At 34.6% G+C, this 72,089-nt stretch overlaps 1 protein-coding gene and 2 long non-coding RNA genes across 15 annotated transcripts; 1 reads left to right on the top strand and 2 right to left on the bottom strand.

Annotated features, from left to right (window-relative positions):
- Positions 1–49,614: 49,614 nt before the first annotated feature.
- Positions 49,615–50,047, bottom strand: LOC147386341 (uncharacterized). The gene is made up of 2 exons (XR_015171916.1): positions 49,891–50,047; positions 49,615–49,787 (listed from the first exon to the last, which is right to left on the bottom strand). It is a non-coding gene; the product is annotated as an uncharacterized LOC147386341 (long non-coding RNA).
- An 829-nt stretch (positions 50,048–50,876) lies between these two features.
- Positions 50,877–62,530, top strand: LOC147386340 (lysine-specific demethylase JMJ27-like). Of its 11 annotated transcripts, none has more exons than XR_015171907.1 (10): positions 50,879–51,065; positions 51,144–51,330; positions 54,749–54,788; positions 55,305–55,403; positions 56,365–56,495; positions 56,595–56,691; positions 56,779–56,911; positions 57,038–57,101; positions 61,876–61,989; positions 62,161–62,530. XR_015171907.1 is itself a non-coding variant. In XM_086423270.1 (8 exons), the coding sequence occupies exons 4-8, from the start codon at positions 56,401–56,403 to the stop codon at positions 61,934–61,936; spliced, it is 450 nt and encodes a 149-aa protein (XP_086279396.1). In that variant the 5' UTR covers positions 50,878–51,065; positions 51,144–51,330; positions 55,305–55,403; positions 56,365–56,400; the 3' UTR covers positions 61,937–62,530. The 11 variants fall into 11 exon arrangements, 4 of the variants coding, with proteins under 4 accessions (XP_086279396.1, XP_086279398.1, XP_086279400.1 ...); XR_015171908.1 differs by lacking the exon at positions 54,749–54,788 and adding an exon at positions 51,642–51,745; XR_015171906.1 differs by lacking the exon at positions 54,749–54,788.
- On the bottom strand, positions 60,290–64,731 carry LOC147386339 (uncharacterized). Of its 3 annotated transcripts, none has more exons than XR_015171914.1 (5): positions 64,168–64,731; positions 64,016–64,068; positions 61,557–61,766; positions 60,651–60,741; positions 60,290–60,503 (listed from the first exon to the last, which is right to left on the bottom strand). It is a non-coding gene; the product is annotated as an uncharacterized LOC147386339 (long non-coding RNA). The 3 variants fall into 3 exon arrangements; XR_015171913.1 differs by having other exon boundaries at positions 61,557–61,724; positions 64,168–64,728; XR_015171915.1 differs by lacking the exon at positions 61,557–61,766.
- Between the last annotated feature and the right edge of the window lie 7,358 nt (positions 64,732–72,089).

Genomic DNA, 72,089 nt, shown 5'->3' with positions numbered 1-72,089 from the left:
GTTAGATCTATGATATTATCTGATTGTTTATATAAAATTAATTTAAATTATAATTATGCCCATACTTTAGTTATCCTACATTCGAATAATGGTATGAAACATGGTTTGATAAATGAAAATTCTTTCATCTTATGACATAAATTTCTAGGACACATCTCCAAAACTAGGATAAAGAGATTGATGAAGGACAAAATTCTGGATAATTTGAACTTCAAAGATTTCTCAGTATGCGTTGATTGCATTAAAAGAAAACAAATTAAACATACTAAAAAAGGAACCGCAAGAAGTAAAAAAAATTCTTGAAATCATATGCACTTACAGTTGTGGAAAATTTCCTACTATATGTCTAAGTGGTGAAAAATACTTCATAACCTTTATAAATAACTTCTCTAACTTTGGTTATGTCTATTTAATACATGAGAAAAATCAGTTTGTGGATATCCTCTCGATATTTATAACTGAGGTAGAAAGATAGTTAGATATAAAAGTTAAAATAGTAAAGTCAGATAGAAGAAGTAAATACTATGATAGATTTAATGAATCTAATCAAAATCTTGACCCTTTACCAAACTCTTAAAAAAGTTAGGTATTTGTGCATAGTACTCAATGCATGGCACTAGGGGTGTCAATGGATAGTCGAAATCCGAATTCGAATTCGAAAAATTGGATATTATCTAAAATTTTAGGATATCAGATTCGGATGTTATTTTAAAATTCGAATGAGTTTCAGATGTTACGAAATCCAATTCGATAATATCCGCTCTGATTTAAATATATGTGCTACATATTCATGTTACATCACAAAACTTATTTATATACATATATATTCTTGTGTATTCATGTTTCACAACTAAATATAACATTGAAATGTTTATCTTCTCAAACCAAAAACACAGAACCAGTAGCAATGCAATGGTAGGTTCTGATCAAGCGAGCTCCCCATAGCCACCCTCTTCTCCGGTCGACGAGCATCAAAGTAGATACTTCATTTCCCTTTCTTTCTTTCTCACTGTAATGTCCTATGTTTTAATTGAATTTTTCATAATTTTTTTTCAAAAATCAAAGTTTATTTGATTTTAAGATTGAAATACGTTGAAGATTATAACTTTTGAAATTGAAAAAAAATAGGAAAATCGATTTGATTTTTACAGATTGAAGAGGATGGTATAGATCAAATCTAATTTTGTTAGGATTTTATCCAATCGGATATCCGATATATTTTTCGAATTCGAATCTTGATTAATGATATCCAATCGGATTCGAATTTGAATTCGGATATAGCACTATCCGATTGGATACCTATCCATTGACAACCCTCATTGCACGTTTCAACAAAATGGTGTGGTTGAAAGGAATAATTGTATACTTATGTATTTGGTTAGGAGTATAGTTGAGTCATTCAACAGTTCCAAAATTCTTGTGGGAAGAAGTATTAAATACCACTATGTATATGATAAACAAGATTTTTATTAAAGTAGTTTACCAAATATTATTTTGAATTATGGACTGACAGGAAATCTAGCTTAAGATATTTACATGTTTGGGGTTGTCCAACTAAAATAAGGATCTACAATCACAGGAAAGAAAATTAGATCCCAAGAAAATTTTTGGATATTTCATTGGTTATTTAAAAAAGTTTAAAGGATACAAATTATATTGCTCTAACCATAGTACAAGAATAATTGAAATAGGAAATGCTACCACCTGTTTGGATACCAAAAGCAGAAGTACTCTACAAAAGAGCAAGAACTGAAATACCTTGTGAAGAAGTTGGAAAATTACTGTTGTGTTAAAAGGTTGTTGGGAATCAACTTTGTAAAGTACTAGCACAAGTACTTTTGTGCTGGAAGTGTGTTTGGGAATTGTGTGGTCGGAATCCAATGAACGGCTGCGATGCACCTTGTCGCACTAATCCGAAGTCATTCCTAGCGCCTCCCTCCCCACGGCAATGTGGTACCTACCAAAATCATTCCAATGCTCAAGTTAGAGAAGCAGATGATTAGTCTATTCTTTACTCATTAAACCCTGATCTCCCCTAGAAGGATCCCCTTCAATAGTGCTTACTGTGTTATTTATACCCCCTTTTCATAACCAAATAACATAGGAACTTGCTTGAAGTTATGGCAAATGTGCACATTTTCGGGTTGAGCTTCATCCTCATTTTTCTTATCTGGGAAAAGACTTCTTCCAGATCGCCAACATGGTTCTCCCTTCTCTTGCTTTTAACCAATAGGTCATCGATATACACCTCAGTTGTTCTACCTAACAGATATCTGAAGAGTCCTATCACCACCCTCTGGTAAGTGGCCCCCGCATTCTTCAAGTCGAAGGACATCACTAAATAGCAGTAAAGTCCCTACTCTGTGATAAATGTTGTTTTCTCTTGATCTTCTAGGTTGAGTTGTTATCTGATTATACCTTGAGTAGCCATCCATGAAGGACAACCTCTCATGTCCTGAAGTTGCATCTACCAGCTGATCTATCCTAGGCTTCGGGAAGTTATCCTTAGGACACGCTTTATTTAAATTCGTGAAGTCTATGCAGACTCACACCTTTCTATTCTTCTTAGGCACTACCACTATATTAGCTATCTACTTAGGGAACTGCACCTCTCTATGAATTTGGCCCTGATCAGCCTATTCACTTCCTCGTTTACGGCCTCTCTGAACCGTGGCGCTAGCCTCATCGACTTTTGCTTAACTGGTTTGAAGGTTGGTTTCACATTTAAGTGGTGACGAAACACTTCTAGGCTGATTCCGGACATCTCTTCGATTGACCGGGCAAAAACGTCCCAATTTCTTTTCAAGCATTCTGCTATCTCCATCTGCTCTCTAGTTCTAATTCAGCCCCTACTCCGATCTGTTTCCCTTCGCCTTCATCTACCATTTGTATCCCTTCTAGACATGGGGGTCAGACTTGCTCGGGTTTCCCTCACTGTAACTATTATTGCTATCCCTTCTCTTCGGACAACTCTTCCCTTCCCAATGTGCATACTTGGGCGGCCACCTAGCCGCCTCGCACATTCCACATTCCTTGTTGTGTGGGGAATCGGAGGACCTGGTAATACATGGATGGAACTGCTCGCATCTCATGCGTCCACCACCTCCCCAAAATAGCATTGTACGGGAAACTCGCATCAACAACCACGAACCTGGTCATCAACTTTACCGTCCTATCTGCACCGGCAACCCATCTTTAAGAAGGCCGAAGCATATAGAATGTCCACTGAACTTCCACTATCAATCAGTACCCTCTTGAGAGTGAAGGTGCTCACTCACAACGTTACCACCAATACGTCATAATGGGGTCTCACTACCCCTTCTAAGTATTTCTCTATGAACGCCACTGTTTGTTCCCCAAAAGGTTCTACCTACTTTGTGGGCCCACTCCTTGTTGTAAAGACGTGAACTAAATGATCTACCCTCTTCCTCTTTACCTTTTCATTGGTTCTGTCCTGCCTAGACTTTTGGCTCTCCTACCTTAAGACAACATGTATCACCGCTGCCCTTCCCTCCTGTTCTTCAACCTGTGGCTGGTTAGGCCTGTGATTCCTATTTCGGGGTAGGTTCTCTCTTTGCCTTTTGGTCAGGTCTCTCAGCTTACCCTGCTCTGCCAGTCTCTGTAGGAACATTCTCAAAGCTTGGCATCTATTCATGGTGTGGACCCACACTTTATGATACTCACAGTACCTCTCGCCTTGATTTATCTGGTCTCGAGGAAGAGGAATGGGCCACTCAAAATATGGCTCATGCTCAATAAGAGGCAAGATCTCACTGGAAGGCATGGTAAAACACGTCCCTCCTCTTTGCCTCTCTCCCTCTTGCTCGAGCGGCATCTTTCTAATCTACTGTTGTAGTTGATGTTGTTTACTAGGCTTTTCCACAGCATGTATGACCTTGCTCTTACTTGCAGTACTCCGATGATCATCTTCTAAAATGATGTACTTTTTCGCTCTTTCAAACAACTTAATCAAGGTTTCAGGTCTCTTCTTCACAAAGGACTTATATAGCCCCGAACTAGATGGCAACGAGTTCCTGAATACTACCATGACCGTTCTCTCGTCACAATTTTCTAACAACATTGCTTCTTCTATGAACCTCCTTGTGAACTCCCTGAGGCTCTCGTCGGACCCCAAACCTCATGCTTAGCAGTGTATCGACGTGACCTCTACTCTTTCTGTTGCTGATGTATCGTGCCACGAAGACAATGCAAAGCTCCTCAAATGAGGTAATGGATCCGCTCGACAACTTGTGGAACCAAGACAATGCATTTCCTTGCAAGCTCGAAGGGTGTTCCTACACATCAAGCCTTCATTCTCTTCCCACAGTGTCAGCATTTGTCGAGGTACTCCACCGGGTCTTTCGTCTCTGAGTAAGGAGTGAAACGTGGCGGCACAAACTTTTTCAAAACCTCTTCGGCCAAAATGCTTATGGAGAACGAAGACCTATGAATTTCCCGAATGGCCTACGCCGCTACTGTACCTACGTCGATACTCTTCATCACTTCTTTCTCCTTCTTGATCATTTCTCTAACCTCTTCCCGAGTCAAACTTGTTACAGGATTGTTTCGAGTAATCACAGTAGCAGCCTCTGTTTTGCCTTCTCCCGTAAGGATCAACAGCGGTATGCTTCCTTCCGTGCTCGAAGCGCAATCATCTTTACTTGCTGATAGAAAACCCTTTGGTGAGGTCTCTTGTCCCGCGTGCTACTAATTATCGAGATGTTGACTTAAGTTCTGATTCTGCTCAACTTAATCATCCATTTTTTTCTATATTTCCTCATGTTTTCTCATGGCGTCTAACATTGCCAAAAGTTGTGCATCTGCAGTTGGAGCCACTGGTGGGGGGATATTAACTTTTTTTGTTCATGTGGATCTTACCATTGTTTTAGAAGAAATCAATTTGCTCATGGTATTCCCACAGACGGCGCTAGTTCTGTATGGTCAAAATTCAGTGAATGATTACGATGCTCTTTACCGTACTGATCCGAAGTCGTTCCTAGCGCCTCCCTCCCTACGATGGCATGGTACCTGTCAAAATCACTCCAACGATCAAGTTAGAGAAGCAGGGGATCAGTCTATCTTCACTTGTTAGACCCTGATCTCCCCTAGAAGGATCTCCTTCAATAATGCTTACTGTGTTATTTATACCCCCTAGCCTCCTATAGGCATAGGCTATAATCATGGAATTTCTACTTATTCTGTGGGGTTATTTACCTAATCGGGATCTTTTGGTTCGACCATGCTTATTTGTGAAGATTTATTCTGTGATTGACATGCACACAATAGTTTTATGGTGATCCCATGACTTGGCCTGCCTTTCTTAGCAGATCTGATCAGGCTTATTGATATGCTACCCTGCCAGCCAAACTAGGAAGGTCTTGGCTTTGACTTGCCCTGCCCACAGGGCCACGTGTCGTATACTATTCTACAGTTGGTACCACTTAGCCAGCTTCGACACGTGTATGACTTAGATTAAGGCGCAATTATACTTCTCTACAGGAATCACACTGACTTCTCTTGGCTTCTAAAAAAAAAATATTAGAATACATTTATGTTCTATATGTACATAATCGAAGTATATTCAAAAGTTCAAAAAAAAATTGACTATGAATGTATGTCACGCAAAATTGCTCATCGTGTCTTCTTTCGAATTGATCATATTGGGCCAATTTCATATCTACTAAGTCTTCTTTCGAATAAAATTGTGTAATCTTATGCATGCAATCACAATATCCCATTGTATATCAAATGACTATGAATGTATGTCACGCAAAATTGCTCATCGTGTCTTCAAAACACCAAAATAATGTTCAATTGCTTTGTATAAGGAAAAATGTAGATGATTAAACAATTCTTTTTTCTTCTTTTCTCTCATGCGCCTCTCCAAAACTCTTGTAGATGGTAAGAAACACCTCTATATGCAAATAGTCGTCCATCAATGGATACATAGAGTCAATCAGATAATACTTAGCTAACAATCAAAATAAACAATTACAATCATTACAAAATATTCAAGTAAATAAAGTATTATCTCGATTAATACTTTAAATACCGACTTCCTAATAGGTATGAAATTCTTGAATTGGGGTCAATGATGATTTTCAACAATATATTTGAATCACTTATTTGTCCCTCCCAACCAATTATGACATATGTAAAAAATGTTGGAAGAACATATAGCCAACACATTTTGTGTTATGCCGTTTCGACCTAAGAAACGAAGTTGGTCTATTGTAAGAATACGTGTTCCTATATGTGTAACATTTATCACTCCCTCATAATTCTTAATATTTAAATAATATATATATATATACAACACAATGCTTGAATTAGAAATATATATATTGATGTGGGAGAAATCTCATTTGAGTATCAAGCACGATAAGAGTTTTACATAAAAGTAAAAACTCCTCCAAAACTCTATGAAAATGCATGCTTGCAGTCTTTTTCGAATGTTGAAATCGATTGATAGTCAATCTCATACTTGTATTTTATCATAATATTATTAGGAACATTGTCAAAAAGACTTCTAAAAAAACACGTCTTGTACTCTTTAAGTTTGCCTCGTCACAAAGAGATGATAATAGTTTGTGAAAATGTGTTTCTCCATTCTAAATTGTTCATGACATATATAATTATTTTCTGATAAAACATATGTTATATAATATTTTCCTATAAAATCATAATTTGTCTTTGATTGTTTATTTAACATATGTTCATGTTGAGGTAAATATGAGCTATTACCATACCAATTACTAACAGTTCAAGACTATCATTCGAGGATGAATCTGTTAAGTCCTCATTCAATGATGAATCCATCAACTCTTCATCTGATGATAAAGATATAAAAAATGCATCCAATGATAAACTTATCAGATTTGTTTGTTTTCAAATATGTTATAAATTATCAAAATTTAAACTTATAAACAACCAAAATACCATGATCTAATGATAATAAGTCAATCAATATTGATCTAAACATAACATAAATATCCTCATTACAAGAAAAAAATATAAGTATTCGACATAGATAAAGACCAAAACATCTAACAAAGATAAAATACCAACTACTAAAAATAATCACACGAGAAATCCTACATATAACTATAACTAGGGGTGCACATTGGATTGGGTAAATACGAGAATTGAACCAATCCGAAGCCTTTTGGATTGATTAGTTCGGATTGAGCATGATTTGGTTTGGGTGTGGATTATATATAAAAAAAATCTGGTTGATTTGGTTAGGTTCCAGATTAAGGGTATAATAGAACCGAACCAATCTGAAAACTGAACTAATACGAAGTATCTATTATAATTCATATATATATATATATATATATATGTATATATTAAAAAATAAAATCCTTTCTTAGTTTCGTTCTTCTATTATGAAGAGGTAACTCATCAAAGTCTTCAACTTCATCTCCTCTATTTTTTTTCTAACACACAAATCTCTCTCAACTCTTAAATGGATCAATCCATTTATGGAAAAAAAAATTCAAAGTGTTTGATTCCTTATTTTTTTTACAAGAACCTTTATGTTGTACTTGTTAGATGAAATATACTATACGAACCTAGACTTGGATTAGTTGATCTACCATTTATGGATTAGTTTCCTCATTAATCCATCCAAAATACCAATTTTAAAATTGTAATTTTTTTAGCCTCATTGAGCTTCTTCTAATTTTTAATTTGTACATATTTTAGTCAAAATTTAATCATAAAATCATTTTTATTTTAAAAATAGGCATTATTTATAATCTGATCTAAAGGGTTCCTCTTTTGAAAGAAAAAATACTAGTTTTTCAATTTTGAAAGTAAAAGAACCGAGAACCGATCCAAACCAATCTGAACCAAGGTTGGTTTGGATTGGTTCGATTTTATAGGATAATTGGATTGGTTCAGTTCCAAATGTGTAGAACCAATCATGTTTGGTTCGGTTCCAATTTTGCCAATTTTTGAACCATATGCACCCCTAACTATAACCACGAAAACTATCATCAGTTGACATTTTCCTTCTACTCATCAACCATTGTAGACACACCTCCTTCTTAAAACAACAGAACATATCTTTAAATCTTAATTTTCTTTCAAAGTTTATAAAATGCTCAAACATATAACTTACTTATGAATGGGATATCATCTGGTAGTTCGTCTAATAATGCAACATAATCTACGATATTAGTCTTCTTGACCCCCTTTTCCTTAATAGCTTCAACAAGTTGACCAAATTGTTTTTAAGATACATTGTTTTTGGTTGCCTTCTTATGCCATGACTGTGACTCCCTACTAGATGACGTATTTCTTAAAAGCATGCAAATTATTTTCTCTGTCACGATTATCTATATTTTAAGACATATTTGGTGGAGGTTGGGTCTCAGATTGCACCTCTAGTTAAGTCTCATAAATCAAATTAAGAATATCATTAACGTCATCATCCAGATTTTCTTCAACAAACTCATAATTCATTGCAGGAGATCAAATATGAGACCCAATGGATGTAGTCTCATCAAATATAAGGTCCAACTCATGAACAAATTCGAATCCCTTGGAATGAAATGTACTCTCAGTTGAATAGGTCTATAAAAAAATAAAAATATTTGATAAAACAAATGCAACTAAGTTGGATTGCTAAGTTAAAGTATTACCTTCAATCTATTAGTCCACTAAGCATTATCTATAACAGTAACATTCCTTACTTTGTCATAAGGGTGCATGTTGGATTGGTTCAAACTGAGAACCGAACCAAACCAAGTTAATTCGGATTGGTTTGATTTGATTTTAAGATCATCGGTTCTATTCTTAGGTTAGGGTAATCCTATAACTAAACCAAACCAAGAACCGAACCACATCCTTATATATATAATATCAGCACAGTTACATTTATTTAAAAAATAAAAAATAAAAAATAAAAATAAGAAGAATGAAAGAGAATCAGTAACTCTTTCTTTCCCATCTATACTTAGGTGAAACCTTAGCCATCAAACCTCAACCTTCGTCGCCGCTACTACCTTGTTGGAAAAAATGAAAAAGTATTTTTTTTCTCTCTCTCTCTCTCTCTTTCTCTCTCTCAACTTGATAAATTTATGTTAAAACCCCCTAACCTCAATCAAACACTCATCTCTCCCTCAATATCTTTCAAGAAAGAAACAAAGATCAAATCTCACCAATCTCACAAGAATACCTCAACAAAAAATAAACAATGGCGTCCCTTTCTCATCTACTCTTCAAAAAAATCGAGCCACTCTCACTCTCCTCAAATCTGAAAAAAAAAAAAAAAACTCATGTTAGATTGAGTTTTTCGAAGCTACTAGAGGGTCATGGTGTTATATTACTAAGGTGGTAATCTAGTTGATCAAAATGACCCTTAGAAATGGGGGTTAATATGGTGGCTGGGTTTATAGAAATGGGGTTGAAATGAATGTGTGGTGGAATTCATGTGATGTTGTTGTGGTGGCTGGGTCTGTAAAAATGAGGGTTGCAAACTTGCAATGTATGTGGTGGGGTTATATGTTTAGAGAACCGAGAACCGAACCAAACTATGGTTGGTTTGGGTTGACTTGATTCTAAGGGGTTGTCGATTCAGTTCTAGTTCCAGATTTGTAGACCTGATCAAGTTTGGTTCGGTTTCAAATTTGCCCGCAACCTGAACCAAACCGAACCATGTGCACCCCTACTATGTCATATCCAATTCCACTCATATTCATCAAATCATTCCAATTCTTTCAGTCAAACTTGATTTTATTCCAATGATTCTTAAGTTATTTCAGTTCTATGTATACATTTTTTCTATTCTTAAGCTCTTGTCGAAGATCTTTCCAAATTAGTTTATCCAAAGTAAGGCCATTTCTATGATCATGTTGGACCAATTCAAGACAATATCGATAAATGTCTTGTGAATTTCTCATGTCCAGACAAATTTTGTTTTGTCTAATTCAGAAGTCAACATTTTTCCCTTGCATTGGGTTCGAGATATTTTATGTTACCAATTAAAGTCAATGCACAAAACTTAGACGACAGTGGATTTATTTTATGAGATGTGTTATTTAGATTTTATATACACACAAAAATAGAGATTTCAAATAGTTTATACAAAATTGATGTTTTGGAAGAAAATGAAACCTTCAATGGCACAAATAAAAATGAGAACACAATTTGCTTATATGATCCCCAATTCTATAGTTGACTTATTTTGTTGCAATGTTATTGTGTTTAAGTATTCGTATGAAAATGTTTATTTATAAATATTCCTAAGAAAATATTTTCCCAACAAACATACAAACAAGAAGACGATAGTAATCAAAATGAAAACTTCTTAACCTATTCAATATGTCAATTCCAATGTCATATAGAAGCATTCAATTGGGACATCCAGTCAGATTTTAAACACAAAATTACACTTAAGATTGATGTTATTGTGTTTAAGTATTCGTAAGAAAATGTTTATTTATAAGTATTCCTAAGAAAATATTTTTCCAACAAACATACAAACAAGAAGATGATTGTAATCAAAATGAAAACTTTTAAATCTATTCAATTTGTCATTTTCAGTGTCATATAAAAGCTTTCGATTGGGACATCCAGTCAGATTTTAAACACCCAATTACACTTACAATTGATGTTTTGTAATAGGGATGGTTGTGGGATTTACAAAGGTTGGATTATTCTGTGATTCAATTGGGTAAACTAGAATTCAAAAAACTTTAAACAAATTTTACCAAATCAACTAATTGGATTGTCTTCTTTATTGAGAATTTTAACAAATTTTTGCCTATAAGCTATACGTTGCCAACAACCATTGAAATTAACAAATTTTCAACTTTATGTTGTCAAATCTTGCATAAACCATTAGTTAGTTGTAGATAAAACAAAAAAGTAAATTCAAGTAATAATTTTAAAGAGAATTGGATAAACTAAAATAAAAAAATTTGAAACATGTTGTAATTATTTTTGGTTGCCATGCAAGAACAGCAAAGAGAAGAAATTAACAAAAAAACAAAAAACAGAATAAAAAACCCATTTCACATTCAGCAAAGTTGGCAAGAAAAAATTACCAATCAAATAGGGCAAAGGGTTAGCCAAACAAAGGAGAAGAAGATCTTGGTGCTAGTTTGAGGACGATGGGTTGGCCAAGGTTGTTGCACGATTTGAAGGTGTGATTCTTTCGATTTGATCGAATAAAAGAAAAGACGATCTTGGTGCTAGTTTGAAGACAAAGGGTTAGCCGAATGGTGGTTTCTCCACGATTTGAAGGTGTGGTGCTTTCGATTTGGCTAAACAAAGGAGAAGACGATCTTGGTGCTGGTTTGAGGACAAAGGGTTGGCCAAACGGTGGTTGCTCCACGATTTGAAGGTATGATTCTTGGTGATGCTTTGAGCACAATTTCAATGTATGATTCTTCGATTTGGTCAAACAAAGGAAAAGAAGACCTATTTTGGCTTTTAGGTCAAAAGGTTTTGTTGTGGTTCACATACGATGGATATTCTCTTGAAAAATAATAAAAGGTGAAGGGTATTTTAAGAAAACGACGTTAATTAAATTGTGTAAAATTGACTCCCTGCAATATCTATTTGAAAAATAGTATTTTTAGACTTCTTCTCAAAGAAAAAATATTGCTTTTGCAAGGAGTAACTCTTGGGCAGAGTAAGTTATCCAAACAGTCGTTAAGCGACTTCTAGCTATTTGCAAGAGTCGGAAGTAGTCAAGATGTCTTATCCAAACACCTACCTAGATTTCTCAAAAATAATGAGATCGATGAGAGAGTAGAACCATGTAAAATAACTCTTGAGGAAATAAAAATGAATATCCTACCACATCTTAATCTTTAAAAACTATTGATTTTTAGGATAATCAACAACCTGAAGAGAATGGACAATAATTAGAACAAGCCTATTCACCACTTTATCAGGGCTCAACCATTGTGATTGATGATTCACCACTAGTAGTTCTAAGAACTCTTAGAAAAAGGAAATTTATCATTTCAGATTATTACGTGCATCTACAGGAATTTGATTATGATATTGGGATAAATAAATATTCGATTACATTTTTATAAGCAATGAAAAGTAATGATTCTTCTAAGTGGATGAATTCCACAAAACAAGAGTTAAAATCTATGGACTCGAACCATGTTTGGGATCTCAATGAATTGTTTTCTAAAAGTAAGAAAGTCAATTGTAAATAAGTTTTTAAGACCAAGCACAACGCAAAAGGTGATGTCAAATGATTTAAAGCCGGGCTTGTGGCCAAAGGTTTTATTTAGAAGAAAGGTATCAAATACACTAAAACTTTCTCTCCAATTTCAAAAAAAAAATTTATTAAGAATCATTATGGAATTGGGACTCGTTATGATTTGGGGTTATACCAAATAGATGTGAAAATAGCTTTTTAAATGGGAGTTTGGATGAGAAAGTCTACATGAAACAACCTAAAGGATTCATAGAAAAAGGAAAAAAAATAACCTGTAGGCTTAAGAGATTCATATATAGACTTAAATAAGTTCTTATATGTAGATAATATTATGTTAGCTAGTAGTGATCTTGATTTGTTTTCCAAAATTAAGAATTATCTTACTAAGAATTATAAGATGGTTGATTTGAGTGAGGCAACATATGTCATTTGAATAGAAATTCTTAGGAATCGATCTCAATAATAGAGAGATATAATATGCAATCTTGCTCTATTGATGATGTGCCTATCAAAAAAGAGAGTTAAGTTCAACTTGATGCAATGTCCGTAGAATAATTTATAAATGGAGTAGATGAAAGATATTCCATACACCTCAATTTTGGAAATTTGATATATGCTCAGATATATACTAGACCTCATATCAATTTTGTAATTGGGATATTAAGTAGATATCAGAGTAATCCAGAAATAGGCCATTGGAAAGTTGCAAAAAAGGTTATGAAATATTTACAAGAGATAAAAGACTATACTTATTTACGGGATATTAGATCATCTAGAGGTGATCAGATACTCAGATTCAGATATTAACAGATGCTTTGATAGTAGAAAGTTTATATTAGGTTTTAAATTTTTGTTAGCTGGTGAATCTAACTCGTGGAGGGGCGTGAAATAAAGTATTATTGCTTCATCCACTATGAAGACTGGATTTGTGGTATGCTTTGAGGCAATTAGTTATGCTTTGGAATTGTGAAATTTTATCTCAAGACTTGAGATTGTCGACTCTATAATCAGGCCGTTGAAAATATATTGTGATAATATTGTACTAGTATTATTCTCTAAGAATGGAAAATACTCGAACAGCGTGAGACACATGTAGGTCAATTACTTGATGGTTAAAAAAAGAATCCAGAAATAGTTAGAGTTAATAGAAAATTTTAGTGCCACTCAAATGATAGCTGATCCACTAACAAATAGATTACAACCAAAAGCTTACAAAGAACAAGTTATCAGGATGGATCTTTTGGATAAACCTCTTATGTATTTGGAAGATGTTATTTTAAGTGGTTATGTAATGAAATTAACATTAATATTAAATAAAATTTTGCTTTTGCTTATTTCTTATTTCTATTTATATTATGATCATATTCTATTTTAGATTTAAAAATATAAGAAATGTCTTAACAAGACAAATAACAGGGATACAATTAAAGGTTATATTAGAAAGGGTATTAATGGTCTAGTACATGGAAGAAAGTATGGCACAAATGGCATACAACCGCCATGACTCACATTAGTATCTAATTGAAATATAATATTATATAATCTAATTAAATATTGGGATTATTGGCAAGATTTCAAAATTCGTGATCATCTGTAAAATGTTTTGTTTATAGAATCATAAATTAAGTTTTTTCAAAAGAAAAATTATTTTGTAAAAGAAAATTCACTTTAACACAATCGGTCTAATTGGCTAAGTGGGAGAATGTTAGAACCCAATTTTGTGTGGGCTAATTAATTTACATGGTTTTAGTACTTTATTTGCATAAAGATTTTAAATATTAAAGACGTTAATAATAAATGATAATTTTCAATATAATTAGAATTCAAAATACACTCTTTAAGTTTTTGTTGGGTTATGTCTTTTATTTTTGTATATGGAGATTGTCATAGATTCAAATCGGATCTTTTGATGATCTGTTAACAACCCGTATGACCTGTTTAATTGGTAATATATGAGGTTTCCCCATTATTGGGGTCCGGGGGCAAAGCCCCCAAGCAAAATATTGGGCCCATTTGGTTTGGTTTTGAATCCAACCCGTTTAACAGCTTTGTAACCCTAAGTATATAAAGGGTAAGAGATGAAACCCGAAAGGGTGTGGGAGATATATAAGAGATAGAGAGAAATTGTAACCTAGTTCTTCTTTGGTAAATATAGTGAAATCGTCGTTTTTCGCCCGTGAACGTACGTAGATGCTTTGATCGAACCACGTATATCTTGTATTTTATATGATTATTGTGTTCTTGTTGATTTATACTTCAGATCATAGGGTTATTTTCTAACAATTTTAGTAAGAAACCTTGATGGATATGAATCTTACTAAAAGATAATATCTAAGCCCTCTATTTCTATCTATATAAGTGGGTTGACACTCCATAATAGTGAGAGTCATATAACATACTCATGGGGTTTTGAATCGTAGTGATATCCATCAATCACTAGAACATTAGCCGATCCAAATAGAGAAGAGGAAGAAGGTGAGTCTGGAAATTTAAGAGCTTGATTAGGGATTTTCACACACCAATTCATTGGCTCGTGAAAAAGCACATCTCCAGCATAATCTTGAATCATCGATTTGACTTATGGCACAAGGTAAGTATCCTAAACTTTTATTCTTACGAACATGAATAGGTTTCTTGAGATATATGAATGATTCTTGATCTTTGAGAATTTATAAAATAATAGTTATGTGAATAAAATTTTTGTATGTTTTAAATCTAACAACCCCATTTGTTGGATCCATAATAGCTCATTGTACAATATGCTGGTACCATTGTACCTTTTTTTTTCTTGTGAACATTTCTTTTGTTAGTTCTTCTATGTTGTTAGGATGGAAAAGATAAACAAAAATAAATAAAATAACAAAATAATGAATAAAAAAGAACTACCGATTGGACACAATTACTGATTTGAGCATAACGATGCTTGTATTGAATACAATAACGTTAAAACATATTTCGCCCTTGCAATGTGCTTGTAGACACTCAAATTTGAACGAGCCTTTCATGCAAATATCCCAAAATACATGAAAATTGGAATGTGCCCCAAAACCTAAACCCTAAAAAAACTTGTTTATTTTTCAAATAAATAGCCTAAAACCCCTCTTGTTTGGCCCATGGGCTAAGAATCTACCCCTTCCTCAACTCCTCATAAACTCATCTCTCAACCTTAACCCAATCTTATACATATCCTAACCCAACACCAAAATCCCTTGGACCCAAAACCTAAGCTCAAATCTCAACCCAAGACCAAAAATCACAACCAATCACCATAAGAAATTAATGATCATCAAAATCGGACACATGTCACCACCACAACCTACCTCCATAATCCATCTATCAACCCCATTACCTTTCTCTAAAAATTTAACATATCCACATCTCAACCCATACCCATGTCATAACCTTGTCCCTTCATTCTCTCCAAATCCCTCATCACAAGCCACCCCCTTACCCCTTTTCTCTAATCAATTCACTTAACACATTTTTTTACACATGTCACCATCTCTTTAATCCTCCCAAAAAATTAACAACCACCATTCTTCTAATCAAAACTCACTATATTCAACTCACATAACACTCAACCCAAATGGGTTGAAAGATCCAACCCATATGGATAAAAAAATACCTACTTCCACCCACTTCCACATATACCCTCCCTCTAATCTCAAATTTCATATACCTACCTATAAACTCCATGCCATTTTTCACCTTCCTACACCTTCATCCCATTTTACCCCTAAAGGTCTCTTCTAAAGTCCTACAAAACCCCCTTACTCCCAACACAATTTTCCTCCAAGACTTGAATTCTCTCTATCAAGCCTTATTCTCTCTTTCTCAACTCTCAACTTTCTCTCAATTCACTCTCAACTCTCAGTTCCCTCTCTCATGACCTTTACACTTATACCCCTCAACTAGTAACAATTTTACACATCTCACACATCAAGACTAAGATCAAAGAAGCTCATGCCTTGAACAAAAAACTCAAAGAAGAAGAAGAATAATAAGGCATGGACAATAAAATAAGAAATAATTCCCTCATTTCTCTCCCCTTCAATTTATCATTTTATGCTTCTTCCTTTTCCTTATTTTAATGTTTATTTTTCTTTTAGATCGATCTTAAGATGTGATGCAAACCTTCCTTTACTTTCGATAGATTGGATTTCGGCTTGATCGAAAGGGTAGATGTTGAAATGTTATCTGAGATTAAGGCCTTGAACCCTATTTCCTATGGAAATGGGCTTTTAACCAAAAAGTCTAAATTTTTAAAGATTTGCCAAAAGGTATGGAGCATAGAAGGGCATATTCCTCAATAAGGAAGCTCTTAATAGTTTAAACCGAAATTAGAGTCTCTCGTACTCTAAGGCACAAATCAAATTTTTTTTACTTTTTATTCTTTTTTTAAATTGACCAAATTCGATATACCCCCAATGGTGGAGGGAATAGGGTGCCTAAATCCTTTCTTATTCCTTAATATGAACCCCCTTACCTAGACCTTAGGTGGACCAATGTTCATTATCCGTATGAGAGTCACTAACAAAAAAATAGTTTTTTGAAATCATTTTCCAGGTGCCCATTCACACCTTTTCAAAAAATTAAATGGTGACAACTTCAAATCCAAGTAGTAGAGATCTTTGGATTAGAGAATCTCATGATTGTAGTGTTACTAGTTTCTAGGCATCTATCTCTCAAGATACAATTCTCCACAAGTGTATAAGGCAACACTCCAAGTGTACCATTACAATCAAACTTGTATTATGTATGTACTCTTAAGGACTTACAAAAAATGCCTAAAACTAGAAGATGCAATACAACAAATAAAATATCCAGAAACTTGAATGATGCAAAAGGGAAAACAAATGAAAATATATAGTAATAGAAGTGTCTTTCTAGACAGTCACCAAAACTAATGAAAAGTTTTTGGGTTGTGACTCCACTTGTGTCTACCTTTCACGGGCACCCACGTGAGGCTTAAATTCAAATATTTGCACCCCTTGCGCGCGCATCACCTGCACACACACGCTCTAAGGTTGTTCAGTCTAAATTCTTTTTAGAACCCATGAGCCTTCTTGTGTGCATGGGCTTTATCCATATCTCTCTTACACTCGCTACACTATGCGAAAGCTTATATATAATAGTTATACTCTTTAGTTGTTTTTATCCAATGTGGGACTAAAATACTACACCACAACTTAAACACAAACCACTTAACTCTTACTTTGACTTTTACTTTTACTTTTTTGCTTTTAATTTTTTGTTTTTACTTTTACTTCCACTTCCATTCAAATATTAGGATAAATCCAACATTTATCCAACAATCCCCCACATAAATGGAGAAAGTCAAAACTAGAAAAGGAATGCGATAAAACATTCTAAAAATAGAGATAATATAATAGGAAATGTACAACATCAAGAAAAGTAGCTTATGAGGGATTTTTTTTAGTGAGATCCTATCTGATGTACTAGACTAAGTAGTAACATAAGTTTTGAACTATTCAGTCTTTTATGTAATCAAGATAACAAACTTCATACATTTCATTTCCAATCATAGTAAGTTCTTAAGATTGTGTACATTTTAGTCCTGGACAATTCCAAATTCATGAATTTTTTAAAGAATCCAACCTTTTAAAATTCTCATAAAACCAACTCAATTCTACACTCACACAGGTGATATCATATTAAGAGTACCATATTGTACTCCATTTGTAACTACGAGATATATGTATCCTTAAAAGTTTAACGTATCCTAAATACTCGCTATAGGCAGCACTTACTGCATCACAAACATGGGTAGAAAAAAAATCTTCTAAGTGTTATTAGTTAAGTCAATCACAATCAATTTTCCTATAAAACCAAGTCCATGGCATCTCCAATCTCTTGGTTAGGTTTCCATTGAGGCAACCTATAGATATAGGCTTTAATCCTATTTTTCTTGATGTATGATATATTAGTTTTCGAAACAAACCTTTAGAAAGTGGATCTACAAGAATTTTTTAGACTTATAATGTGGCGCCCCGCCGAACACTAACACAAATCCCCATGTCAGATTTCAAGGTACGAGGTAGTACCTCGAAATTTCGGCATGGTCTCCTCTGTTTATGTTAGCATTCCAAGGCGATTCAACCTGCACCTGATAAACGTCATACAATCCTGCATATAACAAACAAAATATAATACTAGCGGAAGCCTATATACGTCTAATAATGTCCGATAGATCAGAGTGCGGAAGAAGAAAAATTATATACAGGATTATACAAAATTCCTCACTCTAACATAATTCCTAACACTCAAGACAGAATCCATAAGACTACCTGGAGAAACTGACACTACTAGGGGGTATAGCCCTAATACTTACCGGGTGACGGACTCTGGTTGTCTATCTGACCAACCAGATGATCCTCGCTCTTGTTCTACACTTGTTTCGCCAAGCTTCAGATCTGAAACTAAAAAAATGGAGAAGGAAAGGGTGAGTAACAATGGTTACCCAGTAAGTAAGCAACAATTTCTGTCAATAACCTCTCCTAACATGAACGAATAAACATACTGAATCATTTTAAAATAAACAAAGTTTTACAGAAGAAACCTACGATTAACTGGTATATATAGCCAGGGATGAGCAACTAAATATTTTAAAACTCACATTACATCGATTAGCAGTACTCACTATAACATTCTCTTTTTATACAAATCTAATTGATCAAATGGAAATAATAAACATGCATTTCATTTTATATATCAAAATAAGCAACAGATACATAATACACAATGGTGGAGTATTGGAATTAGAGTGTTGGGATTCACGACTGGATTGCTCCCAGTCGGGACATGATGTTACAATTTCTCTCTGGCTTTTAGTTCCTGATTTTGTGACCGGTCGCTGCACTTACCACGTTTGGTTGACCATTTATCCGGCTCAGACTGGCCGTTTGACGTGACAGTAAGTAATGGGTCTCTTTTCGATGTGTCAGAACGTTCGACTACTATAGATTGTTAGTGATCACTGACTAATCATCTTCGTCTATGCCTATCAGGCGTGCAAGTGATTCCCAAATATACAAACCATTCGTATACGACCACCTTTACATTATAAGTTCACTGGTAAAGATAGAGAGGAATAAACCGGATTCCAGTTGTGACTCCACTCTCATACGCGTCCCATACCACGTATGAGTTTGGTGGTCCCTACCGTACATCCCAGGATAGTACACCACTCCGGATGATATGATGCACTATCCCTTCAGGCATTTACAAACTCTTTAACAGCTTACAAAATAGCTACTTATATATATTATTTTCATTTGAAAACAAAGAGAAATTAACAATACAAGGTTGAGAATAGATATCAAGTTTCCTACCATGCAAGTGTGGCCACCCGGCCTAAAATAAATAAACATAACAGAGCGCCTCGCGCTAACAGAAAGTAAATAAACATGCAACCAGTAACATTATCCCTGGATATCCGTTCACCAACCTGCATACAACACAACAACGTAAAATGCAGACATCACCCCTCGGGTGTGACTCTGACCTTTTACCGTTTCATACCCTTTTTCCCTTTTTTCGACTTTTACAGTTTTCAATCTCTTCATAAAATATCCGTTTTCTGATATTCATCAACTCAATATGAGTTCATTGAATATTAAATCACACTTTTCAACTATAGAATTTATTTCTATCAATAATATTGAAAAAATACAAATTTCATATCAAAACGGGGTCCGAGCAGTGCACAAGACCCAATTTATGGCAATAACCCGTTAAAATACCCTACCCACGTATAATTTATTAAAAATACAATTAAACATATCAAACATGCAATTTCTGGCGTGAATTTTTGAAATAACAAAATAATTCTATATTTTAAAAATACATCCAAATTTTTCGATAAAATCCTAAATGCAATTTTCACAATCTAGATTACTAATAGAAATTGAGAGTTCCTTACAATCACTAGGCGACGGAATTGAAGCATGTGCGCGGAAATCGAGGCGATTGGCGCGGTAATTGTAACACCCCGAATTTTTAATTCGTATCTCGAGGAAAAAAATAAATAGTGGAATTGTAAGAAAATCTTGAAAGTGGGATTTAGGGGTAAAACTTTAGGATGTTTCTAATCATTTTTAATGGAATCTGACCTCACCATTAGATTCAAAATGATCGAAAAACATAGTTTAGCTCGTAAGCACGCTCAAATGCGAGTCCGAATATAAAAGTTGTAAAATCCTCGATTATCGGGTCGGACCAGGCTTAAATAGTAACTTTTTGTTAGAGGAATAATTTTTAAAATTCGATTATACCATTGGGTTCATAACGAAAAATTATTCAACATGGACTATTTATTTGTCATTTTTGGAGATCAGGAAGTTGAATTATCGCCAAAAACGAAAACGACATCAAGTTTAGGGGTCACGTCAGGCCAAAAATATAAATTTTTGATGGAGACATAATTTATAAAAATTGACTATACCATTAGATCCGGAATGAAAAATTAGGCGAAATAGAGTATTCGTTTGTCAGTTTTGGAGACCGAATGATCAAGTTATCGACAATCCAAACAATTGACAAAATACCAATTTCGTCCCAACTTTTATATAAATAAAAAAATTTAATTTTTTTTTAAACCCATCTTCCCCAACGCGTCATATGGCCGAGACATATAAAACGAAAAATTTGATTTTCCTCCGATTCTTCCACCTCAGATCTCTCACAAACGGCTCGTCGTCGACGATCGCCGCAGAAGGAAAAAAGATCCGCAGCCTCGACATCTACAAAACCCACCCAACCTTTCTTCGTTTCACTTTCTATTTCACCCGATATCGTTAAAAATCAGCCGTATTTGGATACGGAAATTTCGAAACTTTGACCTCGGATTTCGTCTGTTTCGGGGTCAAATCGCTTTCCGACGCAGAAGGGAGAAACGTCCGCAGCCTCATTCTCTATGTAACCCAACCAAATTTCTTCCGTTTTCTCGTCTTTTTCACCCCGTATAGTCAAAAATCAGCCGTATTTTTATACGGAGATTTTCGTCACTTCGACCTCGGTTTTCATCAATTTCGGTGGTCACCACCTTTCGCCGTAGAAGGGAGAAGAGACGAGCACGTCGAGTTCTTCAAAACCACCAGGTCGATTTCAAAAATCAGCCGCTTCGAAGTTCGGTCCGCCTCGATTTTCGCGCCGATCGCCTCGATTTCCGTGCATACGCTTTGATCCTTTCGCCTAGACATTGTAAGGAACTCTCAATTTCTATTAGTAATCTAGATTGTGAAAATTGCATTTAGGATTTTATCGAAAAATTTGGATGTATTTTTAAAATATAGAATTATTTTGTTATTTCAAAAATTCACGCCAGAAATTGCATGTTTGATATGTTTAATTGTATTTTTAATAAATTATACGTGGGTAGGGTATTTTAACGGGTTATTATCATAAATTGGGTCTTGTGCACTACTCGGACCCCGTTTTGATATGAAATTGTATTTTTTTCAATATTATTGATAGAAATAAATTCTATAGTTGAAAAATGTGATTTAATATTCAATGAACTCATATTGAGTTGATGAATATCAGAAAATTGATATTTTATGAAGAGATTGAAAACTGTAAAAGTCGAAAAAAGGGAAAAAGGGTATGAAACGGTAAAATGTCAGAGTCACACCCGAGGGGTGATGTCTGCATTTTACGTTGTTGTGTTGTATGCAGGTTGGTGAACGGATATCCAGGGATAATGTTACTGGTTGCATGTTTATTTACTTTCTGTTAGCGTGAGGCGCTCTATTATGTTATTTATTTTAGGCCGGGTGGCCACACTTGCATGGTAGGAAACTGGATATCTATTCTCAACCTTGTATTGTTAATTTCTCTTTTGTTTTCAAATGAAAATAATATATATAAGTAGCTATTTTGTGAGCTGTTAAAGAGTTTGTGAATGCCTGAAGGGATAGTGCATCATATCATCCGGAGTGGTGTACTATCCTGGGATGTACGGTAGGGACCACCAAACTCATACGTGGTATGGGACGCGTATGAGAGTGGAGTCACAACTGGAATCCGGGTTTATTCCTCTCTATCTTTACCAGTGAACTTGTAATGTAAAGGTGGTCGTATACGAATGGTTTGTATATTTGGGAATCACATGTACGCCTGATAGGCATAGACGAAGATGATTGGTCAGTGATCACTAACAATCTATAGTAGTCGAACGTTCTGACACATCGAAAAGAGACCCATTGCTTACGGTCACGTCAAACGGCCAGCCTGAGCCGGATAAATGGTCAACCAAACGTGGTAAGGGCAGCGACCGGCCACAAAATCAGGAACTAAAAGCCAGAAAGGAATTGTAACATCATGTCCCGACTGGGAGCGATCCAGTCGTGAATCCCAACTCTCTAATTCCAATACTCCACCATCGTGTATTATGTATCTGTTGCTTATTTTGATATATAAAATGAAATGCATGTTTATTGTTTCCATTTGATCAATTAGATTTGTATAAAAAGAGAATGTTATAGTGAGTACTGCTGATCGATGTAATGTGAGTTTTAAAATATTTAGTTGCTCATCCCTGGCTATATGTACCAGTTAATCGTAGTTTTCTTCTGTAAAACTTTGTTTATTTTAAAATGATTCAGTATGTTTATTCGTTCATGTTAGGAGAGGTTATTGGCAGAAATTGTTGCTTCCTTACTGGGTAACCATTGTTACTCACCCTTTCCTTCTCCATTTTTTTTAGTTTCAGATCTGAAGCTTGGCGAAACAAGTGTAGAAAACGAATGAGGATCATCTGGTTGGTCAGATAGACAACTAGAGTCCGTCACCTGGTAAGTACTAGGACTATACCCCCTAGTAGTGTCAGTTTCTCCAAGTAGTCTTATGGATTTGTCTTGAGTGTTAGGAATTCTGTTAGAGTGAGGAATTTTGTATAATCCTGTATATAATTTTTTCTTCCGCACTCTGATCTATCGAACATTATTAAACGTATATGGGCTTCCGCTAGTATTATATTTTGTTTGTTATATGCAGGATTGTATGTCGTTTATCAGGTGCAGGTTGAATCGCCTTGGAATGCTAACATAAACAGAGGAGACCATGTCGAAATTTCGAGGTGCCACCTCGTACCGTGAAATCTGACATGGGGATTTGTGTTAGTGTTCGGCGGGGCGTCACAGTAATCGAGATGGACAGAACTTCGAAGCGGCTGATTTTCGAAACTGGCTTGGTGGTTTCGAAGATCTCGATGTGCTCGTTTCTTCTCCCTTCTACGGCGAAAGACGGTTTGACCCCGAAATCGATGAAAACCGAGGTCGAAGTTATGAAAATCTTCGTATAAAAATACGGCTGATTTTTGACTATACAGGGTGAAAAATACGAGAAAACGGAAGGAATTTGGTTGGGTTATGTAGAGAATGAGGCTGCGGACGTTTCTCCCTTCTGCGTCGAAAGACGGTTCGACCCCGAAACGGACGAAATCTGAGGTCAAAGTTTCGAAATTTTCGTATCCAAATACGGCTAATTTTTGATGATATTGGATGAAATAGAAAGTGAAACGAAGAAAGGTTGGGTGAGTTTTGTAGAGAACGTAGCTGCGGACCTTTTTCTCTTCTGCGGCGATCGTCGAAAATGGACCATTTGCGAGAGATTTGAAGTGGAAAAATCGGAGAAAAAACAAATTTATTTTTTTTTTCGTTTTTTTTTTTTCGCACTGTTTGGACGAGTGGGGAAGATGAGAGAAAAAAAAAATTTTAAAAATATTATTTAAATAAAATGTGGGACGAATTCGGTATTTTGTCAATTGTTTCGATCGATGATAATTTGATCATCCGAATTCCAAAACTGACAAATGAATACTCTATTTTATCTAATTTTTCGTTCCGGATCTAATGGTATAGTCAATTTCTACAAATTATGTCTCCATCAAAAGTTTACATTTTTGGCCTGAGGTGACCCATAAACTTGATGTCGTTTTCATTTTTGACGATAATTCGACTTTCTGGTCTCCAAATTTGACAAATAAATAGTCCATGTTGAATAATTTTTCGTTATGAACTCAACGGTATGATCGAATTTTATAAATTATTGCTCTAATAAAAAGTTACTATTTTAGCCTGGTCCGACCCGGTAATCGAGGATTTTGCAACTTTTATATTCGGACTAGCATTTGAGCGTGCTTACAGGCTAAACTATGTTTTTCTATCATTTTGAATCTAATGGTGAGGTCAGATTCCATTAAAAATGATCAGAAACATCCTAAAGTTTTACCCCTAAATCCCACTTTCAAGATTTTCTTAAAATTCCACTATTTATTTTTTTCTCGAGATACGAATTAAAAATTCGGGGTGTTACATATAAAGTCAATAGAAATAATTCTATTTGAGAGCAATTGTCTAATGATGTTGTTTTTACAACATATATATATCGTGACTTTCGGCATACATAAAATTTTATGTTTGGGCGATAGTCGCTTGGTTATCACAATGTACATAGATTACATGCATATATTTTTTTTATAGTGGAATATCCTCTAAGAAATGACAAAGTCATTCTACGTCTTCACTTGTTTTATCTAAATCAATAAATTCATATTCTATTATTGAATATGCTATACATGTTTGTTTTGAGGATTTTCATAAAATAGTTATACCATCAAGTATAAACACATAACCACTGATGAATTTTGACTCTTTAGAATCTAATATTCAATTGGCATCATCGTATCCCTCAAGCATAGCTGGATATCTATTCTAGTGCAACCCATATTCTAGGATGTACCTCAAGTATTTCAAAATCCTAATTAATGCTTCTCAATGAGTAACTCTAGGGTTACTCGTATATCTATTCAATTTTCCAACTAAATAATATCCGGTATTGTGCAATTCATGATATACATTAAACTATCTATTATTTGAGAATATTCTAATTTGGATATACTAAGAACAATATTTTTTTAAATTATTACTCTGATCAAAAGGTATTTTACCAAGATTAATATCAAACTTATTGAATTTCTTCAACATATTCTCAATATAGTGTGATTGAGACAAAATTAGTTTTTCTAAAGTTCTTGTAATTTTAATTTCAAGAATAATATCAGCTACACCTAAATCCTTCATATCAAAGTCACTGATCAATATTTTTTTAGTAGATTTAATGATATTCTTATTAGTTTTCATAATAAGCATATCATCCACATAAAGATAAAGAATGATACAAGTAATGATTTTATAATATACACATTTGTCACACTAAGCGATTTTAGATCCATTCTTTATCATGATACTATCAAGACTTTTGTGCCACTGCATAGGCACTTGTTTTAATCTACAAAGTGATTTGATAAGACAGTTCACTTTTTTATCTTATCCATTGACAATAAACCCCTCTAATTGTTCCATGTCAATCTCCTCATTTAGTTCATCATTTAAAAATGATATTTTTCACATTCATTTGATGTATTTCAAGTTTATACATGCCAGCAATCACTATTAACATCCTAATGGATATTATTCTCATAATAGGTGAGTATATATCAAAATAATTCAAATCTTCTTTTTGTTTGAATCCTTTGACAACAAATTTGGCTTTGTATTTATCAATGGAACCATCGAATTTTATTTTCCTCTTAAATATTTATTTGCAACCTATTGGTTTGTTTCCTAGTGAAAGGCTTACTAGCTCCCATGTATGATTTTATATAGGGGTGCAACTTGGTTCAAGTTGATTCGGTTTGGAGTAAAATCAGAATCGAACTGACCAAGATCAATTCTATTATATGAGAACTAGAACCAAACCAATCTTAATTCAATTTGGTTTGGTTCAGTTCCATGGGTTGCTAAGAGATTCCCTCATTTTTAATCAAAGAGTAGAAATTCCATCATTTCAATCAAATTGATTGAATGATCCAACCGTCCAATGTATGGATTAACCATTTGAGGGCCACATGACACAAGTAAGGAGAACCAGCTTTTTATTTAGATCCAACAAAGAGAGACTTCAATTTCACATTCCTGTGACTTGCATTCAATGGGTCCTACCTATGAAAATAAGCAGTCCAAGATATCAACCCAATAGAAGAATCATCACTAGGATTATGACTCGATGGTTTAACACATTGGATGTCTGAATCTCAAGGCCTGAGTCTAGGGTCGTCAATGATTGGATCATAACTAAAACCTATACCACAGGTCGCAACCAACTCATAGGTCACAACCACACCTCAACTAAGAGAAAGAGAGAAAGAGAAAGAGGGAGCGAGAAATAAATTGATCACAGCTGCAGATCGCAGGTCAACTGTAGAGACGAGAGAGAGAGAGAGAGGGAGAGTAGAGGAGGGTTAGGGTTTTGAGAAAATTTTACATTTTATTTTAAAATAATATCTTGGTTCAGTTCCCAATTTGGTTCCGTTATTTTGCAAACTCTGAACCGAAAATCAAACCTTTACTTAGTTAAAACCGCATAGCCGAATAAAAAAGTTACAGTTTGGTTTGGTTCTCGGTTTGAACCGAATTAAGTTGCACCCCTAATAAATATGTTAGAAAATTTGGATCGAAAGAATTTGAGGTCCTAACTCTTTTATTGTGTCTAAGTTCATCATCATTACCTACATTATCATGATTTGCATTATGATGACTATTTCTAGATGCAATATCATGTGTTCTTTTATTAGAATGTATATTATCTACATTCTCGCAAAAAAATATATTTTCAAAAAATACGACATCTCTAGACTCGATGATTGTATTTTTATTAATATCAATCACATTAGATTTATGAAGAACAACTATCTTGGCAAGACACCCCCACACTTTCAAAATTTTATATGATGACATTGCCTATTCATAATTGATATGATATCTTATCAGATATTTTGTGGGATATTTTATTAAGAATGTAATTTGTAGACAGCAAGGCTTGCCCCTACAAGTTTTATGGTAAACCAGAACTGTTAAGCATGACATTTATGTCTTTAAGTGTTCTATTTTTCCTCTCAGCAACTCCATTTTACTAAAGTGTATGGGGTATCCTAACTTGAGAAATAATAGCATGTTGGGCACATAACTCATCAAAAGGTAATGAATCATATTCACCACCTCGATCTGTTCTTAGGATCTTAATTTTTTTGTTGAGTTGATTCTCAAACTCATATTTATAAATAATGAACATATTCAAAGTTTCATCCTTACTTCTAAGTAAATATATATGGCTATATCTTGTGCAGTCGTCAATAAAAGTAATGAAGTATTTTTTACTATATATTAATTATAGATGTTCAATTATTTTTTTAATTGACTAAAAAGTTGTTTGGCAAACTTAGATTCTACACATATTTCACATTTTAATTATTATTAATATGAAATTTAGGCAACAATCTTAAATTGACCAATCTTCTTAATGAACCATAATTTACATGCCCTAATCAATTATGTCAAACATTAAATAACTCAAGCATGTAAGAAGAAGAAGAATCATTAATATTATTAATAGAACTGACTGTTATTACATTTAATTTAAATAACTCATCACTAAGAATCCCTTTCCCACATACATACCACCCTTAGTAAGTACAAATTTATCTGATTCAAAGAACAACTTAAAACCATTCTTACTCAACAAGGACTCTGATACCAAGTTCTTATGAATATTAGGAACACGTAATACATCATTCAAAGTAAGAGTTTTTTCTAAAGTGAACTTCAAAATAATTTTTCTTTGACCTACAACAATTAAAGTTGAAGAATTGCACATAAAAAGTTGTTCTCCATATTCTACCCTTTTGTATTCTATGAATACATTCTTGTGTGAAAAAATGTGAACAAATGTAACGAATGGCCCTAGTTTCCACCCACCATTCTTCGGTACTTTCAACTAAATTAATTTTAGAAGCAATAGTAGAAAGATTGATATCCAAAACAATATTTGAAAATTTTTCTATTTCTATCACATTGGCTTGAGTAAGTTTTTTCTTCTAAGTATCTTCTCCCTTACACTTGCGACAATCTTTGACATGATGTCCAGGTTTGTTGCACACATAACAATAACCTCTGAATCTTTTAGATTCTCTATTCTATTTGATTTTAAGATCCTAATTATATTTGTCTTCGTATTCTACTTAGGCTTTGATGAATTATCCTCCACCATGTTGGCTTTAAACACCATAGATTGGCTTATAGCCTTCTTCTCATTTCCAAGATTATCTTCCGCAATCCTCAATCTCACAACTATATCCCTTTATGTTTGTGCTTTAAGTAATTCTTAAAATCCTTTTATAATGATGGTAGTTTTTCAATAATTATTACTACTTGAAAAGATTTACTTAAAAACATTCCTCCTGCATATATCTCATGTAGAATAATCAGAAGTTATTGTACTTGGGTCATGAAAAAATTAGAATCATTCATTTTAAAGTTCAAGAATCTACCAACAATGAATTTCTTCATTTCGGCATCTTCTATCTTATATTTTTTATCTAATAATTCTCATAATTCTTTTGCAATTACAATTGGACTATACATGTTATATAATGTGTTATCCAATCCATTGCGGCAATAGTGGTTGTCTTCGATTCGTTCTCTTTGAGAATAGGAGGATCCTCTTAAAGGAATTTTTCCAAGTTCAATGTTGTTAGATAAAACAACACCTTTTGTTGTCATTTTTTAAAGTCTGTGCCATCAAACTTCTCAAGCTTCTCTTGTGTAAGATTCATTTTTTTTTTAAATTAGATCACATAGAAATAGTAAATAAATTTTGTTTGAAAATTGTTAGTATTGTGTTGTTAGGATAGATAAGATAAACACAAAATAAATAAAATAACATTTGGCGCCCCGTCAAGCGCTAACACAAATGCCATGTCAGATCTTGAGGTACTAGGTGGCACCTCGAAATTTCGACATGGTCTCCTTCATTTATGTTAGCATTTCTAGGCGTTCAATCTGCACCTAATAAACGACATACAATCCTGTATATATACATACAAAATAGAATGCTAGCGGAAGCCTATATACCTCTAATAACGTACGATAGATCAGAGTGCGGAAAAAAAAAATTTATATATGGGATTATACAAAAATTTCTCACTTTAACAAAAGTCATAACGCTCAACACAAATCTATAATATCCTGGACAAATCGACACTACTAGGGGGTATAGTCCCAATACTCACCAAGTAACGAACTCTAGATGTCTATCTGACCCAACAAATGATCCTCACTCGTGTTCTATACCTGTCTCGCCAAGCTCTAAATTTGAAACTAAAAAAAAATGGAGAAGGAAAGGGTGAGTAACAATGGTTACCCAGTAGGAAAGCAAATAATTTTTGCCAATAACCTCTCCTAACATGAATGAATAAACATACTGAATCATTTTAAAATATGCAAAATTTTACAGAAGAAGCTACGATTAACTGGTACATATAGTCAGAGATGAGCAACTAAACATTTTAAAACTCACATGACCCAACTAACGAAAATAACCTGGTGAAATATCCTAACCATTGTTATAAAATATAATTAAACATATCAAATATGCAAGTTCTGACGTGAATTTGAAATAACGAAAAAGAATTTTATATTTTGAAAATATATAACAAATTTCTGATAAAATTCTAAATGTAATTTTCATAAATCTACGATTATTAATAGAAATTGAGAGTTTCTTACCATCTCTAGGCGATGGAATTGAAGCACGTGCGCGGAAATAAAGATAATTGGCATTGAAATCGAGGCAGTTTGAACTTCAAGATGGTTGATTTTCAAATTTAATCCAGTGATTTCGAAGATCTCGACACCGTCGTTCTTTCTCCCTTCTATGACAGAGGACGATTTGATCCCAAAACGGATGAAATTCGATGTCGAAGTATAACGGCTGATTTTCACAATTCGGCGTGAAAAAGACGAGAAAATGAAAAGAACTTGAGTGAATTTTGTAGAGAACGAGACTGCGGACGTTTCTCCCTTCTGTGTCGACGGTCAAAGACGGACCGTTCGTGACGAATCGGAGTTTGAAAATTGGGAAGAAAACTATTTTTTTTTTAACTCGTTGGCTGACTTTTGGAGGACTTTGGAAGATGAATAGTGAAAAAAAATTTAAAATTTATTTATATAAATTTTTGGGACAAAATCAGTATTTTGCCTATTGTTTCGATCAAGGATAACTTAACCGTCCAAACTCCAAAAGTAACAAATGAATACTCTATTTCGTCTAATTTTTCATTCTGGATCTAATGGTGTGGTCAATTGTTATAAATTCTATCTCTAACAAAAATTTATATTTTTGACCCGATGTGATCCTAAAATTGACGTCGTTTTTGTTTTTGACGATAATTCGACTTTCTGGTCTCCAAAAATGACAAGTTGTCCATTTTTTATAATTTTTTGTTATGAATCCAATGGTATGATCAAATTTTAAAAATTCTTTCTCTAGCAAAAAGTCATTATTTTAACCTAGTCTGACTCGATAATCTAGGATTTTATAATTTTTCTGTTCAGAGTCACATTTGAGCATGCTTACAAGTTAAAGTATGTTTTTCAATCATTTTAAATCCAATGGTGAGGTTAGATTTCATAAAAAATCATCAGAAACATCCTAAAATTTTACCCCTAAGTCCCACTTTTAGGATTTTTTCAAAATTCCACTATTTATTTTTTCTCGAGATACGAGTCAAAAACTCGAGGTTTTTCATAACAAAAAAATGAATAAAAAGAACTTTCGATTGGATACAAATACTAATTTGAAAAGAACGAAGCTTGTATTGAATACAATAGCCTTAAAATAGATTCTACCCCTACAATATGCTAGCAATCTCTAGACGTTTGTCTCCCAGGATACAACACTTTATATGTGTACAAGGCAGCACTCAAAGTGTACACGTACAATCGAACTTGTAATGTATTTGTACATTTAAGGACTCACGAATAATCTCGAAAAATAGAAGGTGCAATGCAATAAATAAAAAATCCAAAAATTAAATGATGCAAAAGAGACAACAAATGAGAATAAATAAAAATAAATGTGTCTTTCTAGACAGTCACTAAGACTAGTGAAAATTATTTTGGGGTTGTGACTCCACTTGCGTCTCTTTAGCAAAAGTGAGCATTTCATGCGCACTCACGTTAAACTTAAATTCGAAGATTTGCACCCCCCCTCTGCACACATCAGATGCGTACACACGCACTAAGGTTTTTTAGACCAATGAGTCCAAGTTCTTTTTAGTACCCATGGGCCCTCATGTGCGCATGGGCTTTACCCATATATCTCTCACACTTACTACATTATGTGAGAGATTTTATATAAGAGTTATACGTTTTAGTTGTTTCTATCCGATGTGGGACTAAAATATTACATCACAACTTAAAATCAAACCACTTAACTTTACTTTCACTTTAACTTTTACTTTTACTTGCACTTATACTTCCATTCAAACATTAAGATAAATTTCACATTTATCCAACACTTTTCCCTAACATTTCTTGTTATAATGATCTCAACAATAAATGTTATTCAATTTAGGTGGCCGAGTTGGATAATGAACTAGTTGGAGTCATTTGAGGGTCTATAAAGATAGTAACAATTTAACAATTAAAAGTCAGACCAAGGATCAAGCTAGTATGGGATACATTTTGGGTGTTATATTTATCTGTTTTTTATCATATGTCGTTGCATTGGGTTTCAATCTAACGATTAGGATAAGTTCAAGATTTTTAGATATGATTGAGTTTTCTTATGGAAATGGTTTTCTAACTATATTAGAATAGTAATAATCAACCACTATCCCATTAGACTTATAACTTCACTCCACTTCTAATTGGAATCCTAGTAGATCTTTAGCCTTCTCCTTTGTGTATTTGGGTATTGGGTTGTACTCTATACTAAGTCAATTTTTTTAAGGTTTGAGGAGAAAGAAAGAATTGTGTATAAGGGTTTCAAGGCTTAGGTTTGGAATTAAAATCTTGAATGATTATTTTTTGTATTGTTCTCCTTTGATTTCTTAGTGAAGAATATTAGATCTATTTGTAGATGTAGGCATCATTGTCAAACCATGTAAATCTTGGTGTTCTTTGATTTTCTTCTTTATTTTTCTTGTTATTTTTTTGTAGTCATATTGAACAGGAATCTCCAAATTCACAATAATTGGTATTAGAGCAATCAAGTTCATACGAAGAGACTAGCTATTTTTTGGAGATTATTTTATCTCTTATTTTACTGGAGGAATACGCTATAAAACTAGGATTTAATATGATAACAATGAAGAGTTCGAACACGAAATTCAAAGTTGAAAGATTCGATAGAAATGGTAGTTTCAATATGTGGAAAAGAAAGGTAAAAGATATCTTGGTTCAACAAAATATGGATAAGGCGTTAAAAAAGCAAGTCCAATAAACCAAAGAAGTTGATCAATGTAGATTGGAAAGACATTGAGGTAAGAACAGCTAATACGATTCAGCTCTGTCTTGCAAATAATGTTTAGTTTAACATTATGGAGGAAAAATAGACACTGAAACTTTAGGAGAAGTTGAAAAATCTCTACATGGGTAAGAGTTTGACCAACAAGTTATTTCTAAAAAGATAATTATATGCCTTGAAAATGGCAGATGTATAAATCTCCTGGAACACATAAATCTATTCAATCAGATATTGGATTAATTGCACAAAGTAGATGTTAAGTTAGAGGAAGAAAACAAGGTCCTTATGTTATTTAACTCACTTTTAGATTCTTACGACGATCTTGTGACAAAATTTGTTTATGAGAAAGATACTGTAAAGGTTGAAGATGTCAAAGTAATATTCATATTTAAAGTTATTAGAAGGAGGTCCAATTTTGAAAGTAATGGTCAAGGGTTGATTGTTCATAGGGGGAATCAACGAGGAAGGACTTTAGATAAGGGATCTGAAAATAGTATGAGTAGATCCAAATTGAAGGGAAATGATAACATACAATGTTATTACTACAAGGAATATGATCACATCAAGAAGGATTGTATGGCTCGTGTGGAAAAGAAAAAGAAAAAAATAGATATTGTTTTGGTAGTGCGATTGTTGATATGGGAAGTGAAGATGCACATGAAGACTACTACGGAGATGTTCTTAAAGTTTCCGAAGGTATGCACACTTATTCTAAGGATGAGTGGATACTAGATTCAGGTTGTTCTGTCCATATGTTCTCAAAAGAAAATTTTTGATACATTCCAAGAAAAAATGACAAGTACGATTTTTTTAAGTGATAAATCGGTTTGTAATGTGACGGGAATTGGTATGATAAAAATCAAAATGTTTTATTAGAGTAATATGTATTTTGGGTGGTGTGATTTTTGTCCCAAGGATGCGAAAAAATCTAATATCACTTGGCAGGTTGGACTTCATGGTTTGTAAGTATTCAATTGGAGGTGGAGTTATGAAATCACCTATGATTGTATAGTCCTAAAGAAAGGAGAAAAGTATGGTGAGTTGTGTTGTCCGGTGGAAAACACAATTATACATTGTGTTTTCAAAACCTCAGTGAGTGGTTGTAAACAAGGTATACAAAGTAGTAGATGTCTACGGAGAGTCTCTTTCATAGATAAGGCAAAAACGGATTTGAGTTTCCAAATTGCAGATGATTGTGATGAAGTTCCTACTGTTCAATAGGACAAATCAAGGTTCCTCTCTAGAGTTGAATGGGTGTTCGGCTCGGGGCAGCTATACATGTGCATTGGTCGTGTGATTGAGTTGGGATGGACCAGAATGATTCGATAATGTGTGTAACTAGTAGTTTAAAAGGTCAATGGTTATTTGTAGTTTTAGCATACAGGTGATTGAGTTGGGTTAATTCAGGTTTGAGGTGGAGTTGCATCCCGATCATAAGTGATGGAAAGTTCGTCATGGAAGACATGTGTGATTTATCTCGAAGATGGTTCTGCAATTTAGGCCAAGGTAGAATGATAGGCATGTGTGACAAGTTGTTATCCCATGCGATCTTCGGTATGGCTATGATAAAAACCATAGTAGATATTGTTATATTTATGTGTCTTTTATCATAGTCGTTGGACTAGATTTCAATCTAACGGTAAGGGTGAGTTTGAGATTTTTAGATTGTGATTGGGTTTTCTTGTGGAAGTAGTTTTCTAGTTATATTAAAATAGTAGTAACCAACCAATATACAATTAGGTTTAGAACTTCACTCCACTTATAATTGGAATCCTAGTAGATCTTTAGTATTCCCCTTTATATATTTGGGTATTGGGGTGTATTCTGTACTAAGTCAATTATTCTAGGGTTTGAGAGAGAAAAGGGGAGGGGTGTACAAGGGTTTCAGGGTTTGAGTTTGATATTAAAACTTTGAGTGGTTATTTTTTGTATTATTCTCTTTTGATTTATTAGTGAAGAAAATTGGATATATCTGTGGACGTAGGCATTATTGTGAAACCACGTAAATCTTGTTGTTCTTTGGTTTGCTTCTTGATTTTTCTTGTTATTTTCTTCATAGTTGTATTGAACATGAATCTCCAAATTCACAACACTAGGTCTTAGAGTATTACCACTTCACAGACGATAGGGCAAAGGTCTGAGCCTGGTGGAAAGATTGTAAGAATGGTTCATCACCAACCACGTCGATTTTGTGCACATGGCCACCGATAAGGATAACAAAGCCTCAATGAAGCTATTTATTGACAAGTTGAATTTCATGAAATTTAGGACCCCAGCTATACTAATCAATCAAGTTGGACATTGCACATATCACCCAATGTCGAGATTGTGAAGCTCAAGATAGAACATTCCAAGCGTATGTAATAGTAGATACCAACATATGCTCCTCTAAGCACATGGAGGAAGAATAAGGTGTTTTCAAACACCTTTCAATCATGAAAGATGATAAAGAAATCAAAGTGTAGAAAAAGAAAACTATGGTCTCCTTTTCCATACCACAAAGCAAATTCTTTGGAGCTCATTGACCCCACCACCATTTGGTTGACCTACATATCAAAATCAGTTTGATTGGTAATATATAGCCGTTAGATTAGAGCATTTTTCAACATATATCACAACGTGAAAAAAAGTCTATATTGGACAGTCCAAGGCCGTCGAATTTCTCATTGTCAAATTTTCTTTTTCAATGGATCGAAACCATCAAATCTATGGAGGATGGGAGAAATTTGATGGCTCTAAGCCGTCGAATTGGGGAACATCAAAAATTTCAACAGCCATGGGACGTCAAAATTCGATTTCTAAAATTTGTGGGCTTTTGCCCGTCGAATTTTCTTGTCAAAATTTTTTATTTTCGCATAATATATAAGATCTCATAAATCCTGTAGTAAGAAAAAAAAATGCTCAAATCCAATTATCAGAAATCAACAGGTGATTCATAATCAATTTTTTCTTCTTAGAATGTACAGAATGGACCTCATAAATAAGATTACCAACCAAAAGAAAGTTGCCACCAAAAGCAAATCTTGAAATTTTTAGAGAATCTCCAAGTTATTTCCAAGCAACTAGAAAGAGATTCTTTAACCATAAATAATTTAGTTCAGATCTAGACACTTATAGTAGCTGAGGGATCAAAGACTAAAAGGCTAGATATTAATTTGTAAGAGAATATATGATGAGATACATTGTATCATTATCAATATATCTCATGAAAGGAAGGTGAAAGCGCCCTCGATCCGCTGGGTGCGCGGATCCGCTTTTGACCCTTGAGGTTTGGGAGTCGCCACCTAGTTATTACGGTCTAGGAACCGATCAATGACTCTAAACGGATAAAAACTAATCTAAAACCAAAAAACTGAATTCGGGGATCAAGTTACGGGGTTGGAAGGTGTTAGGCACCAACCCTGCCCGGCCAAAGCCGGTCTCTACTAAAGTTCCCAAATATATCACATTGCTAAAACCTAGATAAAAATAAATAAAAATAAAAACTCACCTTTCCGATTGCAAGGACTTGGTTCCCTCAGATCTGACAAAAGAGCTCTCCTTGTACCGTGCTCCCTTGCTTCGTTCTGTCTCCGGATTTGACTTCGGATCTCCTAGATCAGATATCTCCTTGTTTCTGAATCTGAACTCTTCAAGTTTGTTACGGATTTGGGGGTTGTTTGGAGGGCTTTTAAGCGTTTTCTAGACTAAAATTGAAGGGGGGATGTTAGGTAAGGAGTTGGGGCTCCAAAACTAGGGTTTATGGGGGGCTAGGGGAGCTTCTAGACCTACTTCTCTTAGGGTTTATAATTTGATACGAAAATAGGGTGTGAGCACCTCTATTTATAGATGTTTTTAGGGGTTGATTTGGATAGAGTTAGTGTTTAATTAGAGATCTTTTAATTAGAGTTGTGTTTTAGTTTGACTTGTTTTAGGTAGAATTGTGTTTTAATTAGAATTGTTTTAGGTAGAATTATTTTTAAGTTAGAATCTATTAGATAGAGTTATTAATCAATTATAATTCTATTATGACTTTTGGTCTTATTTGATTGACTTTTAATGTTTTGACTTTAGTCTTAATTGATTGACTTTTAATATCTTGACTTTAGTCTTGCTTAATTGACTTTAATTTTGACTTCAGTCTCACTTGATTGACTTTAATACCTTGACTTCAGTCTTGCTTGATTTACTTTTAATTTTTGGAGAACCCCCCTCTAAAATATCTTTAATTCTTTGGACCCCCAAATGGAGGGGTCCTTAAAGAAATATCCCACGAACCCTCAACAATTTTGCCTGAGAGTCCGATTAATCGATTTTTTAGGTTCAAAATTTTAAATTAATTTCATTAATGTTTAAATTTAATTATTTAATGTTTTATTTATTAATTTCGAATTTTTTAATTATGAAAATTGTGAAATTACTGTTTTTCCCCCAGAGAGGACTTTTCACGTTTTAAGTCGGTTTTTAATGTTCTATGATGTTTTAGAATCGGTTTTTCGTAAGGAATTCAATGGAAATATTAGTTTGTGTCATTTATGAAATTTTTTGTGAAATGATTGTGAACTTTATGAGGGGCATTTTCGTAATTTTGTCAAATTCTGTTAAAATTGGTGAAATGATTTATTTTATTTCGATTTGTTATTTTATGTGTTCGAGAGAGTTTTCCTAAGCGTAACGTAGGCTCTAAGGTTGTTTTGAGGTTAGGGGTATTTTGGTAATTTGGTAATTTTTAGTGATTTTTATCGTGAAGCTTCTTTTTGGTTTGCAAGATGATGATTTCTATGTTTCTGGGGTTGTGTTTTCCTAGCGTAGCGTGGTTTCTAAGGTTTTGTCAGTTCGAGATACCTCATCCGGATTTCTGAAACACATCTGGTAACAAAATAAAGCAATGGAATACACATCCATCATTGGGAATCCTTGCGATCGGGTTGACGAGTTGATTAATCAGGCGGATGCAAAAATGGGGTGTCTACAGATGCCCCTCTTTGGCAGAGGGTTGAAGCAAACTAGATAGCAAATCTATTTTGGTAGATAGTGCGATATCTGAATGCCAAAGCTAGTGACAGTTCATTTTGCAGCCTGATTTAGCAATTCGTCAGGGTGTTCGGATCCTTGAGGGTAAAGCTCTCCCCGAATCAAAAGGTTGTCAGGTCCTTGAGCGCAAACTCTCACTGACGGTGTCAGATCCTTGAATTTTAAAGAATTCTCCCTGACTAAAAAAAAGTGCAAATGTGCAAGTGTGTGCACTGTGTGAAACTGAGTAAAACCTGAGCATAAATTGAGCATAGTCTGAGTATAAACTGAGCATAATTTGAATATAATCTAAGCATAAACTGAGCATAGTTCCGAAAAAAACCTCGGTGGTAACTGAGCATAGTTCCGAAAAAACCATCGGCGGTATCTGAGCATAATTCCGAGAAAACCCTCGGCGGTATCTGAGCATAGTTCCGAGAAAACCCTCGGCGGTATCTGAGCATAATTCCGAGAAAACCCTCGGCGGTATCTGAGCATAATTTCGAGAAAACCCTCGGCGGTATCTGAGCATAATTCCGAGAAAACCCTCGGCGGTATCTGAGCATAGTTCCGAGAAAACCCTCGGCGGTATCTGAGCATAATTCCGAGAAAACCCTCGGCGGTATCTGAGCATAATTCCGAGAAAACCCTCGGCGGTATCTGAGCATAGTTCCGAAAACCCTCGGCGGTATCTGAGCATATTCCGAGAAAACCCTCGGCGGTATCTGAGCATAATTCCGAGAAAACCCTCGGCGGTATCTGAGCATAATTCCGAGAAAACCCTCGGCGGTATCTGAGCATAATTCCGAGAAAACCCTCGGCGGTAACTGAGCATAATTCCGAGAAAACCCTCGGCGGTATCTGAGCATAGTTCCGAGAAAACCCTCGGCGGTATCTGAGCATAGTTCCGAGAAAACCCTCGGCGGTATCTGAGCATAATTCCGAGAAAACCCTCGGCGGTATCTGAGCATAATTCCGAGAAAACCCTCGGCGGTAACTGAGCATAATTCCGAGAAAACCCTCGGCGGTATCTGAGCATAGTTCCGAGAAAACCCTCGGCGGTATCTGAGCATAATTCCGAGAAAACCCCGGCGGTATCTGAGCATAATTCCGAGAAAACCCTCGGCGGTATCTGAGCATAATTCCGAGAAAACCCTCGGCGGTATCTGAGCAAAATCCAAGATAACCCTTGGCGGCAACTGAGCAAAATCCAAGATAACCCTTGGCGGAGACTGAGCAAAATCCAAGATAACCCTTGGCGCAACTGAGCAAAATCCAAGATAACCCTTGGCGGAAACTGAGCAAAATCCAAGATAACCCTTGGCGGCAACTGAGCAAAATCCAAGATAACCCTTGGCGGCAACTGAGCAAAATCCAAGATAACCCTTGGCGGAAACTGAGCAAAATCCAAGATAACCCTTGGCGGCAACTGAGCAAAATCCAAGATAACCCTTGGCGGAGACTGAGCAAAATCCAAGATAACCCTTGGCGGCAACTGAGCAAAATCCAAGATAACCCTTGGCGGAAACTGAGCAAAATCCAAAAACCCTTGGCGGAGACTGAGCAAAATCCAAGATAACCCTTGGCGGAGACTGAGCAAAATCCAAGATAACCCTTGGCGGAAACTGAGCAAAATCCAAGTTAACCCTTGGCGGCAACTGAGCAAAATCCAAGATAACCCTTGGCGGAAATTGAGCAAAATCCAAGATAACCCTTGGCGGAAACTAAGCAAAACTGGCAGAGGAATGAATGAATTTTGGAGAAAATTGATTAGAACGAACCGGAGAACGAATAAATCTGGAAGATAATGAATCTGGAAGAGAAATGATTGATTCCAAGAATGATTGAATCTGGAAAAGAATCTGGAGAACGAAAGAATGTTATATCTCCTATGTGAGATCCAAAATGCTTTTGTTTGAACCTCAAGGATTTATCAAAAGTTTTATGAATTTAAAACCTGAGTTTTTATTTCTTTTGAACCTCAAAAGTTTTTCAAAAAACTGTTATCAAGAGGGTAACCTTAAATTTGGGGTTCTCATTATCTTTTAGGATTAACATTGCTCAAAAATAAACCACCTCTAGTTTGACAATGAACATGGCCTTGAAAATAATTGAACACATCGTGCAAAAAAATGCCCCTAGTATAAGGGGGAAAAGTTACATTAAAAAAGAAAGAAAATGCCCCTTGTATGAAGGTTTGAAATAATTGATTACCACAAGCGCAATAAAGACTCAACTTTTAATTTTGATTAATTTTATTGAAGGTTTTGAGTCAGGCTCAAGAGTACAAAATTATTTCCTTTCGAGACTCATCATAGAATTCACCCTTATCTCCCTTGGTTCACTTGGGGAAGTAAACATTTTCAGATCGATCGTAGACAAGATACTTGTGACTTCTGAATTTATGTCTGGTTTAAGCTAAGTATTGAACTTGATTATTCGGGTTTCTGATGTTTCAGCTCGGACCGCTCTCAGCTAGGGATTTTCTTCTATTTTTTTTTTTATTGCTCTAATTTTTGCCTAGATCGCCTTTTCAGGTTTTCAATCTAGCGAGCTTGCTCTAACTTTTGCCTAGATCGCCTTTTCAGGTTTTCGATCTAGCGAGCTTTTTCTTTTTTTTTTCTTGGCTCTGATTGTTGCCAAAGTTGTCCTTTCAGATTTTCAACCTTGCGAGCTTGCCTTAATTTTTGCCTAAGTCGCCTTTTCGGGTTTTCAACTTAGCAGGCTTCATCATTTTTTTATCTTTTTTCTTTTCCTCTGAACTTCTGGAGTTGCTGTCTGATCATGCTTTCTTAACCTTTTCACACGGTACTTAGGAGGACTTTTATGGTAGGCTGGGACTGGTATAAAAGAAAGGGATTTTGAGGCTCAAAAACCCAAATGCCCCTTGTGTGGCATTTCATTTAAAATTTTTCTTGAATTTTCTTCCCCATTCTTTTTTCTTTTTTGATTTTTTCTTCATCGGGGAAATAGATTTTTTTATTTTGGTGTGGTCGGGCCTGAAGTAACTTCTCAGGTTGCCTACGTACCCCAAATTTTGGGATCAGACCAAAACGTAGTTCGGATCTTCCCTCCCCTAGGTTAGGTGATCGGGCTAAGAAAGAAAAAGGCATAATTTTTCTTTTTGAAAGGTTGCAAAGGGGTTGAGAAAGGATAACTGGGTAACAGGAAAATTGATTCGGCCAAAGATGGCCTCCTTAAATGTAGTACCGTTGATCTGGTCAAGGTTGGTTGGTTCTGGTAGTTCACTCCATCATGATCTTGAAGTCTGACGACTTTTCCAGACAGTATTTCCTTAATGAATGAATTTTTCCAATTTAGACTTTCTCCTATAATCGAGGAGGAGTGTTCAATTTTCTTTGAAGTCTGATAGTTAAATCTTTGACTTGTAAATGATGAGCTTTGACCTTCTTGTCAAATGCACGGGTGACTCTTCTTAGATAAGCTTGCACATGGTACAGGGCTTTAACTCGTTTTCTTTGATCAAGTTTAATTCTTCATACTGCTGACGAACCCAATCTGTTTCTAACAAATGATTTTCCAACAAGACCTTGAGAGACGGAATTCCATTTCAACTGGTAAGATTGCTTCCATATCCATACACTAGAAGTAGGGAATAGCTCCAGTGGAAGATGTATTGAAGTATGATGTGCCCCTAGTGTGAATGGTAACTTTTCTAACTAATCCTGGTGTGATTGACACATTGTCTTGATGATTGTTTTGAGATTTTTTACTAGCTGCTTCAACCTTTTCATTAATCTGAGGACGGTAGAAAGATAATGTGTGATGCCGGATCTTCAACTTTGATCACAGAGTAATGATTTATGCTTTGAAGCACGACCCATTATCAGAGATCATTCAAAAGGTATCCCCATATCGATTGATAATATGTGATTTGCAACTCAAGATGTAGTGAGGATAGCACTGATACATTTTATAACATCTTCTTTGATTCCATTGATATAGACGAGTATCTAGTCCATGTTGAACAACACTCAAGCTTGTACCTAACATACCCTCATATGATCACACGAACAAGTCTTTTGAAATTTCTGAAAAAATTCATTATCCCCTTGTGTTCCTCTAGAGATAAAATGGTTTCTATTTGAATCTCTTTAGGAATTTATTTCTGTTCCGAGGTCAATGACCTTTGCTTTCTTGAGCGCGACTCTTATCTTCTTGTCTTTGAATCTAGATTATTAGTTAATTCGTTGATGCGCTCGAGATATTCAAAAATTTCTTTTGTACGATCAATTCAGAAGGGGCGACAGACACCTCTATAAACTCGACGAACTAACTTGACTCAATAAGAAAGAGTAGGCTCAATCTAAGGAAGACATGACCTTGCTAGAAAAAAGGACTCGAGCTAACCCAAATGACCCATGAAAACTCAAGACTACCCAAAACGGGCTTGATGAGAACTGAGGACTAAGATATTGCTTACAACCGGTAGGATTGAAGCACTATGATCTTCAAAGAACAACTGGATGATGTTGAGAAATTTTGAGGTCATTTCTGACTGTTGACTTGATATTGACGTTTACTCTAACTGACCGGATTTACAACCCTAGCTAGACGATAGACGATTGAGCTTAGATACAATGATAACCCTTAAACCTCTTTGAAGGTGAATTTAACCAATTTCACACCCCTTGATAACATTTTAAATGAACCCTGAGATTTTATTGAATTTTGTGCACCAATCCATTAAAAAATTCATCCATTCAATGATTATTCAGAAGAAAAATAATTATGTTGCACTCTTGAAAAATATTGGAAAATAATGTTTTTATTTCACAAATCTGATTATTTTTTTGCAACATTTTTTGGTAGTTTTCCAAGGTCCATAAAAACTTTTCATGCAAAAATAGATCTTTTGCAATTATTTTCCTTCTTTTCTTTTCTTTTGGAAAACATTTTCTTCTGAAAAATATTTTTTTCTGGAAAATAGTTTTTTTTTGGAAAAGTATTTTCTCTTGGAAAACATTTTTTGGAAAACGTTTTTTTCTTAGAAAATATTTTTTTTAGAGAATAATACTTTTTTGAAAAACACTTCTTTTGAAAAATATTTTTTTGGAAAATACTTTCCTCTTTGTAACTATTTTTCTCTTTGAAAATTTGATTTCTATTTCGATTGATTTAAATGGCCCGGTCCATCATGATTGTTGGATCGGGATGGCTGGGTCATTTTGTAAAAGAGATGGATTTTTTATTGGGTCGGTGCACCCATTTTGATTTTCAAAAATAACATTTTTTGATCCTTGAGGACAATCATACACTTTGATCTCATCATTCACATCACTCACATACATTCATCCAACAACAGGCATTCATTCAATAAACAACCCGGGAACACCCACGATAAGTTCGAGTCGTGACTTATGGGGAAGGTTTCTAGACTCTAGGCTTACTACGTGCAATGCATTTTTATCTGGCCACCCTTGCCCAAGCACACCTATATACCTTTCGATACGTGGTGACTTGGTTTGATATACCGTATAGGTGATAATCTAAAACCTCAATTCACTTCTCTGAAGCCAAAAACAGCCAGTTTGATCTCCAGTTGAGAGGTGGCGCACAATGCTGAGCAAGGGCCCACTTAAATACCTCTCGTCTAGAATAGACGTAGTCTATCCCCCTCGTACAGTAGGGTACAGCGGGGCAAGATCTTGCTTAGGCACCGGTTTTGACCAAGAAGTGCAATTGATATACTTAGATTACCTTTTATACCTACGGGTACGAGTCAAGAGTTGTAGCTTTCATAAATGGTTTGGCATCCCACGAGGGGACCGACCACGTACTAGTACTACGTTGGCAATCGGGACATGTGACTGTGTGGCTTACAATAGGACAAAGGCTCAGGTCACCCCAGCATGGGTGCATCAATATGTCTCTCAGAATCACCTGATCAGACGGTATTGATGCCCCAGTTCGATATACCCTAAGGTACGTGACTGGAGTTGTGGGTTTCATGAATGACGTCGCATCTCCGAAGAGACCGGGCCACGCACTAGTGCCACGTTGGCTAAATGGGACGTGTAAGTGAGTAAAGCGGTAAACGTGCATGTGGTGTGTGCAAAGTAAGGTGGGGTGTGCCCGGGGCCTTTTCCAAACAAATGGGCCCATGGCCCAATCAAACCAATCATTATAACATGAATTATATGGATCTAAGCATCATTCCAATCACATAAACATCTAATCATGATCAACATTGTGACCAACATCAAACATGCATTCCCAATGATATTATGGCATATTAAATAGGCAATCATCATGAATTAATAATATGGTCCGCTTCACGATTTAAACATGCACATATATGATATGTGGCAATCAATTAGACCCGATCATCGCAATGATTTGATAAATTTTATAGTCCAATCAAGGGTGTTTTGGGGCGACCCGAAATAATTCGAAATTTCTAAGGGTATTGAATTGAAGGTATAATGATGATTGATGAGATAATGAGGATGGTTTTGTTCATTTATTTCTTAATTTTTTTTCTAAAATAAATTGAGCCCAATCAAGGAAATTCCAAAAACAACACAAAGAAAACTTGCATATATGTTGCTATGGGTAACATTTAGAAAATGACTTTGTTTTTTTTTTTTTTTTGAACTCCTTTTTTTTATGAAAAGAAAATCTCCAATCTTTTTTTTATTATTTTGATTTTTTTTCTTTTTTAGAAACAAATTAATTTCCTTTTTTTTTTTTTTTTTTTTTTAAATTTTGTTTTAAAACAGCAGGATAACGTCGAGCTCAACGTCGAGATCATCGTCGAGATCAACCCTTAACAGCAGCATAATCGTCGAGATCAGCAGCTTAGTTATCGTCGAGATCAAGCGTCGAGATCATCAGGTTAAACCGTCGAGATCATCCTATAACAGCAGGCCAGCGTCGAGCTCAACGGCAGCTTAACGTCGAGATCGACAGCAGACCAGCGTCGAGATCGACAGCAGACCAGCGTCGAGATCAACCCTTAACAGTAGATTGCCGTCGAGATCAGCAGAAGCCTAACGTCGAGATCAACTCATAACAGCAGACCAGCGTCGAGGTCAACCTATACAGCGTCGAGGTCAACCTATAACAGCGTCGAGATCGGTCTGTAATATGGGATTTTTCGACGAATTTGTTCGCCATTTCAGTGCTGTGATGAGAGGAATCTCTCTACGACCTTCTCTAATGATGATTGGAGACTTTTACTTGAAAGAAGAAGAGTGAGAAACCGTGATTCAACCAATCTTCAAAAAGATCTCCACATTCGATCGAGATCAGAGGTATCTTTCTTACAAGAACAGCTTATCAAGAACCGCCATTAAAGTCGAGACATGGGACGATTTCGAGCGAAAAAGATGCGAAGTAATTCAGGTAACAGCACCCCATACCAGTCCATTAATCCATCGTTGATCAATCAATAATCAGAACGAATGCAAGACTCAAACGGTTGATCCTTACATCGGCCGAGATTAGTGAGCCAAGAGGTGGGTTAAAAAACCTTTGAGGAGCAAGGTTTTTTTTTCGAGTCTCTGTTGAGACAGTAGAACCGAACGAAGAAGATGATGGTTTTCTTTTTAAAAAAATAAATTTTAAAAGGGTTGAACAGAACAGACTTTTTATTAATAGCACCCAAAATAATTAATCGATTTACTATGCACACCCCCTCCAACAGTTTCTGCCGACAGAAATTCCAGATTTTTTTTTTTTTTTTTTTTTTTTTTTTTTTTTTTTTTTACTGTTTGAGATGCTGTCAATGGGCAGCCTCTCTTGCCTATAAACTAAAATAAAAAACAATACCTACCTATAAGCGAAAAAGCGAAAAATCAATAACTAATAAAAAAAATCCCTTTTTTTTTTTTTTTTTTTTTTTTTTTTTAAGGAAAACGGTCAAATGTTAAATCAAGCACACACCCAAATTTTCAATCGAAATATACTTATATATGTAAAAAAAATCATGGTCCAAAAATCTCATCCTCAATAAAAGTATTCCTTCGAAATCTCGTATTATTTCGGATCATTCCGAATGGCCCTTGATTAAACCATAGAGATGATATGTTAAATCAAAGTGCTCCAAGTAGAATCAAACAATCAATGACGTACCAACAAAAATAAAAATAATAAAGAAACAATAACATGAAACTAACTAAAAATTAAATAAAATAAGCAAAACAAATAAAACTAGGTCATTGGCAATGTCCCCATACTTGGGGTTTTTCAAGTTTGATCCTCAATGTCCCCAGTGAGTCGCCACTGAAAGCGCCCTCGATCCGCGGGGTGCGCGGATCCGCTTTTGACCCTTGAGGTTTGGGAGTCGCCACCTAGTTATTACGGTCTAGGAACCGATCAATGACTCTAAACGGATAAAAACTAATCTAAAACCAAAAAACTGAATTCGGGGATCAAGTTACGGGGTTGGAAGGTGTTAGGCACCAACCCCGCCCGGCCAAAGCCGGTCTCTACTAAATTCCCAAGTAAATTACATTGCTAAAACCTAGATAAAAATAAATAAAAAATAAAACTTACCTTTCCGATGCAAGGACTTGGTTCCCTCAGATCTGACAAAAGAGCTCCTTGTACCGTGCTCCCTTGCTTCGTTCTGTCTTCCGGATTTGACTTCGGATCTCCGAGGCAAGGTATCTCCTTGTTTTTTAATCTGAACTCTTCAAGTTCGTTGCGGATTTGGGGGTATTTTTTGGAGGCTTTTGGGTGTTTTCTAGACTAAAATTGAAGGGGGGATGTTAGCTAAGGAGTTGGGGCTCCAAAACTAGGGTTTATGGGGGGCTAGGGGAGCTTCTAGACCTACTTCTCTTAGGGTTTATAATTTGATACGAAAATAGGGTGTGAGCACCTCTATTTATAGATGTTTTTAGGGGTTGATTTGGATAGAGTTAGTGTTTAATTAGAGATCTTTTAATTAGAGTTGTGTTTTAGTTTGACTTGTTTTAGGTAGAATTGTGTTTTAATTAGAATTGTTTTAGGTAGAATTATTTTTAAGTTAGAATCTATTAGATAGAGTTATTAATCAATTATAATTCTATTATGACTTTTGGTCTTATTTGATTGACTTTTAATGTTTTGACTTTAGTCTTAATTGATTGACTTTTAATATCTTGACTTTAGTCTTGCTTAATTGACTTTAATTTTGACTTCAGTCTCACTTGATTGACTTTAATACCTTGACTTCAGTCTTGCTTGATTTACTTTTAATTTTTGGAGAACCCCCCTCTAAAATATCTTTAATTCTTTGGACCCCCAAATGGAGGGGTCCTTAAAGAAATATCCCACGAACCCTCAACAATTTTGCCTGAGAGTCCGATTAATCGATTTTTTAGGTTCAAAATTTTAAATTAATTTCATTAATGTTTAAATTTAATTATTTAATGTTTTATTTATTAATTTCGAATTTTTTAATTATGAAAATTGTGAAATTACCGTTTTGCCCCCAGAAGGACTTTTCACGTTTTAAGTCGGTTTTTAATGTTCTAGGATGTTTTAGAATCGTTTTTCGTAAGGAATTCAATGGAAATATTAGTTTGTGTCATTTATGAAATTTTTTGTGTGAAATGATTGTGAACTTTATGAGGGGCATTTTCGTAATTTTGTCAAATTCTGTTAAAATTGGTGAAATGATTTATTTGGTTTCGATTTGTATTTTATGTGTTCGAGAGAGTTTTCCTAAGCGTAACGTAGGCTCTAAGGTTGTTTTGAGGTTAGGGGTATTTTGGTAATTTGGTAATTTTTAGTGATTTTTATCGTGAAGCTTCTTTTTGTTTGCAAGATGATGATTTCTATGTTTCTGGGGTCGTGTTTTCCTAGCGTAGCGTGGTTTCTAAGGTTTTGTCAGTTCGAGATACCTCATCCGGATTTCTGAAACACATCTGGTAACAAAAAAAGCAATGGAATACACATCCATCATTGGGAATCCTTGCGATCGGGTTGACGAGTTGATTAATCAGGCGGATGCAAAAATGGGGTGTCTACAGAAGGTAGTGATGGAAAATAATTATATATGTAGTAATATCAATTAGGATATTCTACATTAGGAAGTATTAATAAATTAGACTATTTATATTAGGATATTTTCTTATCTTTTATAAATAACTTATTAGGATTCATGTATTATTCATCCAAGAATTCTCAACAAATTTAGATTTATATTCATGGTGTCAGAGCTCAAGCACCTTTGAGCACATCTATTTTGGTGCGTCGAACTTATATATATATATATATATTTTTTTTTTTTTTTCATTTTATTATTATTCTAATTTTCTTCAATAAAATCACACACCCTTCTATATCTCTAGAAATCTCCCATATCTCTACATTCATCTTTTACATCTCATTTTTTTTCTTATCTAAAATCTCTCTAATGAAAATTCTTTCATTTAAACCGCGTAATCATAATTTGTATGCTCTTGGGAGGGATCATGAGAGACCTAATCTCGTAAGCCACCGATTCCAACAAACTCAAAAAAGAGCGAGATGTGACAATGATGGACTTCATAGACATGTGACCATCAAGAAGCACGATTGAATTTTGGACGATCTAATAATATATCACTTAATGCGATCAAAAAAAATTATTTAAAGAAGTCATTTGCAATACTCTTTGCAAGAGGATATAAGAGAATATGATGCATCATATTATGATTCATGAGATACACTGTATCATGATCAATGTATCCATCACAAAAGGAAGGTAGTAATGGAAAATAAATTTTGTAGTAATATCAACTATGATATTCGACGTTAGGAAATATTAATAAATTACAATATTTATATTAGGCTATTTTCATATCTTGGTTGATGTAATCTTTATAAATAACTTATTAGGATTCATGTATTATTCATTGAAGAATTCTCAAAAAAATCAATTTCTCTTGAATATCATCATTCTTCTTATTGTTAGAATCAATCTTAAAGCCCTTACAAAACAAAAAAATAATTTCACATTATTTTTTTCGAGGTTAGGATTAGGAAATTTTTATTGATTGCAGCTTTCTTCAGACCTTCGAATTTAATTTTATATATATATATATATATATAGGGTCGCGTTCCGTGTATACTCTTTTAAATTTACATCTCCACAACTAATACAGGCCGTCGGATTAAACGTAGATCTACAGTCGAGATCTGTTAAAAAATTAAGAAATAAAATTTGCAAATTTATTTCTACCTCCCCTTTCGTTCTCTTCCTCTTCTCTTTTATCTCTACTAGAAAACTACAGCTTCTTCCTCATCTCTCTATGTAAGTCGCACTTCCTCCCTCACGTAAAAGCTAGATCAGCTGTAAAAGACTTCATCTTCTTTATTTCTCTTACCATTTTCCCACACTAACTCCACTAATTCATTATCAGGCCTACATAAAATAAAATAAAATAATATATATATATATATATCTAAAAATTGAAGAAAAACTGATATGGAAATACAAAAAGATAAAGAGAAGTAGAAACTCACGTAAAAGCTAGATTAGCTGAAAAATTAGTCATCTTCGTTCCATTCGTGTTCGTTCGATGAAGTTTAGAATAACACATGATTTGATTTGATGGGTTAAAATTGGAACTATGTTTCTTAGTCAGGCCGCAAATTTAACAAGAAGTCATTTTTGATGTTTTTCCGACCACACACTACAAAATTTTAGGCTTTTAGCGGGGGTCAAAAACCGCCGCTAGTTGATGTATTACCGGCGCTATAAATATAATGAGACCTATAGTGACGGTCAAAAACCGCCGCTAATTGAAATTATTACTGTCGCTATAAATATAAATGAGATCTATGGTGACAATCACAAACTGCCACTAATTGATTATATTACCATCACTATAGATATAAATGAGACCTATAGTGACAGTCGTGACCGCCGCTAATTAATTTTTTACCGTAACTATAAATACGATTTTAAATGCTTATAGTGGGGGTAATGGCCGTCGCTAATAAGATTTTTTTTTTAATTTTAAAATTATTTGTAATTAAATACCTATTTTTATACAACCTGTTAATTAAGTACAATTACTTAGTAAATCAAATTAGTTAAGAGACAAGTATAACAAAATAATAAGTCGATTGAATTAAGAGTCAATGCTTATGAATCCATGTTTGATACTTACAAATCCAATGCTTATAAATCCATGTTTGTCACTCAAAAAACAAAAACTATCTATCATGGTGGTTGTTGTTGACACTAATCATTGCCGAGTTAATTGTGTTGCTCATCAACCTGCACTTCATATACATTAATCAAATTAGTCATATCAATCAATATTTATTTATTAATAAAATATTTTAAAACACAACATATTCAATTATCAATGAGAATTTACCTTTCTCATTAGAGTAATGATCAATTCCTTAAGTCTTTCCACCTCAGCATCTCTCACAATCTGTTGTTGCTTCAAAGACTTTAGTTTCTCCTTCAATCTAAGTACCTCAACAGAATCGCTAGAGGAGTTTTCGGAAGATGATGCAAGTGGAAACATGTGGCCACACTACAACATTTTTTATCTATAACGACGGTTTATAGCAGCGGATGCCTATATCAGCTTTAATAGCGTGCATTTGTTGCGGCGGATTGAAAAATCAGACACTATAGACCCCGTTAGCGTAATAGTATAGTATATTTGTTGCAGCGGATAATTTATCCGCCACTATAGGACCCGCATATAAATAAATTTCGCACTCAATCTTTTTTAAATATAAAATATAGTGTATTTGTTGCAGTGGATAATTTTATCCGCCGCTATAGGACCCGCACATAAATAAATTTCACACTAAATTTTTTTAAAATTATAATATAGTCAATTTTTTGTAGCGGATAATTTTATCCGCCTCTATAGGACCCGCGTGTAAATATATTTCACACCTAATTTATTTTTTAAATATAAAATATAGTATATTTGTTGCAGCGGATAATTTGATCCATCGCTATAGGACCCGCGCATAAATAAATTTCACACTCAATTTATTTTAAAGTATAAAATATAGTATATTTATTGCAACGGATAATTTTATCCGTCGCAATAGGACCTGTGCATAATCAGATTTTGCACTCAATTTTTTTGAAATATAAAATATAGTATATTTGTTGCAGCGGATAATTTGATCCATCGCTATAGGACCCGCGCATAAATAAATTTCACACTCAATTTATTTTAAAGTATAAAATATAATATATTTATTGCAGCGGATAATTTTATCCGTCGCAAGAGGACCCGTTCATAATCGGATTTCGCACCCAATTTTTATTAAATACGAAATATTGTATCGGATAGTTTTATCCGCCACTAGAGGACCCGCATATAAACCGATTTCCTGCTCAATTTTTTTGGTGGTGATTCGTACAATTAGCAAGGGAAAAAAATTCATTTTCCCTAAAGCCCACGAAAATCCCCATTTCTTTTCCCTCTTCCCTCTCATTTTCCTTCATCTTTTTCACTCTTTCTCGTTTTCTCTCATTTGTTTGTGCGATTACTTCCGACAATCTGGTTTGCAACATCAGGTAATCTCTCTCTCTTGCGCAACAAAATTTTGCACTCATCTGGAAATTCATTTTAGCTTCTAATGCCGCTTATTGCAGATCTCTTCCTTCTATCGTAGCCCTTCCTCCTTTTCCCGGATCTCTGTCCAAGACCAGGTCGGCATGTTCATCCTTGAGACGAGCTTATTGGGTCTTCTCTATGAGTTGGATCTCTTTTGGCTGATTTTTTGTTTCAGAAAAAGAGTTTGCCCCTTCTCAATCTCCAATCTCCTTCAAATATTGGCAGGTAAGCAAGCAACCCCAATTTACTCATTTTTTGTGTGTCTCTCATCGCTTTTTCTCCGTACTTCCCTCGTTCACTGCCCCCTTATCTAATTTTGACTTTGGCTGTGGTTGGTTATTGCACGGTAGATGTTTGATAAATTTTGTTAATGAAACTATTCTAATCTATTGGTATCTATTTTCAGAACTTGAATACTTAAAAAAAAAATACTCAAATTCATCGTTTAGCCCTCACTATGTATTTAGACTTATTTTAAAACATCTTTTCAAAACATTTTTATTTTTTCTAACATGTTTTTTTACCAAACTTAATAGACATTGGAACCCCACAGAAGAAAGAGTGTTTCCTGTGTGCTGAAATTCTTGGAGCTGCCAGAGCATGGGTGTAATTTAAGCCAAACCTTTGTAATGTTTGAATGGTATGTTTTAATCTTTAATTGGGGTGTGATAAATAATTTAGGAAATTGTAGTGTAATAAGAAAAGGTTGGGGTGCCACTAGTAGCTCTCTATTTTTCTTCCTCATTTGTATGTATTCTCAGTACCGTTTGTGAAATGTAGGAAATTCTTGTAATGCTCATTTAAGTTATGTGCTAAAAGGAACACAATTAGAGGTTTTTCATTAGACTCACGATGTTTATACTTTAGGAAGTCCATTGTGGATGATTGCCCTTTCTGAGCTTCACTAGATTTAGCAAACATGCTTTCTATTTGAATTTGTAATGAACACATATTTGGAACCACTTTCACCTGCTAACCACAAAACAATTACTTCATTGTCTACCAAAAAAAGGTTCAAATGTGAGTTGTTTTTACTATTTCATCCAAATGAAAGAAAGGTATATTAATTGCTAGAAATTGTCTTTCATTTGTATTTGATGGTGATTTAGTTTTTGGATATTCTCTCCTGAATAGTTGAAGTACACTTACAAAATGGAAAAACTTCGCTTCCCAATTTTAGGGGCAAAGTTTGATATCACGTCGAAAATGCACATGGCACACTTTCAAACTCACTACCATATTAATGTTTGGAGCACCCCAAAAGTTAAACTTATTGGTTGTTTAGAACCATTGGATTTGAGCATTGTCGTCTGCTAACGTTATCTGTCGGATTGTAGTATTTTTTTGGTAGTGAAATCTAACATTGTAACACACCAATCAGGCTGATTTTTTATTGGGCTTGAAAGAGTGGAACATCTCATTTTTGCTTATGGAGACCAAACTCTATTTCCATTTTTTTTATATAAGTATTCTCCAATATGGAAATCAGAGTAATTCTTCATCTTTTTTTTACATGTTAGATGTTTTTATTATATTTTTCAATTTTCAAGGATATAGTTCATGGTGATGATCCTTTGATGGGTTTCAACTTTCAAGAGCTATTGAAGTCTTGAAGATGTTTTGTATTTATACATAGAAGTGTATGTAGAATTGTCTCAGTGATAGACTATGCAGTTCCTATGTTTATCTTTCTCCTTGTTTTAAGTATTATAGATCAAAACATTGGTTTTCTTCAACCATATTCTGAGTTGGTTAAAAGGCCACTTTTTTATGAGTATTGTGGGATTAAACCCAGTACATTATTGTTCATAGTTATGGCCATAAGATAACATCCTTGGTTCTTGATTTTTTTATTCAAGAGGTTCTGTTCTTTCTGTTTCTAGCATAGAAGAAATTTAGAATAACGCAGGATAGTTAATAATTTAAATTGTCCTTTTGAACAAAAAAAAAAAAAAAGAAGACATGGAGTCCAACATCAGGTATCTGATAAGCGCCTTTTAGAACTCTACAATGTCAACACATCTATAATTCAATTTTGTTAAACTATGAAGGTGATTTTTTTTTCCTTTTAATTTTATCAATAATAAAAAGTAATATAACAGTTGATGCAACCGTTACAAGTTTACCCTTGGCTATACTTGTCATTGCATGGCTATAATTTGATGAATAGGAAGGCTTTGTGCCATTTGTTTTTTATTTATGATGCATGTTTTCTTCCTTTTCCATAATGAAGGTCTCAAGGATTCAGGCAGATGTTTTGGAGAATTAGAGTACTTTACCAATATAGATATGCCTTACTGATATTTTAATATTTAAGCAAAAATAGTGTATTTCAAATTTTATTGTTTCCATCAATAACTCTTCACTTATATGAAAACTTAGTGGTAGTAATCCTAACAAAACATTTGTGAAATTTTGTTTGAATCTTCTTTTGCTCATCAATATGTTTTTGTCTTGAATCATATTGTTTTGGGGTTTAATTGGTGATAGGGTATCTTATTAAATATTATTAAGTTTTTTCAATGATAACGACTTCCCGATTTTTGGAGGGAGCTTGTTCGACCCTTCTGCATCGCTAACTAATCAAAGCTTAGTGTAAAGTCGAAGTATAGTCATTGTACTTATAGGAAATGAGTTTATTAGAGTTGAATGGCAGATCATGATTTATGTCGCCAAGCCTGGATAGTTTGGATAAGGACACATCATTTATCTAAGATGTCCCTGTTTCAATATTTATGTTAGTTTCATCCTCAGGTGACGGTTATGGAAGTTAAGGTTGGAGAGTGCCATTGGGGATGTGGAGAGACTAGGTGTGTAAAAGGAAGAGGTTACCCCCTGATGCTGGCCGAAGGAAGAAAAATAAAACACCTTCAGACTTTAAGGAAAGATTCTTTTCCCCCAAATGCTTTGTCATTACTTAAAGAGGTGTTTTAAAGGCTCTTTTCCCATTCACACCTTCGTGGCACCCTTTAATGTATTGTATCCCCCCTCAAACTTGTATTCTATCGGTCATTGAGGAATACTTAGGCTTTAGAGGGTGTTCCCCCCTTTCTCGCGTAAAAGAGATCAAAATTAGAACACACCACGATTTACGGGGAAAGATCAAACCCATGGGAACATATCTATAGGGCTATCACCTTCTTTGGTTAGATCTTCATGTTTTGTAGTACCATCAATTAATAATATTTATAATTATAAAGTTACCCTTGTTATAACATCCAATTTATGTATAATCTCTGTCTATTTTTTTTTCTGCTAGTTTTTGTTATTTCAATCTTTCCTATTTATGTTTATCTCTACGCTGAACCTATCCCTCCGCTTCTCCTTTTAGTATTAGAACTTATGCATTTTTAGTTGAATGGTTATTGAACACAAATTGTTGCTTTTTAGTTTTAGGGATGAAAACTTTGAAAGCATGAAATTGTGGATATGGTATAATTTAATTTTGATTGGTTTTGGAATGTGCAATTATGAAATTTCTTTAATTTTCTTCCTTTCTTATTAAGATTTCCCCCCCAAAATTCTTGTCCTTTACTGTATATATTTTTCTATTTATTTTTATGCATATTTAATTGTTTATCCATGCATCTTTTGGATAAAGTGTGTGTCTCACTAGATGTTATGCTTTTGTCAAATGCTTTAGGGCATGTTGTTGGGAAAGTCTTGTTTTGAGGCCTCATGGTGTAAGCCCCAATTGCTTTTTTTATTTTATTTTAATTTTTTAAATGTCATCCTTGCCAATCAATCACAATTAACTCTCTTTCCTTTGAGTATCCATATTAAGTTTTTATTGCATATATCATGTTTTCATCCTATTTATTTGAAAATCCTTTTTTATTATATTTATCCCGAATTTTCCATATTAGGGTTGTTCGTTATTTGGAATGTTTCATTTTCTTCAAGATACTCTTTCATTGAATCATTTTGTTTGGCTGTAATATTTATCAATGACTCTTGACTTTATCTAATTAGCCTTAAAACCCAAATCGATTTTTAATCCCTTAAACTTTCCAGCCGCATAATTGAATTTTATAACTTTGTGGGTCAAGCAACCAATATACTGTTGCAGCTTAATATTTCAAAATAACAAATATTAAGTCAGTAGTCTCCAACTTTGTCCTCCATGGAATCTGAGGGGCAATACTCTGAACTACGGTTTAGATTTGCTTATTGTTATTTCCTATGTGATCTCCTTGCAGTTGTTTCCGGTGCGTACTTTGATATGTTTGATCCGCTTGGCAAAGCTCTAGCTGTACCTTCTAGTTATGCCCCCACTGCCAAAATGTTCTCTTTAACAGGTATTCAATTTAATTGGTTCATTAATCTCCAGTTCTTGGCTTACATCTACTAATAAAATCTACTTATTTGAAGGAATGTATTGAGGAACTATAACTCCTTAAGGCTGATAAAGTGTTAACTTGATGGCACTAAATTTCAAGATTTTGTAAAATGACAGTTCGTCTTTCCATTTTGGTCTTATAACTTGGTTGGATGCCTAATTATTAACTTCAAAGTTGAAATTGAAGATAATATTGCTGTGTACAGATATGCAATGACATATGCTGATCAGTTTAATGATTGAGACTAATTGACTGTCAGTGTATAGCAGATTATGTCAAAGGGGGTATGGCATGAATGACAGATGTTTGACCATATATTATTAAGTGTTGAAAAGAACAATATTACCTTAAATATTTTTATTATAGGAAAGGATGCAACCTTTCAGGTTGTTTGTTGATTATTGGTGTTCTTGTCGAAAGGGTATGACTCAACATTTCAATCGTTGATCTTGATTACCATTGATCGGTAGATTTTATGGTGTGTAACCTGATTTCACTGTTTGCTGGAGTCAAAATTTACCAATGATCTATTGCACAAAGGGGGCCAAGATTGTCTTAAAGGCAAAGATGTTCACTATGCCTTGAATTAACTGGAGGATTAACATCATTTTTGTTTCTTGCTAACTGTTCTATCTGATTTTGAGTCAATAACCATTAGCAACATTTAAATTAGAAGATTTTTATACACTTGGGGAGGAATCTATAATTCTAAAGAAATTAGGATTGGTCCCTATGTTTGTGCTGAATGGAACTTTGGGTAATAATAATTCCAACTCTATGTTTATTTCCCTTTATATCTATCTTTAAGAGTTTTTTCTTTTAAACACTCTGTAGTTATTCAGTAACATATATATTATTGTTAATTCTTGGATTCACATTGGAGATGTATTTCCATTCTAACAAGAAGCTTTTCTTGTAGGATGTTACCGGCAAAAATAAGGAGCCCAGGAGTTTAATGTGTCGTCAATGTCAGCGGAATGACAAGGGCGGTGTCGTGTTCTGTTCTTGTTGCGATAGGAAACGTTACTGCTATCCGTGCCTTGAGAAGTGGTAACGAGAACAATCAGAAATAATAATTTCTAATCAATATTGGCATCCTTTTGATTGTCTTTATTTTGAAATGTATCATTTCTCTCTGAAATCAAATAGGTACCCTAAAAAAACAAGGGAGGAAATTGAGAATGCATGTCTTTTCTGTTGTGGCAATTGCAATTGCAAAGCATGCTTGCAGACAAATATAGTGGTGGTGCGAGCCTTTAGCATTTTTACTCATATTGTAGCTTTATTTGCTGAAACTTCTTAATGCCAAATATTCCATATTGTATTTTAACAGGCCAGTACCCAGGAAATGGATCCAAATGTCAAACTTGAATGGCTTCTGTACTTGCTACATAGAGTTCTGCCTCTCCTCAGACAAATCCTCTTGGAGCAAAACTCTGAAATTGAGATGGAAGCCAAGATACGAGGTAATTTAGATTTGCATATTCATCCCATTTTCATCCCAATGAATGTTGTGTTTTCTTTCTAGGTTATTTGATTATGTTCGGCCCCATGGGCACTACATATCTTTTTCTTCTTCTTTGTACCTTTAGGAGTTCAACCTGCAGAAGTGGATGTCGCAAGGTCTAAGCTTGGCGAGGATGAGCGTCGATACTGGTACAGTCTAACACTCCTTAATGGTTTGAATGGATATATGTAACTATTTTTTTATGTTCCTGTTTTGACATACGTTTCATATTTATGCTTGTGCTGTATTTTGTCGTATTGTAGAATTAGTGAAATGCTTGAAAGGTTGTTGAGTTTGTTGTTTAATGATTTATATTTCAGTATTGTTTTTGATAAGTTTGTAAATATCTTTCTCACTCTCTTTTGTGCCCAACCCATTATATTATCATGCACCGATATTTTACCTCGTTTATTGCTTTTTTGTTTCATTTTTAACTTTTTCATTCCATGTGCCATGTTAAAAGAATTGTCGTATCCATCATTTCTATTTGAACAACCTTTTGATGAATGAAACATCTTACAAAACTTTTTTGCTCCATGTGTAGTTAGCTTGATTTTGAAGCTAAATAATAATTATTCATGGATTCTTTATAGGGTATGAAACCTCTCAACTAGTTCTATTCTACTGTGGGTAATAGGTGTGTAGAAAAAAAATAAATTAAAAACATAATTTTTTTTTATAGTTTAAATATCGGTTTGTAACCTATGCCTAAAATCTCAGATTTAGAACATCAATCTTATAGACATCGGATTTTAAATCGATGTCTAAGATATTTTTTTTTTATATATATATTTAAATGCAGATTTGGAACGATTTTTATCCGTTCCTAAGTAACTTATTGCAGCGGATATTAAAATCCGCCTCTATATGTTGTATATTTTATTATTTTAAAATTAATGTATTGCAGCAGATATGAAGATCCGCCGCTATATATTGAATATTCTATTAATTTAAAAATTGATCTATAGCAGTGGATACTAAGATCCGCCGCTATATGTTGAATATTCTATTAATTGAAAAATAGATCTATTGCAGCGGATATTCATATCCGCCGCTAAAGATATTACATTTAACAACGGAACCTATTTTCCGCTATACATTTAGCGACCAAGCCAATAGCGTCAGATCTTGTTTCCGCTGCTCATCGCCGCAATATCTTTTAGCGGCGGAAAAATCCGCCGCTGTAGACCAAAAATGTTGTAGTGTCATCGCAAGCTAATATACCAAAGTATCTTTGGAGCTTAGAAATATGCTTCCCTACAGGCTATCCATGGCTATCTCGCACTATTTCAAACATTTCTCCTAGTTTTAGATTCTGTGATGAGAGGCATCGAGTACGGTCTCTTTTTCTCTTCGACTTTGTCCTCTCACCAGATGAACTTTGTTCAGGTTCCATCTGCAAATGTTAAGTGTAACAGAAAAATAAATTATCAATCTAGATAATTATGTTTTATATACTAATTGTTGAAAAGTATATGCAACAAGTTATGCTTTATTTACTACTAAAACAAGTTAGATTCACTAACACCTCATACAAGGACTAGCATTATAGAGAAAATTTTGTTTTGAACAGATTAAAAAAGTCTAGCTCAATCAAGATATATGTTGAAGCATTGACTCTTCTCATATAAGGTGGTAAAATTTCTCAAGAATTATATGCATTGTATCAACTCAATCATTTAGAAATATAGATAAGCCTCGTCAAACTCCTCACAATTTAAAACACTTACACTGCAATCTTGATTCAGCATTCTCACATGAGTTAGAGCATGTCTCCTGCAATGTTAAGTTGTTAACCATGATGAGTTTCAAATTGTCAAAACAAGAAGATATCTAATAGCTTAATGCGTTGGGATTGATGAACTCATGAAAAATAACTCATAAAAACAGATCATTATAAATATAAAAATAGATCACTACCCATATAGCATGGACACAAGGAAGATTAATCAGTTGGGGCTTCCTGCTTTCAAAGTCTCTCTCAAATGTTTGATGACTGCATTAAAAGCTTCCAAAAGAAGGGATTTCTATGAGGCCATCTCCCCTCATCTTCAATTCCTACAACATTTATCAACTATAAAACACTTCTCATGCTGCATAGATTAATCTCAGTTTCCTCATTAACAATATTAGTAGTAGTAGCAGTAATAAATGTATACCTTGGAGTGACCTGGGTTTCAAGGAGAAATGCCAATCTGATTCAAGGAATTCTTTGCAGTTTGATACTTGGCTGCTCCAAAAATAAAATCCAGCAATGTGAAATGGGGTAAAAAAAATCAAAGAATTAGTTGATTTTCATACCAGAATTTTCAGAAGTTGTTAAGAAAAAAGGCTGCTACTTTTTGAAAAAAAATTGATCTCACTGACATTGTCAAAATCACTTCAGAATTGGAAGAACCGGGAACTCAAATTCGAACTTAAATGGGATAACCATTCAAGGTTCCTCAATTGTGGGAACTCTTATTCTAATTATGAGTCGTGATAATTTGGCGCCTCCTTTTGACATACACCTCCATCACATTATGGGATAACTCTTACTCAAATTTTAATTTGAGGCATTTCATGTAATGTGAGCCTTATTTTGAATTACCATTAGGTGACAGAACCCATAACATAATACCAATAGACATCTTTCAAAGTTCAGATCTAGTCAATTTAAGTTTTGCTACTAGTCATGAAACCTCGTGTATTAAATGAGCAAGAGTGATTGATCAATATAGAGAAAATTTCCAAGCAGTTAAAATATGCTTTAATCTATCCAAGATACATGAGGAATTTATTTCAATCCCACTCTTGAGGATACATGATTACAGCAACTAGTTGGTACATTGGCCAGCATGCCTCATGACACATAAAGAAGACAACATATGTGTATCCATAGATCCAAACAACACTAAAACTGATGCAAGGAAGAAAGGAAGTCTGGTTCATACAAATAAAGATTATTCTAGAAGCTTTCATGTTAAATTTCACTCTTCCCTAACCCCCCAAATTGAGTATAAGTGTATAATAATAGTTTTCTAGTGTGCAATACATCCCTCATAATCAATCACTAATTAAATTTAAAGCATTCATCACTAGAAGATAAGGTGTGGGTCTTGATGATGATCCACACCTTTTGGGGTTTTGAAAAGGTTGAGATCTGATCTGGGTCTCTCCCAAAAAAAAATTAAAAAATTAAAAAATAAATAAATAGTTGACATTGTTCAAACCAAAAAGAGGTTCAGTAGTCTAAATTCTATTTGATTTTAAAAATCAAATGAACGTAATGACACAGTTCAACTAGTTATTGTTCGAGCCGCAACCATGCCAACATAATGAATGGAGACCACAATCATTAAAACCGAATATTCTGTTAAAAAGATACGAAATGGTCAACAACTGCATATATATCTCAATAGTTCATCAGGACCAGAAATGGTTTTGCAAAAGAAATCAACCTTTCCTTTCTAAAATATGGAGATAGTGCGCATCTCACTCTTCCATTGCATCTCCTCCTTCGGTAACCTCTACTTTTGTCGTCAATGGAGTTATCTTTGTTGACAGAACCACTGCAACCATAACATCATAACAGCAAGATCAGACAATCTCTAGATCCTTGTCGGCAGAACAAGAGCGCTTGGACTGAAGTAATGACTAAGGATTGACAAGTGATGCCAAACCGAATGAATATAAATATAAGATGGAAAGTCACTAACCAGTCTGACCCTTGGCAAAAGTATATCCTTTTAAGCTGACGTAAGTACGAGGATTTGGTAACTGGTAGTTCCTCAGATACTCTTTGTGCCCCTGTTGTTACCAATATAGAGCATTAACATAAATATATATCAGTCCTTTCATAAATTTGTTTATTTTATTGATAGGTAAAATTCCTTTCTTAAATTGCAGATCATTTTTTGTTAATAGTTGACATTGGTTTTACTTTGGGAATTGAATCTAACTTGAGCCCTTTACCAGTCCTTAAGTAGTGATGTGTCTACATTCCAAACTTGTTATGTCAATGTGTTGTCACTACTAGATCATGGGATGTCATCTAGAATTACAAGCATTGGTATTCTATCTGAAAGTTATTCACAAGTACCAAAATTTGAACTCATTTCATCTGATGGAAGTAACAAGCATCTACCGTTTTTTGGATTGATGACACAATTTTATTGAATGAGGAAAAGATGATACAAGGAATCATTCCAAAAGGAGAAAAAGCAGATACTAGAGGGGGAAATGAACAAAATGAGAGCAAATAGCTATTTCAGAAATGAAATTTCCCCAGTTACCTACAAATCTTCCCACCCTACTACAAAAAGTTTCATTCGGATTTAGAGTTGCATAAGCTTTGATTAAGAGTTTTCTAACTGGCAGCATCAATTTTGCACATAAACAAGTGATGAATGCGTGTAGATATCATCATGAATCACCCAGAGATGGCTATAGTGTGTTAGTTGAGCATTGACAGATATGATCACATAGTTTTCTTCTGAAATTAAAATAAATTGTTGAATGAAACTATTTGAAAGATTGCCTTAGATGCTTCTCTTCTTCAGGTTCGCTAAATTGAGTGCAATTGTATTACATATATTTATCCTATAGAGCTATAAAGCAGGTACCTAGAATTTCCTGAAGACTTTGCACCAAAAGAACATAAAACCTATAACATTGATGATGATCTCTTGAAGAGAAAGCCTCCTTGCTTCACTCCCACCCCTCACCATTCTCCTCTCTTAGTAGACATCACTCTCCTCCAATTATGATTTGAGTCAAATTGTCACGACCACCTACCAAGAAGAGTTGAATTCATGATTTGAGTTGAATTCATTCTGGTTAGAAAACAATGAAAAAAGAAGAAGATAAGAGCTTTTGATCAACTAACAGAAGATAAGAGCTTATGTTGTATTTGTACTAACATATGGTTTTTTCAGCTTTTAGTTCACATTTAAATCTTATAGTGCTGAAGATGATGATTATGAAGGATATGATTATAGTTTGAGTGGTCGACTTTCTGGGGTTCGCATTGTTTTCCTCTATAGGTTTGTTCAAGAGGTAAGTATTCAACTGAATATTGGAAATAGTTTGGCTTCAATGATATCATCACATTATTCCTCATATAACTTCAAACTGACCATCAACTTTCTTTGCCCAAATTTGTACTTATTAGAAGTGATTAGTTCTGTTTTCATGTCATGATAAAATTGCTTAAAAATGCTTCTACAGGTGACTATGTACTTTATGGAACTTCCCACTCCAAACACTGAAGAAGCAATTAAACTTGTTGATAAAGTTGGGGGATTTGAGTGGTTGATTCAGAAGTATGAGATAGATGGAGCCTCTACCATAAATCTGGACCTATCACTGGATACTCCAATAATTATTATTCTTCAGAATTCAATGAGTAATGAGTATGTATTTCTTCGTATCAGTCCTTATTTTTTGCACATTCATTCACCCTAGATTCCTCTTCTGTTCAAACTCTATGCACAGTGCATTGCTCTAGGTTTCTCTTTTTGTTGGTATTTTCTAGTGTAGAACGACGCATATGTCAAGACTTTTAATCTAGTAAATGTATACTATAAATTTGGGTGCCTACCATGGAATTAGCCAAGTGAGTGATTTAAAATTGATCTCTGGTCTTTTTTCTTTTGGATAGGTAAATGCAATTTTATTAAACTTGGTTGAGGTGACCAATAAGGAACTTCCTGATTCAGATTACAAACTAAAAACTACATACTAGAAAACCGATCTCATCTCCCCATGAAGTCATAAAAAAAGACTCCATAAAACTACTCGAAGACTTTACACCAAGAAAAAAGAAAACCTATTATAGACACTGACATATCCTGCAAAGAAGCTTCCTTCTCATCAACCCAATATACTGCTAACAGAGCAAGGGACCACCAAATCTGCTTCGCTCCCTTAAAGGGTGCACCTAAGGTTACATTCAATAGCAGTGTTCTATCTTAAATTGACAATCTAGATTAGAGATTAACGTTGGAGTGTTAAAGTAGGACATAATACAAGAATATTTCATATAGAGTATACTACAAAGAGGATGAGACACTGAAAAAAGGACCTTTGTCAATGTTTCTCCACATAATTCCTATGGTCTAGAAGTTAATTAGATCAATACGAAAAGTATTTCGGTTTCTTTTTTCTGTAGTTAAAGATTATTGGTTGAATTCTTCCATGAAGAAATCCCTAGTACAGATGGCAACATTTGCTGATCCAAGTTGCGGTCTACATCAATATGGAACTAAAAGTTCATGTGGTGTTATTTGTGAAATTCAATAGAGACTGATGTCGTCTTTTGCTGATGTTATGAAGACAAATGAGGTGGAATTCTTGTTTTGTTTGTACCAAAGTTGTTGTAGGTGGAAATTGTTGGGGACTAAATTTAGCTGTTGGCAGCAAATGAAGGAATTCGGAGAGTTTCTGTGGACCACCAAAATTTGTATGATATGAGCAGGACAAGACCTACAGTTGAGTGTTTTGAATTTTTTTGTCTTTTTTATGTTCCGATACAAAAGGAAGGTTGGTAGAAGATATCTATACTTCTGAAAGCTTGCTGCCCATCTTTGTGACATTAACCGACAAATTGTTTTTGTCCAAATAATTAAAACTAGATATTAGATGTCAATGATCTGTGGGTCTAATCCAAGTTAGTTTTCTTTATCACCAGAGATCAGACAACATCTCTACACAAATTGAATTTAGCTTAAGCAAGAGAACAGAGAATCATCTGTAAAATGATACCAAAATGTCTCAGCCAAAACATTCTAAAATGGAATGAAACTTCAAACCATGGGCTACGACCAACCCAAAATAAGAACAATTTAGATCTACCAAGGTGGGATAAGTGTAAGGTATAACTTGATCTCAAATCTAAAACTGATTTGAGCATTTTGATCTTTAAATCAATCTATAAAATGGAATAATTGAGATCGATTTGATCTCCAATCAAACCAAAGTGGACCATTTGATCTCAAATCAATCTGAAGTCTTAAATCGAGTGGAAACATTTGATTAAATCGAATGAGAAGATACATAGAGAAAGAGACGAAGAAGATGATACCTGTTAGAAAGAGTGGATTTCCGCCATTAATTCCGAAAACCCTAGAATCGTAGCTGGACAGGAGAGGAGAAGATATAGAGAGTAGAGAGAGTGAGATGATTTCGTCCATTTTGTTTAAGTAGAATGAGAAAATACAGAGAGAGAGAGGATACCTCCTCTACCACATTTTCTCCATCAGCAGAGGAGAAGATACAGAGAGACAGAGAGAGTTTCGATTTGTGAATAGTTGCACGGAGAAGTGATCTGGTATGTGGGCAGCAGCGGAGTTAAGTAAAAGACAACCCCTATAGCGGCGGGAATTTTGGCCGCCACAGTAATATTGTCGCTAAAAACACTTAATTTTGTAGTGGCACCCTTAATTTTAGAAACCCCTACGACCTAACAAAACATCATTGTGAACTTTGAAATCCCAATTTCTATTTCTAGACAATCAGATTAGTAAAGAAACCCACATTCTTGCATTTGGGTATTTTTATTAGACAAAATTCACAACTTTATTCCAAAATTTCATAATAAAAGTGTCTACATTTGAACTCTTTCAAAATCTATCGTTCTTCCGTGAGAGAAACGTAGAAGACAAAGTCTTTTACAAGCTGTAGTCGCTCAAATCGAGTTGCAGAGAAATAAAGAAGACGATTGGAGATACAAGAAGTCATCGTCTATTGTTAAGAGAGAGAGAGGGAGAATACTCGTCGGTGAGTCACCATTTGTGGAGAGAGAGAGAGAGATGAAGAAGAAGCTAGAGGAAGAGAATGAACAGGGAGGTATAAATAAATTTGCAAATTTTATTTCTTAAGTTTACAACATATCTAGACCTCAAATCTACGTTTAATCCGACGGCCTATATGAGTTGTGGAGATGTAAGTTTAAAAGAGTGTACATAGAACGCGACCCGTATATATATATATATATATATATGGGTCGCGTTCCTGCGACCCTCATTACGACCCCCTTTGCGACACACCGTTTTGTCTTATATGGGCAAAAATGTTTGGAATTGGCTGATTTTTTGTGAGGATGATCTCTATGGTGAGGAGATCATCCTGGCAAAAATTCATCCCATTCCAAAACTTCTAGACCGTCCGATTTTTGTTAAAAAATTACAGACCGTCCAATTTTTGTAAATCAATTTTGATGGGGTTAGAAGTTTTGGAATGGGATGATTTTTTGCCAGGATGATCCCCTCATCACAGAGATCATCCTCACAAAAAATCAGCCCATTCCAAACATTTTTGCCCATATAAGACAAACGGTGAGTCGCAAGGGGGTCGTAATGGGGGTCGTAAAAACGCTGTCCTATATATATATATATATATATATATATATAGAACAGCGTTCCTAAGACTCATATTGGGACTCACATTGCGACACACCGTTTTGTCTTATATGGGCAAAAATATTTGGAATGGGCTGATTTTTTGTGAGGATGATCTCTATGGTGAGGAGATCATCCTTGCCAAAAATCAACTCATTATGAAACTTCTAGACCGTCCAATTTTTGTTGAAAAATTATAGACCGTCCAATTTTTGTAAATCAATTTTGATGGGGTTAGAAGTTTTGGAATGGGATGATTTTTTGCCAGGATGATCCCCTCATCACAGAGATCATCCTCACAAAAAATCAGCTCATTCCAAACATTTTTGCCCATATAAGACAAAACGGTATGTCGCAATGTGAGTCTCAATATGAGTCTAAGGAACGTGACCCATATATATATATATATATATATATATATATATATATGTATGGGTCACGTTCCTAAGACTCATATTGGGACTCACATTGCGACACATCGTTTTGTCTTATATGGGCAAAAATGTTTGGAATGAGCTGATTTTTTGTGAGGATGATCTCTGTGATGAGGGGATCATCCTGGCAAAAAATCATCCCATTCCAAAACTTCTAACCCCATCAAAATTGATTTACAAAAATTGGACGGTCTATAATTTTTCAACAAAAATTGGACGGTCTAGAAGTTTCATAATGAGCTGATTTTTGGCAAGGATGATCTCCTCACCATAGAGATCATCCTCACAAAAAATCAGTCCATTCCAAATATTTTTGCCTATATAAGACAAAACGGTGTGTCGCAATGTGAGTCCCAATATGAGTCTTAGGAACGCTGTTCTATATATATAGGGTCTCATTCAGCACCAAGCATTTTGACTAACATTTTGTCCAACCATTTTTGTCCTACATGGGTTAGAAGTTTTGGAATGGGCTGATTTTTTGTGAGGATGATCTCTACGGTGAGGAGATCATCCTCACCAAAAATCAGCCCAATCCAAAACTTCCAACCCCATGTTTACAAGTTAAAAAATCGTGGACCATCCATTTTTTGTAAACCATTTTTGATGGGGTTAGAAGTTTTGGAATGGGCTGATTTTTTGTGATGATGATCTGCGCAACGTAGAGATTATCCTCACCAAAAATCAGCTAATTCCAAAACTTCTAACCCATGTAGGACAAAAATGTTTGGTGCCGAACAATTCCCATATATATATATATATATATATGAACAGCGTTCCTAAGACTCATATTGGGACTCACATTGCGACACACCGTTTTGTCTTATATGGGAAAAAATATTTGGAATGGGCTGATTTTCTGTGAGGATGATCTCTATGGTGAAGAGATCATCTTTGCCAAAAATCAGCTCATTATGAAACTTCTAGACCGTCCAATTTTTGTTGAAAAATTATAGACCGTCCAATTTTTGTAAATCAATTTTGATGGGGTTAGAAGTTTTGGAATGGGATGATTTTTTGCCAGGATGATCCCCTCATCACAGAGATCATCCTCACAAAAATTCAGCTCATTCCAAACATTTTTTCTCATATAAGACAAAACGGTGTGTCGCAATGTGAGTCTCAATATGAGTCTTAGGAACGTGACCCTATATATATAGGGTTGGGTTCCGTAGACACATAAAGCATCTCATAAAACTACAACTTTTTTGTCTTATATGGTTAAAAAGATTCGGAATAGGCTGATTTTTTATGAGGATGATCTCTGTGGTGAGGGAATCATCCTTGTAAATATCATTCCATTCCAAAACTTCTAACCGCAGCAAAAGTAATTTACAAAAATTAGACGATCTAAAATTTTTCAACTTATAAACATGGGGCTAGAAGTTTCATAATGGGCTGATTTTTGGCAAGGATGATCTCCTCACCATAGAGATCATCCTCACAAAAAATCAGCCCATTCCAAACATTTTTGCCCATATAAGACAAAACACATTGTAACTTTATGAGTAGCTTTTTGTGTATACGGATCCTAATCCATATATATATATATATATATATATATATATATGGATACCCCTATTACGACTCATATTGCGACACACCGTTTGTCTTATATGGGCAAAAATGTTAGGAATGGGCTGATTTTTTGTGAGGATGATCTCTGTGATGAGGGGATCATCCTGGCAAAAAAACAGCTTATTCCAAAACTTCTAACCCCATCAAAATTGATTTACAAAAATTGGACGGTCTAAAATTTTTCAACTTGTAAATATGGGGCTAGAAGTTTCACAATGAACTGATTTTTGGCAAGGATGATCTCCTCACCATAGAGATCATCCTCACAAGAAATCAGCCTAGTCCAAACATTTTTTCTCATATAAGACAAAATGGTGTGTCGCAATGTGAGTCGTAATAGGGGTATACGGAACTCGACCCTATATATATATAGGGGACGGTTCATGGGACATATGTGAAAACAATGGTTTTTCAAAATATGGGTTAGAGGTTTTGGATTGAGCTGATTTTTTGCGAGGATGGTCACTATGATGGGAAGATCATCGTCACAAAAAATTAGCTCAATCTGAAACTTCTAAATCCATCAAAAGTGATTTACAAATTATTGGCAAAAAATCGACGGTCTACATTCTAAATCACTTTTAATGGGTTAGAAGTTTCAGATTGGACTGATTTTTTTTTTCAGATGATCTTCCCATCATAGAGATCATCCTCACAAAACATCAGCTAAATCTGAAATTTCTAACCCATATTTTGAAAATTTATTAATATTACATTGTTTTTACATATGTTTTTTCATATGTCCCTTGATCCGTTCCATATAAGGGGACGGTTCATGGGACATATGTAAAAACGTATGTAAAAACAATGGTTTTTCAAAATATGGGTTAGAGGTTTTGAATTGAGCTGATTTTTTGCGAGGATGGTCACTATGATGAGAAGATCATCGTCACAAAAAATCAGCCCAATCTGAAACTTCTAAATCCATCAAAAGTGATTTACAAATTATTGGCAAAAAATCAACGGTCCACATTCTAAATCACTTTTAATGGGTTAAGTTTCAGATTGGATTGATTTTTTTTTCAGATGATCTTCCCATCATAGAGATCATCCTCACAAAAAATCAACTAAATCTGAAATTTCTAACCCATATTTTGAAAATTTATTAATGTCACATTGTTTTTACATATGTTTTTTCATATGTCCCTTGATCCGTTCCATATATGGGGACGGTTCATGGGACATATGTAAAAACATATGTAAAAACAATGGTTTTTCAATATATGGGTTAGAGGTTTTGGATTGAGCTGATTTTTTGCGAGGATGGTCACTATGATGAGAAGATCATCGTCACAAAAAATCAGTTCAATCTAAAACTTCTAAATCCATCAAAAGTGATTTACAAATTATTGGCAAAAATTGGCACTCCAACTTTTACTTATTTCTTTTCAATTAAAAATAAAGTAAATAAGTGAATGGTTCATGAGATTATGTAAAAGTTAGGGTGCCTATAGAAGTGCTCTCGTTTCTTTTTGTTAGAATATTTTTTATTTTTTGGGTTTAGGATGTTATATGAGCCTAATCATAATTGTAAACAATTACTGAAATTGTTTGAATGAGTGTTATAAAGTTTTGTAATGTTGGATGCCAATAGCAGCTCTAGAAAAAAGCAGGAACCATTTGCATTGTTCTACTTTCGGCTATGACAAGCATTCATGGGCCCAAAGAGGTTGGTGAAGCTCCTGTTAATAAGTCATCCAGGTTGGTTATGAGCCAGTGGAACCAGTGCCACGTGGCATGCAAAAAAGACTCTTCCATTATGTTCTACTGGCCACAAATGTAGATAGATGATTATAGTAGCCCATACATATCGAAGTAAGATGATTTTTTACTAGGTCTGCCAACAAAAACAGGGGAATTTGAACTTGCTTGCTTTATTGGACCAAAAGAAAAGCCTTATAAAATTTGGGTACTTTCCATCGTGGGCTTCAGAAATAGGCCCATTGGTAGATTACAAGACCAAGTGTGATTACTATTCATCTCAAATAGCTACAAATCACTCCTAAAAAGCCATTCAATGGTAGGAATGATGAATCATATATAGATTTGGGAATAGTATGAGATATGTAGTAGACAAGAAAATTATCCCTTCGATCCCCATCCAACTCTTGGGACCTCCCTGGCCCATCTTCTAGTATCAAGGGTACCGAGATGATTTAGAAATAATCCTCTCAATATAGACGAGTTGTTAAGATTGGTCGGCTCCTCTTAACAATAAGACCGTGACAGCGAATCTGGTTTTTGTTCGTAAGGAAGTTTGATCAATCTACTCATTATGTTATGGATTTTAGCCATCTCCAATTTGTCTCGCCCAAAGTCAATGGCCTTGTTCCATTGATGACAAGAAAATCGTTAAAACCCATTCTAGACCCTTCAACACTAGGTTGATCGAGTCAATAATGCGTACAGATTTAGCACGCATACACGCGCTATCCATGGCAATGATGATAAATGGTGTCCCTCACTATGAGGAAGACCACCAACTTTCTAGTCATGTTTATGCATTCATGCACACATACAAAGCATTAAAATGACATGGGCCTATCACACGAGATGATTTCCGTGTATTTTGCTAACAAAAGGCCATTGCAGTAAGGAAATACCATACATGGAATCCCCTAAAAGCGTATGTCAACATCCTCATCCATACATCTTAAGAGAACACATCAGAAGGACATCCTCTTCCATAGGATGACCCTTGCACAACGTAAAAAAAAAAAAGTCTATTTTTAACAATCCAAAGGTGTTGAATTTCATAAAATTCGACAAACCAAGGCATACATTTTTCATTGTCAAAATTTTTTTCGATAAACTAAAATTATCAAATTAATGGAGGATGGGAGAAATTTGATGGCTTTAAACCATCGAATTGATAAACATAAAAAATTTCAATGGCCATGGGCTGTCGAAATTCCACTTCTAAAATTTATGGGTTTTGGCCCGTCGAATTTTCTTGTCACATTTTTCAGTTTTTACATAGTGTTATGTCCTATTTCCAAGATTAAATCCCCCCTCTTCCTATGACACAAGAATAACATTACATGCATACACTTACATACGTGTTTATTTATAAACCTTCCTCAAGCATTTTCTATATATGTGATATTTGCACCAATATTCCCTCATTAATATTCAACATTTCTTTATTTTAGATGGCCAAGTTAAAATGAAACCACCATAGAGTGGAGAAAGTAGAGTGCTTAACACTTTCCTACTCTATAGCCAAACCTCTTAGATTTTAGGTAGACCATATCATTATTCATCCTAGAGAGTCGTTGCAAATCTTACAAAAATCAGGTTTCAAAAATATTTTTCCCGTAGTCAACTTTTATGAAAAAAAACTAGTGAGAACTCCAAAAAAATGTGGCAATGAGATTTTTCATAATTAAAAATCACGTCTCTATACTTTATCAATGTATTACAGCACTCAAATCATGAATCACTTAAGAAAACCTAATTAATAAAGCAAGTAATGTACTAAGTCTTCTTGACCATGTTTATTAATTTATAGGCCTTTTGGAGTTAATAGTCATTAGGTAAATGCTGAAATGACAAAAAGAATATATTGCGATTCTCACAAGTCGGGTGTGGGATGTGCACATAATCATAGATGTGTTTCCTCGCGATACAAGTAAAAACCATCTTTGATTATGTATGCATGTCCACATCAGAATTGTGAGAATCACAATAAATCCTTTGTCACACCAGTACAATTCTATTCATTATTATTATTATTATTATTATTATTATTATTATTATTATGAGAATGAAAGGGCATTAATGTGTAATAAAACATTCTTCTTATATGAAAAAATAATTAGGCTTCCCAAAAGAGTTCAATTCAACACAAAAGAAACTCCACCCCATGAATGCTTGTTCCATCCTATAGGGTATACTAACAAACGTAAATTAATCATGAAAGATGATTTCTAGCTTGGAATCCATCTAGCATTCATAAATGATTTCACCTTTTCTCATTTTTCACAAAGTAAGTAAAACCGTTACAATATTTCTTGTTGTGTCTGTTGCTCCAAAACTTGAAAAAATGTTGCTCAAGTTATTGTAGAGATCGGATTCACCATAAGCAGTAAAAATAAGGTCTGTCTGCTCAAATAGTAACTCCAAAACTTCCCCATCACACCTTATTCTACCTATATTGGAATACAAATAATAACCACACATCAAATTCAGTAGGACCCATTTTAAACCGTACACCCACTGAAACTGGCTAATCAAAATCAATACTTTTTTACATCAAATTCAACTCTAAAATAGTCGAAACAGACTGAAAGTTTTGAAACAAAATAATGTTGCAAGCTTTAAGCTATCGTAATCACCATCAAAGAAGTAGTTGATTGAGGGGAGAGGGTGGGTAGGGGCCAGAGAGAATTGAGTGGACAGGTAAAGCAGGTAATTTCAGTTGGACAAGAAAGAGTAATTAGTGCTTCACCCACCCCTTCGTCGCAAATATCGGAGACGACACATTTGCAGAGACACATGTGCACTTGCCCCTCTCTGCCCTTCAATTTCCAAAGCAACCAAATACATCCATCCATCCATCCATCCATCTCTTTATATTTTACTCTGACAATGTGTTTGGTCCCACTAATGGGTAAAATATTCGATTAAATTTTGCTTAATTTATAATCAAATTACGTGTGAGTTTAGTCACCCAAATTCTTCTCAATCTACTACTAAAATATTAGAATATAAACTCAAAAATCGTTTTAAATAATGAAATTTTAAT

The sequence above is a fragment of the Akebia trifoliata genome, chromosome 14 (genome assembly GCF_017979445.1).
Source record: "Akebia trifoliata isolate Shusen 1 chromosome 14, ASM1797944v1, whole genome shotgun sequence".
NCBI lineage: Eukaryota > Viridiplantae > Streptophyta > Magnoliopsida > Ranunculales > Lardizabalaceae > Akebia > Akebia trifoliata.
The sequence above is the reverse complement of the archived record's forward strand: the minus strand, read 5'-3'. Positions and strand labels throughout refer to the sequence as shown.

What these genes read in the sequence shown, in the direction of transcription:
- LOC147386340 (XM_086423270.1), top strand. Translation starts at nt 56,401, where the DNA reads ATGTGTCGTCAATGTCAGCGGAATGACAAGGGCGGTGTCGTGTTCTGT. An exon ending in TGCAGACAAATATAGTGGTG is followed by an intron (nt 56,692 to 56,778) that starts GTGCGAGCCTTT and finishes GTATTTTAACAG; the next exon opens with GCCAGTACCCAGGAAATGGA. An exon ending in GATGGAAGCCAAGATACGAG is followed by an intron (nt 56,912 to 57,037) that starts GTAATTTAGATT and finishes TTGTACCTTTAG; the next exon opens with GAGTTCAACCTGCAGAAGTG.